Source organism: Saimiri boliviensis, chromosome 1 (genome assembly GCF_048565385.1).
Source record: "Saimiri boliviensis isolate mSaiBol1 chromosome 1, mSaiBol1.pri, whole genome shotgun sequence".
Classification (NCBI taxonomy): domain Eukaryota; kingdom Metazoa; phylum Chordata; class Mammalia; order Primates; family Cebidae; genus Saimiri; species Saimiri boliviensis.
Window position 1 is genome coordinate 235,858,631 of NC_133449.1, and position 72,089 is coordinate 235,930,719.

The following is a 72,089-nucleotide window of genomic DNA, read 5'->3' on the forward strand; positions in this document are numbered from 1 at the left end:
GTAACTATATGAATTGCAGATAAAGTAGACTACAAAGCAAAGAAAATTACCAGAGAATGACATTATATAATGGCAAAAGGGTCAATACATGAAGAAGACATAGAAATCTTAAATATATATGATCTAAGAAACTGAGTTGCAAACTATATGACACAAACATTGATAGAAATGAAAGGAGAAGTAGGAAAATCCACAATATAGTTGGAGACTTCGACACTCCTTAACAATTGGTAGAACACCAAAGAGAAAATCAGCAAAAATACAGAAGAACTAAGCAATGCTGTCAACCAACAGGCTGTAATTGACGTTTATAGAACACTCCATTCAACAACAGCAGAATACACACTCTTCAAGTGCCCACAGCACATATAGCAAGATAGAGCATATTTGAGCCATAAGACAAACCCCAACAAGTTATAAGAATTTAAGTCATATGGAATGTGCTTTCCGACCACAATGGAACCAAACTAGAAATCAATAACAGAAAGATAATAGGAAACCTTCAAATACTTGGGAAATGACAACTAAATAATCTATTTCTCTAAGAAGAAGTCTTGAAAATGAAAAATGTGGAACTGAATGAACATGAAATTACATATCAAAATCTGTGGGACACAGTAAAGCAATACTAAGAAAAAAATTTATGGCATTACATACATCCATAAAAAGGAGGATTATTAAAAAGTAATCTAAGTTCACATCTTAACAACTTAGAAAACAAAAAACAAAATAAACCCAAAGTAAACAGAAGACAAAAATAGTAAAGATAGAATGGAAATCAACGAAAGTAGAAATATAAAAACAATAAAGAAAATCAATGAAACAAAGAGATGTTTTATTGAAAAGATCAATAAAATTGGCAAAACTCTAACAAGACTGACAAAGAGAAAACCAAATTACCAATATTAAGAATGTTTCAGTCCAGATGAGGATATCACTATGGGCCCTGTAGACATCAAAAGGAGAATAAGGGCATACCATGAACAACTGTATAGGACTTACATGCTAAAATGCAGACTGATCTATGAAACATGAAGTTAAGGAGACTTGGACATCATTATGCCCTTATAAGAAGAGCCTACACCTGAGTTTGAAACTTGGTGTGCCATTAGCTGTGAGATTTCAGCAAATTAATCATAACTCTCTACCTCATAGGGTTGTCATGTGAACAAAAAATAATGTGCCGGGCGCAATGACTCACACCTGTAATCCCAGTGCTTTGGAAGGCTGAGGCGGGTGGATCATGAAGTCAGGAGTTCGAGACCAACCTTGCCAATATGGTGAAACCCTGTCTGTACTAAAAATGCAAAAATTAGTAGGGTGTGGTGGTGTGTGCCTGTAGTCCCAGCTACTCGGGAGGCTGAGGCAGAAGAATTGCTTGAACCCAGGAGGCAGAGGTTGCAGTGAGCCACGATTATGCCACTGGGTGACAGAGCAAGACTCTGTCTCAAAAATAAATAAATAAATAAATAAATAAATAAATAAATAAATAAATAAAGAGTAAATGATGTGCTCTTAATTCCTGGAAGAGGAAAGTGCTATCCCTTTGTTGATTGTGTTCAGTTCATATGTTACTTTAGGTAAAGTTCACACAAATGCAGTGTGTTGATTGTTTTGTTTGTTTTCTAACTTAAATAGAAACTTGTTTAGGAAAGTGACTAAATATATTTTTCATCTATCTATCCAAAATGCCTAACACAGTGCCTACTACATAGTAGGTTCTCATTAAATGTCTACTGAATAAATAGGAACACAGCTTTGATAAGAAAAAAAAATAAAATCTTAAAGAGTTTGACAAGGAGTGTATTTAGTGCAGTGATTTTCACTATAATGTAGATTCTTCAGTATCACCGGCAACAGGTGGGCATCTGGCCTCCACTCAAACACTTGCATAAATCCCACTACTACAAGATATTTCAACGTATTGCTGTATTATCCGCAATTGCTAAAAATTTCTTCCATATATTGAGCTTGTCTGTTTTTCTGTAACTTTTTACATATGGTCCTAAATCTGCTCCCTGGGACAGTGTATTACTTATCTATGTTGCTTAACAAATTGCCCCAAGCATAGTGATCTAAAACAACCATAACACACTTATTTTCTCTCACAGTTTCTGTGGTTCAGGAAGTCAGGAGAAGCTTCACTGGGTTATTCTGGTCTGGGATTTCTCATGAGATTGCAGTCAAGATGGCCCAGGCTGCAGTCATCTAAAGGTTTTGGTTGGAACCGGAAGATCCTCTTTCAATGTGGCTCACTCACTTCATTTGAAAGTTGAAGCTGGCTGTTGGTGGGAGGCGTCAGTTACTCTCCACATGGGGCTTTTCTACATGCTTCTTGAGGATCTAGAATGTGGTAGCTGTCTTCCCATGAGTGAGTTATCCAAGAGAGAGAGGAAGGCATAAGAGACAATGTCTTGATCTAGCATTGGAAATGACGAGCCATTACTTCTGCCACATTTTGTTCACTGAAATGGTTCACCAAGTCCAGCCCACATCCAAGGGGAGGGGAATTAAGCTTCATTTTATGAAAGGAAGAGTGCCAAAGAATTTACAAAAATATTTACAGGCATAGCATGCCTTTTTTCCACTATATGATTTTTTTTTTTTAATTAACATCAATTTTCTCTTTTTTCTTCAGTAACTCATGTTAGCTGGATGTTGGACCTCCTCAATTGATACTTCATTTGCATCTCTTATTTTTTCTTATATTTCCTATCTTAAGATAGTTCGCCCCAAATGCTAAGAAAATTTTCAAATTCCTTCCTAAGTCTTCCATTAACTACTTTTTGTTGTTAAACATGTTTTTAATACCCAGGAACTCTTGTTACTGTTCTGTTCGCTTGTTCTTTCATAGCAACCTGTTCTTGTCTTGTGGTTATAATAACTTGTCAAGTTTCTCAAAGCATAGGATTATGCAATTTTTAAGATTTATTTTCTTTATTATATCTGTTTCTTCTGTTATAGATTATTCTTTCTACCCCCTTTTCTTGCTGTTGATTTTTCCCAAATGTCTGTTGATTCTTGAAGGAGCATTTATGTTTCAGAGTGAATAACTTGGTTAATAATATAAAGCTTCATTGGTTTATAGTTTACAGAATTGGAAAGTGAGATTTGCCTATCTCCATAATTTTGGCAATTCATATATTATCTGTGATTTGTCAAAGATTTCCAACAATCTCACTGGCAAATTGTAACCCAAAATAAGGAAAAGGTTAAGAATGATGAAAAGATTATTTTTTAAAGGATAGTGAGCAAAAGATTATGCTTGGGAAGAGGTGGTGGGAGTAGAGCCTTATCTCCTGTGTATAAGTTCTTTATTTCTATTGATTACTACGGGAGTACAGTACCTCACAGGCATGGTGGGCTGTTTGTAAATATTTATTGAATTGAATTACTTTTTCCCAATTCTTTCATCCTATTAAATAAACACTCATTAAAGAACATCCATATCCACATTCAATATTTTTAAGTGTTGGAATATACTAATCTGTTTAGTGTGTGTGTGATTTGAGATAGCAATTCCTCCATGTCAGGTATTGTCCTAAGAACCTTACATAATTGTTTTATTATATCATGATAACAACTCTATAAGGCAGTGTGATAGATATTATTGGTGGCCTATTGATATTCCTTCTCACTCTGTCCTACACTGCAAACTATTAGCGTGGGTGCCTGAAGAACTTTTCTCCTCCTCCTCCTCCTCGTCCTCCTCCTCTTTCTCATCCTCCTTCTCTTCCTCCTCCTCCTCCTCCTCCTCCTCCTTCTTCTCCTTCTCCTTCTCTTTTTTCTCCTTCTTCCTCTTCCTGCAGGAATACACTCAGCCTAGATGCAGGACACTGTGGGTGTTGAGGCAGAAACAGACATGTGGGGATTAGGAGGATAAATACCCCAGCTTCCTTTCCCTTCAGTTGGCATAACTGGGGTATGTTCTACACACTCTCCCAGACAGAGTTCCTCAGTGTAAAGAACCTCCAGTTGCTCTTTATTGGCTTCCTTCCTTTCCCTGTTTCACTTCCCTATTCCCCTTCCAGTGTTTCCTAGGAGCACTTTCCAAACAAACTCTTTGCTCTCAAGTCCTTGTCTCACAACTTCTGTAGGCATCCCCACTAAGAGCAGTAGTAAACATTACTGTCCCATTTTGCATATGAAAAAACGGTGGCATTGACAGAGTGCTTACTTGATGATGGTTAGTGAAAGTTAGCAGGATTTAGTAAGTGGCAGAGCCAGGATCCTAAGCCCATGCTCTTAACCACCACATTATAATGACATAATACTTCTCAGTACTCACTGTGTCCCAGGCACAATGCCAGGTGTTTAATACAATTCATTTTATAGATCAGAAAACGTGCTCAGGTTGGTTACATGACTTGTCCTAGGTCATAAGGTATTAAGTGGCAAAGCAAGAATTTAAACTCAGATTCGAGGTCTTCACCATTCTTCCAGAGCTTGATGGCTTTCTAGTGGACGAAAGCAGGATCCAAGGCTCTTAGCAGAAGGTCCAAGGGGACACGATTTATAGTCCCCTAAATTGGCTGCATTCCATGTCCCAAGTCTTTGTGTTCCTTTTCTGGCGTGTGGTTTGTGAATCTGTGACTCAAGAAATGCTTTCTAGTCCTTCCTTTCCTATGCTCAGGTACATTTCTAGATGCTGGTTTTATCTCTGAGAATAGATAGAGAAAAGGGTAAATGAAGTAGGGTTGCCAGTGATGACAAGGCATTTTCTCTGTGCTAGGGGCTTTGCTTAAGTCACATTATTTAATCCTCTAAGAAATTTCTTAATGGAAATGCTCTTTTTCTCCTTTTAAAGACCAAGAAATAAAGTTAAGAGAGCCTAAAATATTTGCCCAAAGAATTTACCTAAGTGTAGGTCATCAAAACCCAAGTCTCTTGGACTCTAAAGCCATCCTTTTTCCACTGAGCCAGTGGAGGATCTGATGAGGTAAGAAGGTAGAAAGGTGCCAACGACTTCTAGGGCACTGCTTGTCTAGCACCTGCTGAGAAGTGCCAGACAATCTCTGATCACAATGCTTCTAGAATAATATTCCAGCTTTGTGCTCAAATCATAATTAATGCCCACTGTAGAGGGACCTCTGTCATTGGAGGGGCAGACACAGTAAATAAGTCTGTACACAAAGATCATTACAATCTTACACACGTTTCTCTTCACATCGATGAGCATTCTCCAGGTATTGGGCTCTGTGCTGACCATTACAAGATGTGGATTAGAGAACAGCAAACGTGGTTGCTACTTAGGAGGAGCCTAACTCATGGTTTGGAAAAATGAACAACATGCAGATGAGGTTGCTAAATACATGCATGACGCTTGTATATAAGCTATAGCATGTGAGGGGACCAGGAAATGACTGGGTTGGTTGGTGTGAATTCTGAGCCCTTTTCTGTATACTTTTGACTAATCTGTCATGCCCCATTTGGGATCCCACAACTTGAAAAAAAAATGGGAAAAATGGGAAAGGAGACAGAATAAATATGTGATATGAATTGCTCTAAGACACTCAAATTGCAAGAAATCCACTTTTTTTTTTTTTTAAACTTAAAAATAAAGCCAGTATATATACTTACTTTCCTAGGTATTGGGAATCCAGGATCAGTCACTGGGGTCTGTGTCCCCGCTTGTGTAAGGAACCTTGGATGTGCTGGGCACTAGGCCTGTTCTCATCTACCAGTCACCATCATCCAGTCGAAAAAAGGGAGCTCCCTTAGCATCTCCTTCCCTCTGTGCCAGGCTTGGTCTTACGGGCTGTTATTCAGAGTCCTAAAGTCACAGGAGCAGGCATCCTGATTCTGCCACCTTGGGGTCCCTGTGTACATGGGCTCAGGCCTCAGCTACTTCTGGAACGCTGCTTGCCCAGACCTTCCAAGTCTTAGGGGACCATCTCTCCAAGGGTAAGGAAAGCGATCTCATCTTTACCTCAAGCTCATATCCCCTGTCCATCAGCCAGCTTCCCTCCCTGGGCCTTTACCTTTGGAACCAAAGGCCTAACTATGGGTTATCTGCCAAGCATTCTCTGAGCCCCCTACACAAAACAAAACACAAAAGAGTTGTTTACCATCCTCTCCCCAACACACACACACACACACACACACACACACACATACACACACACACACACACACACACACACAGAGTAAGCAACCAAGGCTAACACCTTTGGAAATTGAAAGGCTACCCTTCCTCCACGTATAAAGGGCTTTTGGAAACCAGTGTATTATAGTGGCAAAGAGCATGGACTGCATCAATTCATGTCCCAACTCTGCCATTTATTAGCTGACTAACCTTAAGCAACTTGCTTGGCCTCTCTGTTTTCTGATATGCAAGCTAGGGAATAACGATATCACAGGATATAGAGTTAAGCCTGGGTAAGCATTTAGCGCAGTGTTTAACAAGCACCCATAAAACAGAAGCACTAGGAGGACTCATTATAGCTCATCCCAGTTCTGCTTTGGATGTGGCAAAGCCCTCCCCCAAAGTTCAGGCAAGATGGAGGAAGGGCTTCTGAGCATCATCCAGGCATCGCAAGCAAAACCCACCTTTCATGTGTTCACTTGTGTTTCCTACTTCATTCACATGTTGAAGCCCTAACCCTCAGCTTTGAGAATGTCACTGTATTTGAAGATTGGACCTTTAGAGAGGTGATTGAATGAAAATGAAGCTGTTAGGGTGGGTCTAATTCAATCTAACTGGTGTCCTGCTAAGAAGTAGACGTTAGGACACAAAGAAGCAGCAGGCATACATGTGCACTGAAGGACGGTGACCCTGTGGAGGGGCAGCAAGAGGGTGGCCATCTGCAAACCAAGAAGAGAGGCCTGGAACAGATTTTCCTCGTGGCCCTTGGAAAGAACCAACTCTGCCAATACTTGGATCTTGGACTTCTAGCCTCTTGAAATGTGAGAAAATAAATGTCTGTTGTTTAAGCCATCCAACCTGTGGTATGGTGCCATGGCAGCCCTAGCAAACTAACCGTCCCAGAGATAAGGTACCCTCAATGCTTCCCAAGTACATCATTGCCCATCCTTGACCCTACTTGGGAGGAGGGTTCCCACTGGCTTCAGGAATTGAGAATCTGGGATGCACAGTGTAAGCCACCCTTCTGTTTTTAATCATCAGCATCTCACAGCACCAGCAACCTGGAAGTGTGAGCACCAAAACCTCAGACTTGGGATCAGAAACTTCTAGAAGGTGCTCACACAAAGGATTTAGTGTTATCCTCCAAGGGAGGCAAAAATGATTCTTATGGAAATTGAATCAAAGGTTTGCATCTTGATGAGGTGTGGACAATATGCAGGTAACTCTTCCCCATCCCCACAATCAGTTTTTTGTTTGTATGCTTGTTTTGTCACCACTTAGGCATGGTTAAGTCCAGTGCCTAGGGCTTTTCAAGGGCCTACAAAATGTTTCAGAAGGACAAATTAAATGGATTCCAAAATAAGAAAACAAAACGGTCAAACAAAATAAAAAATAATTTCAAAAACAAAATTCTAAAATGCTTTTCAAAATGTTTTCAACATTTATAGTTAAAATCAGACGCTGGAACATGTTAACACAATTGACATGCTGTGGGTGGTGCTTGTAAAAGTTAGATGCCCTAGGATCCGAGAAGAATCTCAGCTGGTGCTGCCCTCTACCCATCCTCCAGAGACTCACCCCGGGCCCACGAGGGTTTAGCAGGGAACAGTGACCTGGAGCAGAGTCTGTGCTGCAGAATGGGGGAGAGGGGGGGCTCCCAGTGAAAGCAGATATGTCACAGAGGGAGGGGATTGGGTCCAGCTTAAACCCAGGTGCAAATCTAAATTCTGCTCCTCTGTGACCCTGAGCAACTTGCTTAACCTCTCTGAACCTTGATTTTGTCACTGACACAAAAGGGGATGAGAATGCCTACTTCCTAGCATTTTCCTGAGCGTTAAAGAGAGGAAGACTGTAAGGTGAAGGAGAGGGAGCTCTGTGCCTGGGAAATAGTAAGTGTTCAACAAATACAAGCTATTATAATCATGACATTAGGCTGGGTGTGGTGGCTCACGCCTGTAATCCAAGCACTTTGAGAGGCCAAGGTGGCCACATCACCTGAGGTCAGGAGTTCAAGACCAGCCTGACCAGCATGGTGAAACCTTGTCTTAAAATAATAATAATAATAATAATAATAATAATCATGGCATTAGGCAGACTCTCAAAGAGGAGGGAGAGGGAAGGCTTTTGCTCACTGAGGGGTTTTTTTGGGAACTTGAGCCATATAGAAAATGTTGAGTAAGTAGATGTTGACTGGATGAGCTCTCCTTCAAGACAGAAAAAACAGTTGAGAAAAAACAGCAGTGCAGAGGTTACAGGTGTTGCTGAAACAGAATTCCCAAGTTAGGACTGGGAGGTCAGGAGGTGGGGCTGGGGCTGGGTGGGGATGCTGAGGGACAGAGGATGGGTGGACTCCAGAGAAAGCCCTGCACTGAAATCGCTGTGCACAGCCCGGAGGTGGACTGGTGGGCTGCCCATCCCTGTGGGCTCATGCACCTCTCCTGTAGCTCCAGGGCAGAGGGAGCAGAAATTCCCAGTGGGCATCCTAGGAGTGCAGGCTGCTTTAGAGAGATAGCTACAGTTTGCAGGTGACTGAGGGCAGATAGTGTCTGCTGTGCCAGGAACTGGCAGATCCCGGGCAGAATCCCTGAGAGCTGCAGTCTTCCGACACATGCCAGTGTCCAAAACTAAGTCCGAGACAAAATGAACACAGGCTGTTTCTCTTTTTTTTAATTTTTGTGGGTACATAGGTGTACATATTTTTGGGGTACATGAAATAGTTTGATACAGGCATACAATGTGTAATAATGACATCAGGGTAAATGGGGTATCCATCACCTCAAGCAATTCATCATTTCTTTGTGTTACATATGCTCCAGTTACACTCTTTCACTTACTTAAAAATGTATAATGAATTTTTGCTGACTGTAATCATCCTGTCATGCTATCAAATGCTGTCTTATTTATTCTATAAATAAATTTATTCTATAAATAATAAGACTTAGCATTTGAATTTTTGTACCTATTAACCATCCCCCACTTCCACACCTCCTCCCCCTGCCCCACTACCCTTCCGATATTCCACACTCTATCTCCATGAGTTCAATTGTTTTCATGTTTAGCTTCCACAAATGAGTGAGAACATGTGACATTTGTCTTTCCATGCCTGGCTTATTTCACTTAAACTTAATGCCGTCCAATTTCATCCATGTTGCAAATGACAGGATCTTATTCTTCTTACGGCTGAATTGTGTGTATGTACCACATTTTCCTTATCCGTTCTTAATGGCTGAATCGTGTGTGTGTACCACATTTTCTTTATCCATTCATCTGTTGTGGACACTTAGGTTGCTTCCAAATCTTAGCTGCTGTGCAATAAATGTGGGAGCACAGTGTCTCTTGATAAGCTTGTGGCAAGGGAAGCATCTGCAGGTCACTTTGGCTTCAGCAGGGGTTGAAAGATGTAAGAAAGAACAATGTGCTTCGTGAAGTAGAAAGAGAAATATGGGGCCAGTCTCTGATCAGCAAGCATTCTATTAAGGGTGGGAATTTTGGAAGCAGGGCGACTTTCTGATTGGTCTTCAGGGATACTGGGCAGACCTTTGGTAAAGGGGCAAGCGAGCCGTATAGGATATTTCATGTTAGGGATGGACATTTTTCTGTGGCTGGCCATTTCCTGAAATAAGTAGGGGTTGACAGAGTGCTTTCTCTTTTTCTGTCAAACTGTCATTATGGGGTGCAGGGTGGAGGGACTGTCACAGTGTCAGTTCCTCAGCAGAGATCTAGACCAGAAGGTCCCCTGGCCAGGGAGCAGGAAGATAAGTGCTCTAGGACTGCCTAGTCATCAACTCGGTAGGTCCCTGGACCTGTTTATTATCTGTACATTGAAGTCACAGGACCACCCAAGAATGTCAAATTGCTGACCCTTGGGCCAAATCCAACCAGAAATTGTGTTTTCTTTGGCCTACAAATTATTATTAACATTTTTATTTGCATGCCTTCAGGAAAGGTGTGCACTCTCCAACCTACAGTCCCTCTGCTCAATACTGGCCCAGCTCCCACCTTTAGGGAACCTGCTCTGTCCCTGTAGCCATCTGGGTCTGCAGCCTGGGAACTAGATGACATTAGTGCCTTCCTGGCACTGGCCTTCTGTGGTCCTGCTGTTCTCAATGGCACTGTCTCACTTTCTATGCCTTCTTCAGTCTCTGCACTTGCCCTCCACAAATATTTGACAGGCCAACCTCTTGAGTCAATTACTCCTTTCAGAAAACTGGAGAGAGAAATGATATAATTAACCACCTGAGAGAAAATGAACAGAGTGAGAAGCTATAAATACCAAGACCCACAATGAAGGGCTGAACCCCGGGAGCCCACTTGACCTTACCCGGTTGAGATGCTCTGCCGCCTTTCTGGGTGGAGGAGACCCATGGGGCCAAACTTGGCCGGACTTAAGCCATGGCCGCCACACAGCAGTGCAAGAAGCAGCCCTCCAGACCCCGGGCTGAGGAGACCAGGAAGCAACACTTCCCACCCCTCTCCCCCAAGTAGCCAGGATCAGAATCAACACCCTTGAAGGGTAAATCCTTTCCTCACGCACTTGTGCCCAGGAAGCAGATGTTCTGTTCCTACTCTGGGGTCTGGGCACTGTTGTGTATTTGGATCCTTCCATCCTATCCTCAAACCACAGACCAGATAAATTGAGTTGAACCCACTTCAAAGCAAACACTGAGCAGAGCCATCTGGGATTCATTCCTGAGCCGGCCCTTTTCTAGTTATATAACCAGAGAGATGCAGACAGAAGGACACAGATTGGGAGAACTGGTTTTTGTTTTTGTTGTTGTTGTTTTTAAACCTCCAAACTTTTGCAGTATTGGGATAATTACGGCTTTCATAGCATTGATTACTGTAAGCTGTCAGTAATTTGAATCCTTTTCAGAGTCAGTGACCAACTTTTTGCAACTGAATTCTATCTTCCTGCTTCCATCCTGAGTAAAGGAGATAGAATGCTGAGCTCACAGGGCCTTCTTCAGAATGCCATACACTGGGCACTTTGTGCTTACACCCTGAATGCTGCAATGGACACATCTCCTAGACACCCTCTTGGGCTCATTACACACTTCCTTCCCATGCCGTAGTCTCGTTCTAGAATGTTCATTAATCTCCCACCTGAAAGAACAAGAAGAAATGTGAAGTTTTAGATAGGCCAGGGCTTTTGATGTGAATCATTCATGAGTAACCCAAAACATTGTGGTTCAAGAATAAAAGGCAAAGGCAAATACTAGATACTTTAAGAAGCGATACTTACTATATATTTGCAATTTTTAAACATTTTATTTTGTGATTTAAAAGTAATAACTATCCAATGTGAAAATTCTAAAAATTCTGAGGACTATAAAGAAGAAAATAATTATCCCAAATTGTTGTCTGGGAGGATTATTCAAACAACAAACGATGCTAATATTTTAGTACATTTCTCCTCAGTCTTTGATTCAGGTATATTTACATTTCTAGAACTGAGGCTATATTGCATTTATACTTTCTGTATCCTATATCTTTACGGAAACATTTCCTCATATAATAAAAAATGTTATAACCTTAGTTTTCAATAGCTACCTAATTTCAAATAAAATAAATGTGCCTTTTTTTTTTTTTTTTTTTTTTTTTTGAGACAGAGTTACCCAGACTGGAGTGCAACGGCGCAATCTCGGCTCACTGCAACCTCCGCCTCCTGGGTTCAGGCAATTCTCTTGCCTCAGCCTCCTGAGTAGCTGGGATTACAGGCACGCGCCACCATGCCAAGCTAATTTTTTGTATTTTTAGTAGAGACGGGGTTTCACCATGTTGACCAAGATGGTCTCGATTTCTTGACCTTGTAATCCACCCGCCTCAGCCTCCCAAAGTGCTGGGATTACAGGCGTGAGCCACCGTGCCTGGCCCATAATTTTTTTAAAAAACAAATCCCTTATTGTTGGACCAAAGGTTGTGTCTATTGTTTGGCTACTTTAAATGCTGCAATGAACATTTTTAGCTATAAATTTCTATCTGCATTTCTCCTTACTTTCATCAGATCTATTCCTAGAAGTGTAATCAAATCTGCATCAAAGAACATCAAACTTTTTGAATGTTCTTAATACATTTCAGAAAGATTGAACCGTCTTTTCACCATTAAGTATCAATATTTTTTAAAACCTTACTATTTTGATAAATAAAAAAGTAGAATTTTATGTTTGTATTCATTTGCTTTTCTTTAGATACCAGTTAAAATAGTTATTTTTCCACATCTTTATTAGCAATTTTTACTTTAGCCTATGAACTGAGGCTAAGGCTGTTATTCACTTCCATGTGCAAATATGCTCTCACCTTAGTGCAGACCATCTGATGACAAGAGTGGTGAAGGGCCAAGAAGCTTAGCAGAGCTAGGACACTGAGCGGAGGAATCAGTCTGAGGTGGTCCCCATTCCTGGTCATATTGGTTATCTTGCTGCATAACAAATTACCATTAAAACTTAATAGCTTCAAACAACAAATATTATTTCACAGTTTCTGTAGGTCACAAGTTCAGGAGTAGTTTAGCTAGTGCTTCTGTCTTGGGGTCTCTTGAAAGTTTTCAGTGAAGATATTGGCTGGGGCTGCAGTCATCTGAAGGCTCAACTGAGGCTGAAGGAGCCACTTCTCAGATGATGAATCGCAGCTGTTGGCAGGAGGCCTTGGTTCCTTACCAGGGCCTCTCCACAGAGTATCTTCACAATATGGCTGATGGCTTCTCCCAGAATGAATGATCAGAGAGATAGATAGAGTAATAGGTTAATCTATCACACCTTTTATAATCAAATCTTGAAAGTGACATACCATCACTTCTGCCATATTCTATTGGCCATACAGAATCACGGTATTATAACATGGAAGGGAAGTATACAACAGTGTGAAGACCAGGAGGTAAACATCACCAGAGGCCATCTTGAAAGCTGGCTCCCACACTGGCTATGAGTTTTAACTATTTTCTTTTTGAGGAGAAGAGGTAATTAAGAGCAGATAGCAGAAACTCTATCACTGCTTACAATATGTTGAAGTTAACCATACATAGTTCCATTCCCGTCGTGAGGCTAAAGTCAGCCATTTCTTTTTGTCTCCATAAAACCTGCAATTAAAAGGCCAAGCCAGAAGATTACCAGATGGAAATCTGGACTGGGTGTCCAATGCAGTTCAGATCCTGGTGTCTGGTTGGGACTGGTGGTGGCGGCATTACCATGCAGAAATTGCCTGAGCCCATCAGTCCCATGTTCTGGTGCTTCCTTTAAGCTCTGTGGAATGACTGGTGGCAAAGGCAGAGGGTGTACAGGGAGAAGACAGCTGCTGGACCATGGCTTAAGGGCTCACGGGTGGGACAAGAACCTTAGGAGAGATTTTTTAAAATGAAAGTGGGTGAGTAAATACAAGAAACCTCAACCTTGGAAGAGGGGCTTGAGGCTAAAAAAGGACAGGAAATAGGGTGTCATAGGTAAGAACTATGCTTTTACTAGAACCTTTGAATCTTAAAATATATGTGTCAGTGGGCGTGATCATTAATATGTATGAATATTACCAAAATATGTTGATGGCACCCGTGCTAATTTTAGATTCTGCAGAATTAACCAAATGAGCTCTTCTTTTTTCTCTCCACATCCTCTGCCTTGACATTTTAATCAATCTTGTGACTTCATCTATTTCTTTCATGTGGTTGAATCCTAAATTTGTATTTCCAACCTTGCCATTTTTTTCTCTACCACATTTCCAACTTCCTGCATGACATCTCAGCCTGGCTGACTCGTCAGCACTTCAAACTTAGTATGTACAGAACAGAAAGTATGTTCTCTCTGAAACCTGCTCCTTCTCCCATGCTCCTTATTTTGATAAAGGCACCATCAGACATCTAGCCTTGAGACCCAAGATGGAGAAAGCAAACCTATTACATAGATAAAGGGTTCTCTATCGTGAGTAATTTTTGAAATTCACATATGAGTGAATTTTATGAGTTGCTGGTAGGCACCCAGCAACAAGCAAGCTGAATTAATGTGTTCATTCAACAAATATTTATTAAGCACCTACTATGTTTGAGAAGGCACAGTTTCAGGCATTGGAGCATACCGATAAATAAATCAGACAAGATTCTATGGCTTCATGGAGCTTCATTGTAGAGGTGCCAGGCCTCTGAGTTTGGTCTGAGAGTAGCAAATTGTACCCTCTTACCAGACCATCAGGTCAAATCAAGAGATGCAGATTGCTCTGCTCTGCCCTACTATGAGCTAAAGGGTATTCTGCTATTAGCACTAGGTTCTGGAGTATCAAGCAAAAAGTGACATCATAAAGGATGGCAAGAAGTGACAAAAACCCAAAGAATGTGACTAAGCAAATATGGCAGGCTGCATACTGGCCCCTGAAAGATGTCCTTGTCCTAATCCCAGAGTTTGTGATTATGTACTCGAAAGGGACATTGCAGCTGTGATTAAGGATCTTGAGATGGCGAGGTGGACACAATGTAAGCATAATGCAGAGGAAGGCAAGATTAAAGGCAGAAAGATGAGATGGGATGATGAAAGCAGAGGTTGTAGTGATGCACTTTGAAGATGGAAGAAAGGGCCGTGAGCCAAGGAATGTCAATAGCTTCTAGAAGCTAGAAAGTTCCAGACTCTCCTCTGGAGCCTTCAGAATATAGGCCTGCCATATTTAATTTAATTAATTTATTTATTTTTCTTATTTTCCTTTTATTTTCAGTTGACATGTAATCGTTGTGCATATTTACATGGCACAGAGTGATATTTCTGTCTGTGTATACTATTGTAATGATCAGATCAATCAACATGTTTCTCCAAACACGTGCTATTTCTTTGAAACACTTGCATTTTAGATTCATTTCAGACCTCTGTCCTCCAGAACTATAAAATAAATTTGTGTTGTTTAAGCCACTAAGTTTGCCGTAATTTGTTACAGCAGCCATAGGGTATTACCAGTACAGCAAGCCAGCAGATTGGCTTGTTACTCCATAGGGATCCAAAGTAGACAGTGAGACTCAAGTCAGTTTATTACTCAACACAGCAAACTGCAGGAACATTAGCAACAGAGGTGATCCCCTATCCCCAAGTTCCATGGAGAGATGATAGGCACAGATGGCAACCATGCACACAGTGCATTATGCCAAGCTAAGGAATCCAGGACCAAGAACTCAGCACCTTTCATATCAAGCAATGAACAAGACAATTGTCCTCCACCGGAGAGTGAGTGTTTGGCATAGCAGCCACACTATGGCCACCTTGACCTTCTTAATGGTCCACATGACTAACTGCAACGAAGCCTCAGGGTGACAAGACTGCTAGGTCTTACAGTTTGGCACTCTCAGCAGGGACATGCAGGGATGCTCGGGGCCCACATGGGGCTGCTTCTTCCCGCAGGCAGCTCTTCCAACCTCAGCCTAGCCCTGCGAGGCCCCGAGAAATTGCCTTGATTCACCTAGAAGTTCATTTTCAGACCCCAGCAAATGCTTCTTTGTCTTCTGAGCAGTTCATTTTGGCTGCCAGGGCCCCAAAAGTCCTTGCCCAAGGTTGAGAATTGGACAGAGGTTTTCCCACATGGGGCTGTACAAATGCCCACACAGTCCGCTGTGGGCCAAGCAAGGTCAGCACGTAGTTAGAAATGCTACCCTGGCAAGGCCAGCAAATTACAGGAGCTGAGCCTCAATAGAATCTTTGTGCAGTACAAGCTGGTTGCTTAACTGTAAGTGCCCATGGGAGACCTGGAGGACAGATCAACCAGACCAGCAGCCTCAGGGGAGGGACCGAGGCTCAGCCTCTTTGTCATAACCAATCAGGTGTGAGGGAGGGAGATAGCATTAAGAAATGGCCTCCTGGATATTTTGCTTAGTGCAGAATCTGAATTTACTCCTAAGAGGAAGCTACTGGGGCCTAAGCAGTGATTAACATTGATTCCAGGGTTCTGGGAGCTAGGATTCTAGGAAATAAAAGACTTAAATGTGTGCATGTGTGTACGAGCCCTTGGAATAGAAAAAATATATATAAAGGAAATCCAGAGGCATTTCTTCTTTTACTCTAAGACATTGCATTTGTAGATGACCTCTTATTCCAGAATAGTATCCAAGTCAGGACAAGTTTCTCTGCAGTGTTTAAGAACAGACTCACTTCTTGCTAAGAAACAATTTTTCTTGTGGTTGGTGGTATGATTTAGGGATAACTTGGTGGTAGAATGGAGATTACAAATCCCCTCACTAGACATTAAAGAACTACAGTTATATTGTGTTCATATATCAATGATATTCAACCAAAGCAACAGAAACAAGATATATTCTAATCTAAAGTCAAAGATAAGAACATCTTTTGGTTTAAAAAACGTATGTAGTAAAGCCCTATTAGGTAACATATTTATTTAACTAAATTTTAGAATGTAGTATAAACTACTCCCATGGAAGATTTGCAATCAGATGTTTCAGCCAGTAACTAAAATGTGCATTCCTACAAGGTTCAAGAGGTGGGCAACAGACATTCACAATGACACATAGAGTACAGAGGCAGGAAATTCAGCCATGCAGGCAGCGACTCCTTTTCTGCTGCCTCCTGACACCCACAACAGTGACAGGCATACACTAAAGACTCAGTAAATGTTTGTTGAATAGATTAATGAGCAAAAGACATCCGCTTCTTTGAAGGCTGACCTAGACACTGTTCTAGCACATGAATGTAAAAATCTCGCTAAGAAAAAGAGCAAATTGAAAAATAATATGTATTATATGGTACATTTTTTGCTTAACAACAAAAAAAAAATCTCGCCCAGCACCGTGGATCATGCCTGTAATCCCAGGACTTTGGGAGGCTAAGGTGGATGGATCTCTTGAGGCCAGGAGTTTGAGATCAGCCTGGGCAACATGGGGAAATCCCATCTTCACAAAAAGTTTACAAAATAGCCAGGCATGGTGGTGCACACCTGTGGTCCCAGCTACTCGGGAGGCTGAGGTGGGAGGATCACCTGAGCCCACAGAATTTGAGGCTTTATTAAGCTGTGATCTCACCACTGTACTCTAGCCTGGGTGACAGAGTAAAACTCTGTTAAAAAACAAACAAACAAACAAACAAAAAACTCTATGCATTTAGAAGTGCATAGAAAAAACGCTACTGAAAGGTTATGCTTTGCACTGTTAACCACGGCTACCTCCGAAGACTGGTGCTGACTTGGGTAAGAGTCCCACCATATTTTGCATAATTTATGCATTTCTGCATTGTTTAACCTTGTAAAATAAGCTTGGATTACTTTCATTGGTTAGAAAATAAAGACTCTTTTTTTAAACCTCACTTAAATAATACTCTCTAATACGTGATTTGAAGGGAAATAATGTTAACTTTTTATTAAAAGAGTAGCCAAAGTTTAGGACAGTTCATCATTTATGAAGGTCAAGATAATTTCCTAACTTCTGAACAAATAGATCTCCATCCACCAGGCCAGTGTTAAGTTATTTTCTAAAATGCTATTTTAAAAAACTAGTAGAATGTGAAGAACTCCGTTAGGTTCAGTATCTATTTATTCAATCAATATTTATTGAGTACTATGCTTACTTTATGGGCTTTTCCATAAAACAGAGATTGTAGTACAATGGGTAATAGGGCAGAAAGAAGTCAGGGTTCTAGGTGGATTTTTTAAAGTCAGTTCTTGTCAGAACTGGAATCTCAGACTATAGCATTTCCTTGTCAAGGCTGATTGTTACAGCGTAGTTTTCATCTCAATACTTCATTTCCATTCCATCTCATGGGCAGAATGTCCATGTAACAGGATGTGGTCATGTGATGTTTCTTCTGCAAATTTATCATAACTGCAATTGTAGATGTACAACAATCCATATGCTCAACAAAAATAAACCTTCTAATGAGGACTCAAACTAACCACCTTCGAGAATTGCTCTTTCTGATTGTATTTTAAGGCCATTAAAATATTTGTTTAGTGATTTATTCTTCCTGTAGACAGATGTAGGTATTGGTCTATTTTTCACATTACCGTGGAGTTTTCTTTTTAAATATTCTCCTTTGCCTTGCAGTGAAATGTGCAATATGATACTTCCTCATAGCGACACACGTAAAAGCGCTATTCATCAAACGGTATTTCCAAGCATACTTCTCGTTATTCTTTCAAGTACATAAATATAGAAAAACCCTTTACTCTTTTCACAATAGAAAAAGAATTAAAGATGTGGTGCAATTCCTGACATATGTGTTCTTGGATCTTAAGAATAGAGCTACCATATTTCCCATAAAGTTCCCTCCTGGTCTCTCTCCTTCTCTTCCCACACCAAATACATACTGTATTTGGCCCAAAGCTAAATCAAGGTAAATGAGACATGACCTATTAAAGAGGAAATGAATAATTCCAGTGAGAGGAAAATTGCATTCCTGGCTAGAAGCATGAAAGTCATGACTTGGATGTATGGGCTGATTCTACCACTTTGCTAGATGATTTTGCTTTTTGGGTGGCATGTCTTCCATCATCAAAATTACCTCATGTAGTCAGCAAAATAAGTCAAACCATGTTGTGGTCCTATTTACTCTATATTTTTTTCAAGCTTCTTTCTAATGGATTCTTTTAAATTAATGGGTGTGTATATAGCAGGCCTTTTGGAATAGTTCTTATTAAATTCCCTAGAACTCGATTTAAATCAGGACTTAAATGATCTGTATGAACAGGCACACAGGTCAAGGTTTCATGCATAAAATTATCAGTAGAATTCTTCATGTCTTCTAAGCACCAGTGGAGTCAGCCTTGTCCCCACAGCGTGGATGTGGAGGAGGAGGAGGTGGGGTTGAGAAAGAGCATATTAAGATCTGGCATTTATAAAATTAGTAAAATGCCAGAGATCATGTCTGAAAATAGAGTTTGCTAATTGGAAGTGTCACATAAACATTCAATGTTAATAATTATCACCATTATAATCAAGATTAAGATGGCCTATCTGGACATCTTGTTCACAGAAAATGTTTGTCTTAGAAATATGCCTGCTAGCCCGGGTGTGGTGGCTCACACCTGTAATCCCAGCACTTTGGGAGGCCAAGGCGGGTGGATCACTGGAGGTCAGGGGTTTGAGACCAGCCTGGCTGACATGGTGTGAAACCCTGTGTCTACCCAAAATACAAAATTAGCTGGGCATGGTGGCGTGGACCTGTAGTCCCAGCTACTTGGAGGCTGAGGCAGGAGAATTGCTTGAACCCAGGAGGCAATGAGCCAAGTTCATGCCATTGCACTCCATCCTGGGCAACAAGAGTGAAACTCTGTCTTAAAAAAGAAAAGGAAAGAAAAGAGCCCGCTAATTACTAAGTCCTGAATTTTAGGCCTGAGATAAATTTGGATTTACTCTCTCCTTTTTTTCATGATTAAAAACAACATACTTAATATTAAGTAATATTAATTGCAGCTTTTCAGGCAATTAATATTACTCCCAAACTGGAAACAGCTCTAATGTCCAGCCGTAGAAGAGCGGATGAGCAAATTATGGTACATTCATATAATGGGATACTACTCAGCAATAGAGAAGAACTAACTACTGATACAGCAACACAAATGAATCTCAAAAACATGCTGATTAAAAAAAAAAAAAAAAAAACAGAAACAACAGAATACAAATTGCATGATTCCATTTGTATGAGATCCTAGATGAGACAAAACTAACCTATAATGACAGAGGGCAGATTGGGGTTGCCTGGGGCCAGGCTGGTGAATTGTCAGCAAAGGGGTACAAGGGAATTTCTGAGTGAAGAAAACGTTCCATATCATGATTACGGAAGTGGTCATGAGGGGGCACACATTTATCAAAATTCACCCAGCTGCACACTTAAAATGGGCGTATTTTGTGTGTAAATTTCTCTACATAAAGTTGATTTTAAAACAAGAACTAAAAACAACAACCATTAAAACAAGATCATGGAGTATTTATTTGGATCTCTGAAAGTGTCAGATTTTAAAAGATATGCACCAAATGGTTTAGTCATGGTTATTCCTAGGGAGTAGAATTTGTGGGGGAGGGATGAGAGGAATGTGTTTTGTTTTGTTTGCTGTATGCTCTTCTTATAAATAGGTGTTGCCTTTGTAAGAAGAGGGAAGAAGAAGGAGGAAGAAGAAGGGGAAGGAGGAAAGGGGGGAGAGGAAGAAAAAGGAGGAAGAGGAGGAGGAAGAAGAAGGAAGAGGAAGAAGGAGGAGGAGGAGGAAGGAGGAGGAGGAGGAAGGAGGAGGAGGAGGAAGGAGGAGGAGGAGGAAGGAGGAGAAGGAGGAGGAGACAGTTTCTGATAAGATAATGGTACACTGAGAGAAGTTGAGGGAAGCCTCCCAGGTTCTTCGTGTGCTCACATTTATGGTATGGGTTTAGCTGTGTGTGGTTATTATGTGGTTAAATCAACATCATGCTTCTTGCTTGCAAGGGGTAAACTTCTAGAAGACGCCCCTGTGTGGAGGCTGTGGGCTCCTAATGTGAGTTAGGCTGTGTTTGCGGAGGCACAGCTTCCCCAAGTGGAAAATCACAGGCAGCCAACAATTTAGCCCTGAGAATGGCTGGGGGAAGGCTGTCGCAGCCCCATAAACCCTCCAGGAAGTGACAATCTTAGAGTAAGAGCTGCTGGGTCCCTAAAGAGCTTCACTGACCCTGCAGAGATTCTGGTTCCTACCCCTTCCCTCCTTGGGTTCGTAGCGTTTCCTTTTAAAAAGCCGTCCCATCTCAGCTGAGTTAAGGGGAACACAGAACTTTTTTGGTTGTCTCATTTGTTTTGGCATCGAGTTTCAGAGAAAAGGAGATTGTCTTTGGTGGCCAGACTTCGTGGTGACTGAAGGCATAAAAATGATGAGCCAGGAGCCAAGTCTGCTTACACAGACCTCCACCCCCATGCCACTCCCAAGCAGTTCTTATTTCTAGGATTTTCTGTGAAAAACGGGGCGCGGGGGTGGGAGTTAGGGTAGAGGCGCTTGGTTATAACCACATGTGCCCAACAGAAAACAGTAATTTAAAGATTAGCTTGCAGGGCGGCATGCCTTCCCACATGGCAAGAGGCAAGTCTGGCGGGCCTCTGGCTGCCCGGTGATTTGGAGAAGCCCGGCCGCGCGCGCCTGTGCCTGGTAAGGGTTTGGGACTGACTGACCCGTCTGTGTTCAGCCGCTTCGGAAACAGAAACTTCCCCGGTGGCATGGGAAAGAAAACACCAATCTAATCCTGAAAGGGTAACTTTAAACCAAAGCCCAACCAAGAAAGAGAGTGGGAGAGAGACTGCCAACCAAGACGGGCCAGAAATAAAAGTCCCATTGTCCTTGCGGGACGGCTCACAGCCGCACCTCCCGTCCGCTTGGCCTGCGCTGCACCCTGACACCCGAGAGACAGCGCTCCAGTGGCAGGCGGCCTTCGTGCCCCGCGCTGCAGCCAGGGCTCACGCTGCATGGGGATGGCAGCGACCGGGAGGTCATGACACGGCACATCATGAAACAGGAATGCAGCTAACAGCAACCCCGTCAGAAAACAGGAATGAAGTATCTGGGAGTGCTGGGTCCACGGGCGCAGGGCGGGGTGAGAGAAGGAGGGGAGCGGGGGACGGGGAATCGTCCTAGCTCAGCTGCAGCTGAGGGCAGAGACCCTGCCTGCCTTCAGGAGTGAGACAGGTCCTAGGAGATTGCAGTGGCTGCAGGCCAAACGGAGCCACTCAGAAGGCTCTCCTCCAGCCAAAAGGCAGGCAGCCGCCCACCCTGGGGACTGAGGCTGTCTGGGGCAGCCATTTGCTTAATAAAGATCCCTTGAGGTTGGCGGGGTGACTCATGCCTGTAATCCCAGCACTTTGGGAGGCCAGAGCTGCAGGAAGATGGCTTGAGGCCAGGAGTTTGAGACCAGCCTGGGTCATTCAGCGGATTGTCTAATTTTTTGTAGAGACAGATCAGGCTACAAAAAATAAGAAAATGAGCTGAGTGTGGTGGCGGTACCTGTCTGTAGTCCTAGCTACTGGGGAGGCTGAGGCAGGAGGATCACTTGAGTCAGGAGGTAGAAGTTACAGTGAGCTATGATTGTGCCACTGTACCCCATCTTGGGCAATACAGCAAGACTCTGTCTCAGTTAAAAAAAAAAATTCCCTTGGAAGAATAAAAATCTTCAAAATACAGGTTTTTAGAAGAGTGGCTAGACCATTAACAGACTGGCAAAGTAGAAAGCGCCTGGGATTGAAGGCAGAGGCCATGGATTTTAGTCTCTGACTCTGGATCAGTCACCTGTAAGCTCTGGTTCTCACAGCAGTTACAGTGAAGAGGCTGGTCCTGCATTTGCCAACTCTTCTGGATCTGGCCTTCTGGGCTTCTCTGAGCACAAGCCTCCTGGATCCAGAGAAGGTTCCTCACCCGCCCCTCCTTCCCTCTGGTTATCTCATTCTTACCACTGCTTTCGAGAGATCTCTGAGGTTTCCACCAGCTGGGAAATCACCCTGTTTTTTGACTGTTTTTTTTTTACTGAAACCCATTAAAACCCAAACTGGATGGGTATAGAGGTGTGGAGCTTGGAGAGCTTGAGGGGTCTCAGTGCCAGGGAGGGAAGGTGCTGCCACCATGGTGACAAGGGGTCTGGGCATGCCGAAGACAGCTTAGAAGGCTTTGCAGCATCACACCTGGGTCCTCCCTCCTTACCTTCCACCAAAAGAGGAAAAGCAGAAGCTTTTCTCGAACCTTAAGAACATTCTGAAAACTGGTCCTTCTTTACAGATGGGCCGCATTCCCAGAGGACTGCTTAATCCGGGTGTGATTATGTATGTGTTAGCAGTTAGTATTGGCTAGCATTCAGGCAGGGGCTTTGGCCTCAGATTTGGCTGTAATTAGCTCTGTAGCCTCAGTAGAACCATGGCTCCTCTCTAGGTCTCAGTTTCCACATGTGTAAAGCAAAAGGCTGAATGGGATGATCTGTGACAGCCTTTGAAGACATTCTGATGAGTGTGAATTATCCTTGGTGCACTCTGCTCTGCCAATCTCTCCTTTTTTTCCATCTTTTGTCAAGGTGTAGAGGCGGGGTTGGTGAGAAGTGATGCTGAGCTGATGCCCTCGGTAGAACAGCCTAGAAGCACAACAGTGCTGGGGGATCTTGGACACCGGCAGTCCTTTGCTCTGCTGCATGCCCTTTCCCAGCGGCACAGACAGGCAAATCAGAGGGCAGGGCTGGCTTCATGGAAGTGTGATCTTGGAAGGGCCCAACACTTAGTTTAACATTCCACTGCTGCTGTCTTGAAATTTTAAAAAACCTTTTAACAAGGGGCCCTGTATTTGCATTTTGCACTGGGCTCTGCAAATCATGTGGTCAGTCCCAACAGGCAGCCCTGCCAGGGGACAGCTACTTGGATCAGGAACCAGTGGGGACAGATCTGGTACAGTGCCACAGATTCCAGCTCCACAGACGACAGGGCAAGAGATCTATAGGGTGTGTGGATGTGGTTAAATATATGGATGTGCAAGCATTTAACAGTGAAAATACACTGGTAATTCTTAGGTAGGGAACTTTTTCTTAACAAAAAGCACAAAAAAATACATATATCAAATGTGGGCAGGCACACGTGTGTATATGAACTCAAACACACGCGCGCGCATGCACGAGAGAGAGAGAGAGAGAAAGAGAGAGAGAGAGAGAGAGAGAGAGAGAGAGAGAGAATACCTTAAAACGGCCAGAGACTTTGAGCAATTTAAGATCAATAGTGAACCAAGGCTGGACGTGGTAGCACACACCTGTAATCTAGGTGCTTTTGGAGGTCAAGGTGGAAGGATCACTTGAGGCCAGGAATTTGAGACCAGCTTGGGTAACACAGCAAGACTACAATTTTTTTTTTTTTTTTTTAGTTAGCTGGGCATGGTGGTGCACACCTGTAGTACTATCTACTTGGGAGGCTGAGGCAGAAGGATCCCTTGAGCCCAGGAGTTCAAGGTTGTAGTGAGCTGTAATCATGCCACTACAGTCTAGCCTGGGCAACGGAGCATAACTCTGTCTCTAAAACTAAAGAACTAAATGTCAACTTACATATGTTTCAAACTGAGCAGAGTTCCTAAATCAATTTATTGGAAGACCCTTATAAGATATTCCAACTTTGAAAAGTTTACAGAGGTGACTTTTAAACAGAATATGATGGAGAATCAGGGCATACCTCTGAGTCAGGATGGTCACTTGGGTAGGAGTTTATGCCTTGTCCATGATCTGATGGAGAGTTTACATGTTCATTACTATCATTGTCTTTCAAAGGAGATACATGCTACCTCTAATATCTGGATATACACAGATACTTAATACAAATCTAGTTGTATCCATCTTTGTGTTTTTCACAGAAATATTTGTGTATTTCACAGAGATGCTAGTGTGACTGGCATAGACTGTTAAATATTTATTTAATGAATACTCATTAACAAGAAGACAGGACTTTTTCTTACTAACTATAATATATCTAATTAAGGAAGATGAAAGCATATTTAGCTTTGCAAGAATATCATGGATTCATAGAACCTTAGACAGTGAAGACCCTTGGCTATTACCTAGTCCAACTCTCTCATTTGATAGATTAGAAAACTGAGTCTCAAAGAGTCTAAATAAGGTATTTGAGGTCGCATAGCTAATCTGTACCAGAACCCAGCTCTTCTGACATCTAACCCAAATGAAATTTTCCACTAAACCACTCTGCCTTAAGAATCAGGAAGCTTAAATAAAGAATTGGAGGTGTTTACTCAGCACATATATAGTCTTCCTAACCCTTCATTATGGAAGGAGAAGAACTCAACTGTTTTAATTGCCACCTGCAAAAGTACTTCGTGATCCACTACAGTTAACATTTTTGGCAAGACCCTATGAAAGACAATTTGAGATCTAAGGCAACATGAGAAGGAAAGAAGGTCTAATAAAAGCTTTTTATTTGCAGATGGGAATTAAGTGCTCTGTGCCCAGGCCTTTGGCTTTATAATGACTTCAGGGTTGCCACTTTAATGCTTCAGCGAGCAGAAAATTGGAGCGCAAAAACGGCAATCACTCAGCCCTGCCAGGCAACACCCCCTCAAACCGATCAAAATGTAATACTTTGCTTGCTCAGAACAACTCTAAAACCACCTCAGCTCCATTCATACCACAGGTTTTGAGGAAGCTGCAATACAGTGATTTTGGGTCACCAGAGCATCTGCCCTTTTGAGTGATTTTTCAAAGCTGAATTTCTGAAAAGTATCTTCCAAGTCCCAGGTAACCAATCAGATGCAGCCTCTACAGCCCACACAACAAACTGCTGGGCAGGACCTGCAACAGGTCGATGCTTTCCTGGAGGGTGGAGCACTGACCAGACAGCATTAAGACTCAGCCAGGAAATTAGTGAGGTGCAAATTACATGGTGGTGGCTGCAGGGCAAAAGGAAAATTGCAGGCCATTGCCTGAAGAGAGAGAGAAATAGCAGAGTGGTATTTTGGGGCCTGGAGACAGTGAGCCAGTGGGCATGTTCATCATTGCCTTAAAAAAACAGCAGCAACAACTTTTTTTTCAGTACTCCACACAAATAGAAAAGTGAAGAAATCATAAAGGCTCAAGGAACTTTTATTGGAACATATCCAATAGCCTGCACCCCGATCAAGAAAGAGAGTACCCCTTTGTGTCCCTTTCCAGTCACCCCCAGCCCAGGGATAATAGCTATTCTGATGCATCCTTGTCTTTTTAATGTAAGCTAAGTAGCAGCCAAGAAGGAGACAAAGTTTTGAAGTTTATCCAGGTTCTTCTCATAGCTCGATTGCTGAAGGCTGGGCTCGGTGGCCTGCTGGGTCCTACCTAGTTCAGTAGCTCCTCTGGTGCAGGTGGATCTTGACAAGGTCAGCCTGGGAGAGGAGGAGTGGGCAGCCCCTTGAAGAGAAGAGGAGGAGAGGAAGACACAGCACCATGCACCGGCCCTCTCCCGCTCCTGTCCCACTTCAGAGCTGGTCTCTGCCCTGAAGAAGGCTGGCAGAGAGAAAACAGCAGTCTCCTTGCAGCGTCAAGTTTCTTGGTCATAGTTAACAGCGTTGGGCTGTTCACATAGGGTTCTTCTGTTTCTTTTTTGGTGTTTTTGTGGGTTTTCTCTCATTGTAGGCTCTCTGAGTTTCCTTATAGTGGTCAACCATTCTGGGGGAGGCGTATAGGTTGTTTTGCTCCATGGGTTTCCTGTTAGGCAACACAGGCCTCGAAGGCTTGGCAGCTTTGACACTGATTTTTGTGGCCAGGAGTCGTGGCTGGTTTTGCTCAGTTTGCCACCTGGCTGCAGTGGCCTATTTTATCCCTGAGTTAACCACTGTTTCTGAGAATAATCAAACAGGTTTTAAATAGGCTTCATATACTGGCTCAGAGTTTGGACATGGCTTCTCTCTGGCATACCATGCTGGTAGATGTCTGTACCTACAGGAGAGTATCCCACTTTGACTGGGCATCGAAAATAACAGCCAAATTCTTTTTATGTTTTCTGTGGGGTGGTGAAGAGATGCTTACTCTCTCGGGGGAGATGATCTGGCCCAATTATAACTGCATCCTTGGCTTGCTGAGAAGACTCTCATTGTCTGTTTTGGCTCACCTCCATTTACTTCTCAACCCACTGCATTTCAGCTTCCCCAGCCCCACCATGCTCCTCTTGCTAAGGCCACCCAAGACTTCCTGGACGTCAGGTCCAGTGAAGACTTTTCAGTCCTAATCTTAAATCAGCCTCTCGGTGGCATTAGCACTGTTGACCTCTCTGACCACCACGGCTTCTCTCTTGGCTGCCAGGAGAGCAGCCCTGGCTTTTCTCCCACATCTCAAGTTCGTCCAGTTCAGTCTCTTTCAGAGTCTCTCCCACTTCATCTTACCTCGCTGGTGTTGGGCTTTCCGAAGGTTCTGTCCTCTGCTCTCTCTGACCTTCTACCCTTTCCCTAGGCAGTCATATGCACACAGATGGCTTCAGCCTCACAGCTGGATCCACAGCCAGACTTGTCTTCTCAGAGCTCTGGCCTGACCACTGGCCTCTCCATGGCCTTTCTATGAGCATTTAAAGCAATTTCTCTCAACTCTAGCTGCATATTAGAATCATGGCAGCTTAAAAAAAAAAATCCATGTGTGGGCTTTACCACCAGAGCTGTTGATTTAATTGATCTGGATAGGACCTGGACATGGTTATTTTGAAATCTCCCTGGCTAATTCTAATGAACAGCCAGAAATTAGGACACCGAGGAACAAGACACATGTACATAGAGAGCTGAAGTGCTTTGGAAGAATGTCTTTACAGGCCTACACTGGGCCCTTCTTCAGGATAATGAATCATGACTCTAGCCCTTATACTTTCAAAGCCCTGTAAAGGCATTCCCTAGGAATCAGGACTGATGAAAACCAAAAACAATAAAACCAAGACTTTGAGAAAAGTCTCTGATTCAGAAGACTATTTCTCCATCCACCAACTCCCTTCCCAAAGACAAAATTTGCCCTGACCTTGCTTAAATTCTGCAGCTTATTTAGAGTGGGTTGTGTGTGTGTGTGTGTGTGTGTGTGTGTGTGTGTGTGTGTGTGTGTGTGTTTAGACAGAGTCTTGCTCTGTTGCCCAGGCTGCAGTGCAGTGGAACGATCTCAGCTCACTGCAACCTCCACTTTCCAGGTTCCGGCAATTCTTCTGCCTCTGGCTCCCAAGTCTCTGGGATTACAGGCATGCACCACCACGCCAGGCTAATTTTTGTGTTCTTAGCGGAGATGGGATTTCACCATGTTGGCCAAGCTGGTCTTGAATTCCTGACCTCGTGATCCACCTGCCTCAGCCACCCAAAGTGCTGGGATTACAGGCATGAGCCACCATGCCTGGCCTATTTAGGGTGTTTTTAAGGCCTTGAGCTGTCTACCCTGTTCTAGTGTGTCCTACTTCTCTAAATGCCCTGAGCGTCTCCAACCACAGAATGACCCATAAGACATGAACAGAGGGGTTGAGCGGAGACACGTTACCAGGAGTAGAAGTAGAATTTACTAGGGGAATCAGAATAACTTGGAGCCTCAGTTTCCCTAAATATCAAAATGGAACCAGCAAGTTCTTCTTTTAGAGAAAGTCTGAAAAGCGATTGAGATCATGAAGATGCTAAACTGTTGTCATTTGTATTTCAAACTTGAGTCCAGACTTAAGTTTATTCACACCAGGGCCTAAAATAACCATAAAATGTAAGAGCAGGAAGCAACCTTAGAGATGATGCTATCCAACCACTTTATTTTACAGGAAAGAAAACAGGCCCAGAGGTTGTGACTTGCTGAAGGCGACGCTGCCAGCCAATGGCTCAGCTAGGACAGGCTTTTGATTTCCTGACTCCTAGTCCAGTGCTCGTTTCACTACTCCAGGCTTCCTAAGGGGTGATTCTTCATCTATGTGACTGGGGTTGAGTCATCACATGTCATCTTTTCAAGTAACAGACCCAGTCAGGGCACTCTGGAGTGCAGGGTCATCTGGGAACCTAACCTACTTCTTCCCAAAGAAAACCAAAACTATTACTTTGCCTGTCTTCCCACCCTGCCTCCTCTTACTCAAGACCCTGAATGTAGCTCTCTGCCTGAAGCTGTGAAACTTCAGAGGCCTTCCTACCCTATTCTTCCTGCTATGACCTCAGGTGTCTCTCGGGCACAGTAAACTTCAGGGGGTGAAAGTTAGAAAAGGATTCAGCCCAGACAGGCTGAATGCCTGCTCTCTGATGCCAGGTTAACCTGTGCTTTTCTCTGAGCTAACAGGGACCAAATACAGATCCTCTCTAAGCCTTGGCTTTTCTTCCTGATGAAATGGGCATCATAATGGTATCTACCACGTGGAGGAGTGGTGAGGATTAAGATAATTTCCCTAAGGCAGAAGTTCTCAAGCATGGCTGCACACTGGAATTACTTGGGAAGCTTTTAAAAAATTACCCTTTGGTCCTACTCCCAGAAATGATGATTTAATTGCTCTGGGCATCAGATTTTTAAGGTTTCCCAAACAATCCCCATGTGCAGCCAAGATGGAAAACATGCTCATCTGTAAAGGGCCCAGCACAACACTGGACAAGTGGTCAACACTCAAGTGCTTCTCATTTGAGTATAGTAATGATTCAAAGCTCCCTGCCCAACTAGAACTTCATACCCTCTAATGGACCTTCCATCTTTCAGATTTTCTGCAAAGGACCTTCCTCCCCCTCCATCCTCCCAGTTCTACTCAGAGCTCCCACCCCGAGTTTTTCGGAAACACTGCCTCCCAAAGGTCGGTAGGGGAAATAAAAGGGGTCCGGACATCAGGCGACTGTCTGCAGGTCCATTCCAGTGGACACTCAGACACCTCCTGGTTGTGTCTACTGAGACTATTTACCCTCTCGGTGCCTTCCTCCTATAAAATAGGAGGAACTGGCATGTGTTATCCCCTAGCAGTACCGGGCATTGCGCTAAGCGATTAGAACAGGATGTCTTTTCTAAGTAGGATGATCGTCTCTGCCTTGTCAGTTATTAACGATGAGAAGAAAATGAGACGAAGCCCGCGCACAGAGCCTGGGCCGGCCCGCAGGCGGCGCCATTCGGTGACAGCAGTGGTCTCAGACCGCGGTCTATGCCAGGCAGATCTGCAAGTCCCTACGAGGCTACCCCGTGGAGTGGGAGGAGGCCCGGGAGGTGGAGGCGTCCCTCCACGCTAGTCTTGACAACACTTCGAAGGCACTACCTCGAAACCGCCCCCTCCTGGCCAATGTCTGGGACCTTTCGCCACTCCGCCCACCACTCAGCTCCATTCCGACCTGAGTTCGAACTCGCCGCACAAGGGAGGTGTACACCGGGGAGTGGTACTGGGGCGCTGACCCGAGAGGACGCCGCGCATCTCCCTAGGGTGCGCGCAGCACGTCCACGAAAGGCGCACTCTGCACGTCCACGAAAGGCGCACTCTGCAGCCAGCCAGGGCGCGCTTGGCGGTCAGAGTCCAGGAAGGAAATGCAGGCTGAGCCCCTCACCCGTGAGAAGGCGGCTGGGCGCCCACTGGCGGGCTGCGGCCGCTGCGAGCCTGTCCAGGCCCCCTCCTCTCCCCTCGCAATCTGGCAGGCCGGATCTCCTGGGCCCCGCGCCTCCACGCGCTCCGGAGCGTCGGGCCGGGCTCCCAGGAGACGGTCCCAGCTGAACGTTCTCTCTGACATTTCTGCAAAAGCAAACACTGGGCCTAGACCGGGGGGCACCAGGCGGTGGGGGAAACAGCTCAAGGCCTGGTGGGCCATGCCACCAACATCCCTGACTCCCGCGCGCTGCACTTGCTCCACGCCTCTGGTTCTTTGCCCGACGGCGCTGTGGGCCCCCAGGACGACTCGCCGCCCTCCTGTGTTGCTCGCAGGTGGCTCCCTGCGTAAAGGCGGCTCATCAGAATCCCTACTCACAAGAAAACGGCTCCAGTCCCGGCTCCTCGACGTCCTCCCTGGAACCTCGGATATGCCTCAGCGTCTCCCAGCCCGGCACTTCCTTTCGTGGTATAGTGCCTGGGCCAAGATATCACAAGTCTGGATTCCGATCCATCCCTGGCCATTTATGGCCATGTGATCTGAGACAGATTAGATCATCTCTGCGTGCTTCAGTTCCTCTTCTGTAAAAAGGGGATAATATTCCTCCCTATGTGGGGATGTCATAAGGAATAAATGAATGTAAAACACCATAGTGCTAGGCATATTATAAATATTGTATAAGTATTTTGTATTATCAATAACGTAGGTATTACAATGTTTACCCCACAACTCTCTTTCCTTCCCGCTTTCCTTCTTCCTTTCTCCTTTCCTCCCTTTCCCTTTCCTTTCCTTTCCTTCTCTTTCCTTGAATAGAGATGAGTTTCACCATTTTGGCCAAGCTGGTCTGGAGCTCCTGACCTGAAATGATCCCCCCAGGCCTCGCAAAGTGCTGGGATTACAGGCGTGAGCCACACGCCCAGCCAACCCTACAGCTTTGCTTTAGGTATGAAATGAGATAAGGCAGGTAAATTGCTTTTATTAAGTAGGAGGCAGATAAATAATACTTATTACTATTACTCTTCAAGAGTCTCCTTCCTTCCTTTTTTAAATCTTGGCCTCTTCAGAGTTCATCCTGGGAAGGAACTGTGCAAATTGGCACTTCAGGCTTGATATAGAAACGGCTTCTGACTTCGTGCCCAGTTGTGATTTCCTTGGGGATTTTGAGAAGAGCTCTTCAACGTTGCCAGGCTAGCACAGCCCTTTTGTTTGCAAGAGGTCAGTGAGTAAATTATATCCTGGGCTTAGCAAAGCAAAAACTAAACACGCTGACAGTAGGACTTTTCAGATGAACTATTTTACTTCTCTTTTGTATTTTTTCTTGATCGTTGATGGTCCACTGCAGACTAATGCGATGCTGATGTCTTAATATTAATGTTCGGAGCTGAAGACAGCCATTTGCCTCGTGCTAGCAAGAGGACTAGGCAGGTTTGGGAGAGACCATAAGGCCCACGTGAAGGCAAGGAAAGATTCTTAGTGTCACCTTCTCTCCTCTCTTCCAATACCTCACGTCTGAGTTCCTGGGCAAAACATCTTCCAGATTGCCGGTGAATTTAAACATCACTGCTTCTTCAGTCATAATTTTCCGCTTGAGCAAAAAGCTGGGGTGTCCTCTTGCACCGAGATTCCCCTCTCTGCCGCGGTTGGAATGGGAGCGGATAACTCTTTGTATGTGAGACGTTTACCGGCCAGACACTTGCATCCAACCTCCTCACCCAGTGCACCTGCTATGAAATACTGAAGGCGAGCAGAGGCCATCTTAGGAGGGAATGTTGGTGATGGCAGGATCATAAAAACCAGCCTTTTACAGATGAGTCCCTAATCAGGAATTGCATGCCCTCTCCCTCTCCAGTGCGCTCTGGCCTAGCAAAGCCCACTTGGGAAGGTAGGTGCTACTGAAAAGAGTCATTATCCTCTGCCTGGGGTTTATTTGGGGATTTCTGTCCCCAGGGTGCTTCCAAAATCTTCTGGGACTCCGTGTTCAGGCCTAGAACTCTTCATCCACCGGGCTCCAGTGCCATAGCCACTCCCAACCCCCATCAAGATCTGAAGGCAAGGAGGACCCAGCGCCAAGGGCCGGGTTTCTGCGCCCCCAGGCTCTGTAGAAGTTCTGGAAGAACATGTCATGGAAGCTGAGGGGAGAGAGAACGCATGTCGGTGAGCTCTGGGCCTAGCCAGGTTTCTATATTTTAAAGGGAGAACCGTGTACCTGCCCTTGGCCTCACCTGAAGACAAACACAGAAGCAAAATTAAGCAGCGGAGCAACTTTCTGGAAAGGGGCTTAGGGAGAGAAGGCTGGTGCAAAACCGAATGCGCGCTACGCATGTGCGCCTGGGGAACAAGGCTTGCGTGGGAGAGGGGGAAGGGTGTTCGCAGCGGCGTTGGGATGCCCGCGCCACCTATGCGCAGTTATTTGTAAACTCATTGCGGGCATCAGGGTACCCACGACGCTGCTCGTGTCGGAAGCCTTTCCTCTTGGAAGGGAAGATCAAACAAAGCAGTTCTTGGCAACGCTCAACCTTTCAATGGCATTCCGATACATGTGGTTTTCGATGTAAATGAATTTAGTAAACGCCAGGCAACAACTCTGTTTATTTGTTTCCGTGTAGAAAGGTTAGCTAACGAACTCGAAGCCATCCTTCGCGCTTCCCTTTGATTCCGTCTCAGATTTACGGGCTTCTCCTCGGCTACACGACTCGAGCCACCGCCCGCCCTCCCTTGGCCCAGGCAAAGAGAGCCCCAGGCTCCGATTCCCGCCGAAGCTCAGAGCAAAGCGATTGCAGGATTTATCAACCCCCTCCCAGGACCTCGGATTTCATCTCTTTCTTTTCCCCCTGCATGTTCAGTTTGTTTTCTCAAGACCTAAGCAATTTTTAATGTACTCTATACTTCCCGCTTAATCCTCATCGTTTATTGTATAATTATAGTTTCAAAGTGATTATGTAATTAAAATCATGTTTCGTTGCAGCAGGACTTCAAAAGGGCGGCAGACCCCCGCTCTGGCATTATTTTCTGGTGATGTAATAATTTCCCTGTGATATTTAAAATAAACACATTAGTCCAAGAATTCTAAACATGTCTCAAAGTATATAGTAGGCTTGATTGGCACGAGGCTGGGTTGTAAAGAAATGGTAAAACCTATCACTAGTTTAATAAATTTCTATGCTCCCATGCAGGGTAAATTATAGGATAATGGGGCGCAGGCGATGGTAAGCTCTGTTTATATAATCCATTTCTTCACACGAGTTCCCATTGCTTTCCCTTCCCTTTGCTGTATGTGGTGGTTCTCTGATCCCCTGACCTCAGCCATGTGTTTTCACTTTTTCTTCTGATCTCAATTCCATGACCAGCGGGGAATAAAATACAAATTGAATAGTAACCATTCACAGGCCGCTCTTTTCAAACTGTTGTTAAAACCTCTTTGTCTTGTCTAGCGGTTGATAGATAAATGTGTTGTGTTTCGCCTGACTTTTTTTTCCGCTTCTTCCTCTTTTTTTCCCGTGGCCGAGGAAAAAATTACCCTCCTCAGTCCAATTATGCTCTTTAAAAATTAAAACCCACACCTTCCTTTCAAACCCTCTCCTGCGCGTCCCGTTCTCCCCAGTCTGCCCATTGGTTCGGTGGCGTTAGGAGAGGCAGAGGATTCCACACGTGGAATAAAGAAGCGGCGGGAGCCGAGCGCGGCTGGAGGAAGGCTCGGTGCCCCCGTGTGAGGTCCGCGCCATTGTCCCGCGGCCTGAAGGTTCATTTAACAGCGAACCTGTATCGCCTCTGATCTAGCGCAGCGCCCAGAATCGGCTCCGAGAGTTGGGGCCACCCCTCCTAGGAATCGAAGGGGGCAGGGGGTGAGGAAGCCTGGGAGAGGAAAGTTAAAATGAAAAATAAACCTCCTCCTTCGCCTGCCTTTTTCTTTTCATAGCCAGACTTGCTTTCGCGGCGAGGTGGACCAGAGGCCGAGCTGTTTTACAGCATTTCTCCAATATGAGAAACACAATGGCTCCTGATTTCTGGATCTTGCCTTTCCCATATCTCTCTCCTTTCTACCCCCTCGGCTTCTTCTTTGGGAACGTAAAGGCAAAAGAAACTAATTGTAGAAACTTCCATCCCGCGGCCCGCCCTCCTTTTCATCAGAGCTTCTTCGGGGTCAACGGCGCGGCAGCGTCTTTGTTACTCCACTTGCCAACGCCCGAGGGCGAGAGGGGCGGGAGTGGGAACTTTTCCTGCGGGCGCGGGACCCACTGTTTCTGCCTCTCCAACGGCTCGGCTGTGCGAAAGCGAGCGACGCTGCCCTTCCCGGGAGGAAGAAGCGCCGCCGCAGGGTGGCTGGGACGCCCTTTCCTTGGGCATGCTGCGCCCAGGGCGCACGGCTCTGCCGCCCGGGTTTGCCCGCGGAACGCCAGCGGGCCAGGCGGGGGCGCCTAGCGGCGGAGCCGGGAGCTCGCGGCCGTCCGCGCCACCCGGCTGCTCGCCGCGCCGGGGTAGGGTTTCCTCGGCGGCGGCGCAAACCCCCCGAAATCCTCGAGGCCGCTTGACAGCGCTCTTAGCCGTCGGCCCGCGTACCTGTAAACTGAGCCCCGCTCACATGCTTCACATTAAACCTCCGTGCCCGGTGCCTTTTCTCTTTTTTTCCTCCGAAAGGCTTCTTATAAACTTCCCTTCGTTTATGTAGCCTGGTTTTCATTGCTCCGGTTTTGCATGGGTTGCCTTTGTTTAGTTTATTAACCCACGGGGTTACTTTAACTAAACATTTGGGCTGAATACTTTGGGGTTGGATTTCAACGTTTTCTAACGAAATTACCGAGTTTTTTGAAGCCGCACAGAGAACGCTGTGTTGAGTTTATTAGTCAATTTAACAGACTATAAGGCAGGGGGGAAAAATGCACTCAGGACAGTCCGGTTCGTACCCACTGGGCGGAAGCAGCTCGCTAACCCTCGGGTCCGGGCTTCAGCCCAGCGAACCTCGCGGTGCGACCGTTGGGGCGCGCTTCCAGCGGCAGCAAAGGGCGCACCCCGGACCTTGGGGCTTTCTCCGTCCTCCAGCACCCCGCCGGCTACCCAAGGCGCGCGGCCCAGCTGCCTTCGCTGCACGGAGTTCCGACTAGGCTCCAGACCAGGCCCGCACCGCCCGCCCGCGCACAACAGGGGCACACGGGTGAGGGCGGGGCCCAAAGACTCGGCTGTGCGTCCCTCGCCGGGCAGCTCCGGCGTTTGGTCTCGGCTCTCGCCATGCAGTTCGGTTCCAGCGGCGGAAGGGCTCAGGAACCCCGTCTCCTCCCCACCCCCAACTTCCCCGTGGCACAATCCATGGTAAAGGGATCGTGGTGGAAACTGCCAGAAAGATTGAAGGCGAATGGGTAGCCGTTTAGAGGGGCGGGGAGCAAGCTGGCCACCTCATTCCGGGCTAGGTTGTGCCCCTGGCCCACCTGGAAGCTGCAGGGGCTTTGTCAAGGAACACCTGGGCAGCCGGGAGAGTAGGACCCTCTGCGGGTGTGGCCTACCCTCAGCAAAGTGGCAGTTCCAGGAGGAACCGAGCCACCCACGGTCTGCTCGGCCTAAGTGAGCAGTAGTGGCCGAGATAATCCAATGATGCTGCTGCTTCCGGGGTCCGCACACCCTGGGGCAATGACAAGGACTTTTCTCCATGGTTTCCTCATCAGCCACCACCAATCTCTTTCCCTGCTTGCACGGACTCTTCTCTTTCGCAGGATTTTGTCACTGATGCCGGCTAAGAGATAGCCTAGCCGAAACGTCTTTGACCTGTAGGTGTCTCCGAAGAAACTGAAAACTTCATTGTGTTTTTTTCGGTGGAGGTAATGAAGTGGAATCCCAAAGAGAAGAAATAAATAAAAACCTTCAAGTCGCTGAGGGATAGAGGGTAGACAGGAGTGAAACACTGAGGTTTCTGAACACCTACCTGCCCTGGCCACCAGAGCTTCACAGGGCTGAAAAGCGGGGTGTCTACTACAACAGGCAGCCACCAGGGCTCTAGATCCCAACCCTTTAGAATTCGATTACAGCAGGTAGGACTGTATATGCAAGAAGTTCAAAATTTGAAAGATACAAAATTGTATAACAGAGAGTCTCTCATCTCTGTTCCTCGGGCTCCCAATTCCCCTGTCTAGTGGGTTCCTGTAAATTGTTCTGGAGAAAATGGAAAGCTTTTGCAAAAGGCCTAGCCTACTTCTTTCCTTGCTCTGCTACCACCCTCCTTTTCATTTGATTCTTCAAAGCCTCCGAGAGGGCCTCCTTCTCCTCCTTAGAGGCTGACATGTGTCCCCTTTTTCCTAGTGGTGCTCTTGAGGCCTGCTAGCCTGTCAAACTTATCGTAGCTCAAAAGGACTCCTTCAGGTAAAGGTCTAGCCCAGGCCCCTTTCCCCCCGTTCTCCAAGTCCATGCTTTGCCTCTCCTGTCTTTTTTCCTCCATGTCCTCTGGCCCTTCTGTAGGCCAGTCCTTCATTTTTCCTCGTTTGGATCTCTGGGACAGCCTGCCAGCCAGCCTCCCGTTCTTCCGTTCCCTTCCCTCCAGCCCACCCAACACTCGCCACCACAGCGATTGTCTAAGGCCAACTTTGTATCCCTTATCTCACTAAAAGCTTCTGTGGCTTTCCCTGCCTCTGAGTCACCAGGCTGCAGACTGCTGATTGAACAAGATCCCACCAGATCCACTGAGGAAGACTCGTCATGGCCCCGAGCCTGTCTGATTTGAACCTCCCTGGAATGACCTTGGCACCCATGCCAGTTCCCTTGCCCACCTCTCCTGTGAGCACTTGTCTGTCTCACCTTCTCCAGCAGTCTGATTCCTCGGGCTCTCCTCCCCCTAGAGCTTCTCTTGAAACTTCTCACACCTGGCATCCCCCTTTCCCATCTCTGCTGGTCAAAATCCTCCAAGGCTTTGCTCAAAAACCCCCCTGTATCCTGACTCTCATAGCAGTTTGGTACCATTGATGTAGATATGTTTCAGAATCATTCAGGTGTTTGCTCTGTTCATCTCCTAGATTATAAACTTAATTCCTAGCGAATACAAAACACATGATAATGTTTCTTCACTTAATAACATCCCCCTCACTATTCCTCTTTTCTCCACCCCTCCAAAAAAAGAAAGCAAGAAAACTCCAATACATACTGAAGTACCTTTCTCATTCCTAAATACTAGTTAATATTAGTTGTTAGATTCTTACAAAAGTCAGTCTCACAGAGGCATGCCTTATTTACAGGATTAGCCCCTCTAGAATACATATGAATTTAAAGAGAACTAGTTATTGTGAGCCACCTCCACAGTAGTGGGGAGGAGGGTGGGGTGGACCACATGGGCTGTTGTTCACATCCATGGGAGAGAGAATGGTAATTTAGGGCTCCACTTCTGAGCAGTTTTAGATGCCTGATGAAAATGCTCTCCCTTCAGAATGTGATATGTATTATCTATCGCTGAAGGTCTGGGCGACTACTGAGATTTCATTTCACAGGCATTCCTCCTCATACTTTCACACTCCCTGTTCTTCCTGGGTATGAAGGCAGACTCCAGGCAGCAGAGGGAAACGTCTTCTACGTCTTCTAAGGCCCTGCATCTTTTAGTCTCTCTCTCTCTCTCTTTTTTTTTTTTTTTTTTTTTTTTTTTTTTGTTGTTGTTGTTGTCCTCTAGCTTTCATAAGCACAGCTTCATACCTCTAGCCTATTGGTCTGAGCCACTATGGTGCCAAGGAATGGAGAAGAAGATTGCGCCCCTCCCTGTAGACTCCATCAGGAACCCTGAAATGAAATGGAATGGAAGTAAAACTGAGTTGGCTGTGCCATTGCATCCACAAGCCCCAACACGATTCCCTCAGCCACATTGCTGTCCTTAAGACCCCTTGAGAGCTGCCACTGGTCTGACCAGGTTTTAAATGCTTGACAGTCCTGTTTGATAGAGAGATTTTATGAATCTCCACTTCTGCTACTGTAGGGTGCAGAGTGACAAAGTGTAATTCATTTTCAACTAGTATTTGCTGTTCACCAACTACATCAAACACCAAGCAGGTGCTGGGGCTGTGGCATCTTGTCCGCTGCTGTGTGGGGGCTGCTGTGGACGAGATGTACAAAGGCCCTGCTTTCTTAGGACTTCCCTTCCTGTTAGAGGGACTACAGTCATGAATTTTGGGCTTAACCTCATGGTGCCCAGGCTCAGCTAACGGAGAGAACACTGAGCTCAGAGTCAGCCTTGAGGTCCTCTAGTCCATCTACGCTCTTTATGTTTCTAGAATGATTTACTCGATCTCACCCATCAGTTTCTCACCTCCTCTTGTGGAAGGTTTCTGAGATTGACCAAGTCAGTGTGCACCCGGATCTTCTCAACCTGAAATATTCATATGATCGGGTCTGGAAGTTTAATTGTGATTATAAAAGGAAATCTGATCAGTTCTGTGTAATAGCAAAAACAGACATACACTCCTCTCTCCTGCTCCCCACCCCCAAGGGAAAAAAAACACAAACACCCTGGAAAGAATCTGAAGTTAAAATAAAAAGCAGCTGGCAGTGGGCCCATTGTGTGTGATGATAATTAGACAAATGTTTTCCAAGTATGGGATGATCTTATGAAGACAATGGTTCAGAGGAAAAAAAGCTTAGGAAAGAATTTAGTGAATCAGTGATTCCTGCTTGCCTGCAAAGGGTTTAAGTGACACATATGTCTCACAATCTCTAATTTGGTACACCTTTTATTTATTTTTTTTCAAGCATCCTGGGAAACATGTCTTTGCCTAAGAGAGTGAAGAAAAACTTGAGGCTTGATTTACAAAAATTAAAGCCACAACTAGGCCTTGGATCAAGGTTGTGTCCTGGGCCTGGAAAGCCTCATCCTTCATTGGCTCAAACCTTTCCTGCCCCGAGGAAAAAGAGTTAAAAGACTTAAGCTAAAGCAGCTCTTCTGCCATGTGGGGCTCTTGGTTAACCCTTTCCCAAATTGTTGTAATCCTGAGTCTGGAATGGACATGGAGCTAGTTGGGGTGATGGCGGCTGCCTCCTGCTTCTGGGTGGCTTGAGGTCTTCCGAGCAGGCCTGGGTGAGGGCGGGAGCTGTGGTGGAGGAAAAGCAGGTACCACCAGCAAGTTGGCCAGTTCTGTGCAAGAGCCCTGCCTCCCTTTCCCCTTCCCATCCCCCAACCAAATTGTGCTCTTTAGAAAACATACCTATTAGACCTTTACACCTTAGTGTGAACTTTAAGACCCTATGTTAACTAACCAAAGGTTATTTACCTTTTAAGCTTGGGCTTTGATGATAGAAAAAAGGAATTTATCCCTATTTAAATAATTTCCAGTATGTGAACATGTCGAGGAGGCTTTTGGTGGAAAAGGATTTGAGAGAAATAGGAAACTCTCTACTAAGTTAGATAGTGCAAGGCTGGGAAAAAACTCGTGAAATCCCCTCTGCCAGAGCCAAAGGTCGTACAGTGGACTAGAGATGGAAGAAAGAGAAATGGTAGTGAGAGTGCCTTGGTTTATTCTTTTATTTATTTATTGGGATGGAGTTTCTTTCCTTTTTCCCAGGCTGGAGTGCCATGGTGCGACCTCGGCTCATTGCAGCCTCTGTCTCTCAGGTTCAAGTGATTCTCCTGCCTCAGCCTCTGAAGTAGCTGGGATTACAGGTGTGAGCCACCACACCTGGCCTACCTTGATTTAATGAATGGACTGATTTTCTCTCTGCTTCAAAGACAAGAAGAACAGCCAGCCTATAGTGTCTATAGCATTTACCCTGAACTTCCAGCGACTCGGACCTCTTCCCTTGGTCCATCCTCAAATTTTACAACAGATGTATGTCATCTGTTGATGGGAAGGCTAGTGACCACTCTGTTCAGAACCAGCCTTGGAAATGCTGAGAAACAGGGACAACTGCAAAATGTATTCGATGCACACAACATACATTATGTCTCTGGCTGATAGGCTTTGGGTAGTTACTGGTTTGCTTCTGGAGAAAATAAAAAGCAGGTTTTAATTTTCTCTTTAATTTAGGAGAGGTTAAAAAAAAATAGACCACTTTCTGAATATAAAAGACACATGCACTGTGCAAAAAATAAATAAATAAATAAATAAATAAATAAATAATTAAAAAATGCAAATACAAAAAAGTACCAAGAAGAAAGTATTTAAAAAAAAAAAACAAATAAACAAACAACTCAAAGTCCTACCCAGAAGTAGGGATTACTAACATTTATGAGAACCATTTTTCAGAGTAACTCTCTAGGCATGAAGGTACTTATAGCTTAATATCTATAGCATCACATGAATGGGATGTATCACATGGGCTCCTCTCCGTGACAGGGCCTGCACATCTTTCCATAACAATTCGTATAGAGTTGCGTTACATTTTTCCTTGGTTTGTGTGTGTGTGTGTGTGTGTGTGTGTGTGTGTGTGTGTGTCAAGCATACAGATAGGAAAGTGTACAAATCACACTTGTGCAGTACGATGAATTTTCACAAAGTGAACACCTAGGTTACCAGCAGCCAAATCAAGGAACAGGGCATTTCCAGCATTCCAGAAGCTTGTCTTGACCCCTTCTCGAACTCCTAGCCTCAAGCAACCTGCCCGCCTCCGCCTCCCAATTGAAATTACAGTCATGAGCCACTGTACCCAGCCTGGTGCGGTGCTTTTCATACAATTTTAGTATGAAATTGTATGAAACATATAATTTTAGTATGATTACTAAAGAAACAAATGAAATCAGGAGTCTACCTCCAGAATTGGAAACCCTTCAGTCTCCTATTCTGTTTGTGAAGACATGTGTGTAGTAATAACGTACCCTCTTTCATTCATATTCCTTACACTAAGATGCTGACAGTAGATCTCTCAGCCTGAATTGGCAATATTACCTGCACCAAACTTTGGCGAGATAATCATTGAGGTACAAGGTTCTGATTGCTATCAATTATATGTTAGGATCATTACATTTTTAAATTTAAAAATTAGTTAATACATTCACGTGGCTGAAGAATCAAGACAACATGGAAAGCATGAATCAAGACATCTCAGTCCTAGACTGGTGCCTGCTCTCCACTTCACTAGCCTTGAAGTATAGCCACTTATATTTGCTTCTTCTGTATCCCTCCAGTGTTCATGTAAATGTAAGCGTATTTTTTATTCCATCCCACCTTTTTAATGCAAAAGTTAAGCTTGTCTAACTCATGGCCCACGGATCGCATGCACACCAGGAAGGCTTTGAATGAGGCCCAACCCAAATTCATGAACTTTCTTAAAATATTAAGAGATTTGTTTGGTGATGTTCTTTAGCTTCTCAGCTAGTATTAGTATACTTTATGTGTGGCCCAAGACAATTTTTCTTCTTCCAGTGTAGCCCAGGGAAGCCAAAACATTGGACATCCCTGGCTTCCACGGTTCTGTGTCCTCCATTTTGATTTAAGTCTATATCCTGAGTTCCCTTCATATCAGCAGAAAGGGAGCAACAAGGATCTTGATGGTTCTGTTAATGAAGGCAGGGGCAGCTAACACATGGAGGAGAACTTAAAGATATTTGAGCACAGCCTCCTACCTTTTCGTTTTTCCCTTCATTAAAGTTTTTTCCAGTTTTACGTATGTATGCAATCTTCCCGGAAGCAACAGAAGTGGTGCTGATCTTCCTCAAAGAAAGGAAGATGGATCACTTTAGCTATTTTTTCTCGCTTTCATTTAGAAAAGCACTTTTTTGGGGAACACTTTTACACATGGCTTGAGCTCATTATCCAAAACTGGTCATAAAATGAGAGTTTGTGCCTGCTTTTGGCTTCATCAGTCACACTCTAGACTCACCTCTTCAAACGGCTCCCTGCCCTGGTCTAAAGGCCTGAGTTTCCTGCTGTGAGCTAAACACTGCCAGCAAGGTTTCCACCAGAGCACCTTCTCCATCCCCAACACTGATCCAGGCTCTGAGGCTTCCGCACGGTCAGATAGACAGAGGAAGTGTCTGCTCTCCTGGGGCTTACACCATGGTATGGAGGGCAGAGGACATACACTGATAAACCAGAAACGTTCAGGTAGTGCCAAGAGCCATGATGGAAAAAAAAGGCGGGTGCAAGAGACTAACTACGTGGTGACTTCAGGCTGGTGGCCAGGGAGGCCTTTCTAAAGAGGTGACGTGGAAGCTGAGTCAGCCACGGGAAGATCTGGGAGAAGAATATTCCAGAGAGAAGTTAGAGTAAGAGTGATATGTTTCAGAAACAAACTAAGCATGAGGCTAGTGCCTCCTGAACAAGTATAAAAACCTGGGGTTCATCACCTTTCCTGCACACGTAACTGGACCCTCGCACTTCTCCCATCCCCTCGGGATCTTATCAGTCTCCTGGGAGCCCCCCCAGAAGCCCTGGCAGCCCCTTTGCCCTCAGCCTGCCTTCCACCTCCACATGCCATTATTCCCAGAGTCTCTGCATCTGCCCCGTCCACTTTCCACTGTCACCGCCTTTCTATTGCCTCCTGTAAGGTTACACTAAATTTTAAAAAGAAACAAACCTTCAAGGCAATTGGAGAGAATGACAAGTTGACAGTAATTAGGGCCCCACAGCCTTGGTTTGTTTTCATTACTTTCACATGGTTGTGACCTGGCAACATCGCTTACCAAAAAACATCAAGACTATTTCAAATCATGACACTGGAACTGTGGGCTTTGTTTGGTGGCTGATTATTCCTTTTGCTTGTTTAAATTGTGCAACTTCTTTATCTCCTTTATTGATCTCACCTAGCTTGAACAACTGCTTGTAGGGAAATTGATTATCTTTGTTGTGAACACAGGTTACAAATGTGTAGAAAGTAAGAGACAGAAAGAAAATACTTTTCCTAGTCTCTGAATCTAAGATGGTGTGTCCACATACATAGCCAGGAGATAACTGAAGAAATGATCTACATTGTTTAAAAAAAAAACAACAAAAAAAGTGTTTTTGTTTTTATCGAAGTGACTTAGCACAAAGAAAGATTTCTAAAGATAATTTTTTTTTTTTTGAGACGAAGTTTAGCTCTTGTTACCCAGGCTGGAGTGCAGTGGCACGATCTCGGCTCACTGCAACCTCCGCCTCCTGGGTTCAAGCAAATCTCCTGCCTCAGCCTCCTGAGTAGCTGGGACTACAGGCGTGCACCACCATGCCTGGCTAATTTTTGTATTTTTAGTAGAGATGGGGTTTCACCATGTTGACCAGGATGGTCTCAATCTCTTGACCTCGTGATCCACCTGCCTCGGCCTCCCAAAGTGCTGGGATTATAGGCGTGAGCCACTGCTCCTGGCCTCTAAAGATAAATTTTTAAAAGAACCTACAGGAGTAGCAGGGCCCACACCCCCTGCCTGTGGATATGCATGTGTTATTTTAATATCCAAGCCCCAGCCCTCCAGTTCAAGAACCCCTGTGTCTGGACTTACGGAGCTTCGGGGACTCCTTTCTGGATCCCAGGAGTCTGATGTGATGCTGCAGGCCAGCCTGCTCCTGGGTATGGGACTGCTTCCCTTTCTTCCTGGGCTATGGTGGCTATTTCAATGGAGGGAGGACTGAGGAGAGGAACCAGCAGGGAATAGGAAGCTCCCTACCCTCTCAAATCTAAAAGGACAAATTTGGTACCAAGCTGGGGAGGCAGGCTTTCTCACATTTCTGTGTCTGGACTGCCCTTTGTGAGTATTCTGTGGTGAGTGAGGTTCAGTCAAGCAAACTAGAATGTCTTTTACATTACGTTTCTCATCACAGGAGCGGTCCCTTACACTTGGTGAGGATTCAGAGTAGGTTTGTTGATTGATTAGATTTCATGTGTTCATTCAGCAGATATTTTATTGAGCAACTATTTTGAGTCCAGCATAGTTCTAAGGACTGGGGGAACAAACAGACAAAAGCTCCTGTTCTTGAGGAGCTTACGTTTTTGGAAACATAGAGAGTAATTTCAGTTCTCCCACTTCACTTGGGGATGATCCCAGGAAAGTATTTTCCTTACTTTAATTTTCTGATATCTGTCAAAAAGTTTGACTAAAGCCTTTGAAGACCACTGGCCTGGCTCCAGTCACCAGCTGCCTGTCCACATAACTCTCTCTGAGCTTTGGTTTTCGCATCTGAAAAACAGACATGATAATGCCTCATTAGAGGTATTGTGGTATTAAATAGATAGCATACATAAAGTACTGTGTGTCATATACACTAAGTGCTAAATGACCACCATTATTATTACTAGGTGCTCTTAAGATATAATAAAAACTTATAAAGTATAGATTCTGCCTCACTGGGATTCAATATCTACTCAGGAGGCCAGACTAAAAGCAAGAAATAATCACTGAGCAATGCCGGAGAGCATATAATTAAGTGGTTCAGTAAATTGTAGGGTGCTAACTATAAATGCCATAGGAATTCAGAGGAGGAAAAGATGGATTTAGGCTGGTGGAGGGTTGGACTTGTGCCTGGATATGCAGGAGAGGCATAAAGGAAGATTCAAAGGGCCTTTCCAGGCCCAAGGACTGAGGCAGAGGTGAGTGTGTGGGTGGTAAGAAGTTGGCTGTATGGAAAGATAGAGTCAAATCACAGCAGGCAGGGAAAGCCCAGCAATGGCATTTAGACTTGGTATGAGAAGAGAGATCAGTCTTAAAACTCCCACTCAGATCAATCTAGGTCAACAGAAGAGAAGAGAATACTATTGTCATTCACTCTGGGTCCTCATCCTAAGTGAAAAAGGCAGGCTGGTAAGTGGGTAACGGTGGCGGGGAGGTCTTAAATAGAGCTGTTTTGGGGAGATGTGAGACCCTGTTAACAACCCCCATGGCACTAGTCAGGGATTAAGTTAGTAGGCTTGTGAAAAGCACTTTAAAACTGACCAGTTTGATTTTTAATGTCAATTTCAGGGTATCATGTAACCGGTATGGATGGAGCTACTATTTGGCTTGCCAGTCTGGGGCAGGCGGGTATAGTATTTGGCAGAAGCATGGAGAGGACGAACACCAGCCTTTGTGTGTACCTCCTTCCCACCTCTCTGCCACCTTTCTCATAGAGCTGAGGCTGGCAGAGCATTGACACTGCTGATTCATTTCAGGGCCAGCTTCCCCATGCGGCCAGAGGCTTTTGTGATCTGTGCTTTCTGTCTCCATCCTTTGAGTATGAATGACCATCACAAGCAGTGTCCAGATGACATGCAGCTACACATTCCCAGTAGTGAAAAGGATCCTTTATATTTAACCTTATTTAAATCTAGGGAGCTCAAAACATTTCATAAATACTGACACAATGGCCTTCTACAAAGCCTGGATTGGGGAAAGTCACAGAATACGGTTAGATAGTTCCTGCGGGTTGATGCTATCATAATGGTTAGGAACCTGAGTAGAAAAACATCGATATGCAATAATCCAGTTAAAGTATCAGGGTAGGAAAATTGCGTTCCTACTCTTCAGATTAAAAAACAAAAGCAGAGGGCAATCAGATAAGCTGGACTTGCTAAAGCTGAGGGAAAGGCTAGGCAGAGAAGTAGGCCTCTGAAGTCCTGTAACACATCACACTAGGTGGCTGCAGTCAGAACACTGGTTGGTGGGATGACTAAATTAATGTCACCAAGTGTTCTTTGTTAAAAAAATTACTTTATAGATAATTTTCTTATTTTTAACTATAGTAAAATATATATATAAATTACCATCTTAACTATTTTATTATTGTTATTTTGAGAGAGAGAGAATCTTGCTTCTTGCCCAGGCTGGAGTGGACTGGTACAATTAAAGCCCACTGCAGCCTCAACCTCCAGGGCTCAAGCCATCCTCCCACCTCAGCTCCCCAAGTAGCTGGAACTACAAGTGCACATCAACATGCCTGGCCATTTTGCGGGAGGGGCGGGTATAGAGACAGGGTCTTGCTTTGTTGCCCAGGCTGGTCTCAAATTCCTAGGCTTAAGCAATCTTCCTGTCTCAGCCTCCCAAGGCATTGGGATTACAGGTATGAGCCACTGCACCTGACCTCCATCTTAACCATGTACAGTTAAGATGTACAGTTCAGTAGTGTTTTAGTTCGTTCTCACACTGCTATGAAGAAATACCCAAGACTGGGTAATTTATAAAGGAAAGAGGTTTAATTGACTCACAGTTCCACAGGGCTGGGGAAACCTCAGAAAACTTGCAGTCATGGTGGAAGCAGAAGCAAACACATCCTTCTTCAAATGGAGGCAGGAGAGAGAAGAATGAGAGTGAAGGATGGGGGAAGCCCCTTATAAAACCACTGGGTCTTATGAGAACTCACTCACTATCATGAACAGCATGAGAGTAACAGTCCCCCGATTCAATTGCCTTCCACCAGGTCCCTCCAACGACATGTAGGTTTCATGGGAACTGCAATTCAAGATGAGATTTGTGTGGGGACACAGCCAAACTATATCAAGTAGTTTTAATACATTCATCTGTCATGCATGCAATCTCCACATTTCTTTTGATCTTGCAAAGCTGAAACTGTACCCATTAAACAATAACTCTCCATTCCTATCCCCTCACCAAAACCTTGGCAACCACCATTCTACTTTCTGTCTTTATGAATTTGACTATTCTAGGTACCACATATAACCAGAATCATATAATATTTGTCCCTTCATGACTGGCTTATTTCACACAGTTCATCCATGTTGTAGCTTGAGTCAGAATTTCCTTCCTTTTAAAGGCTGAACAATATTCCATTGTATTCATATACTACAATGGCTAATCCATTCATCTGTCAGTGGACAGTATTCATTCATTTTTAAGGTGACTTTTAAAATTTAATGTTTTGTATGGGTTACACATTCACAGGGTTCAAAATTCAAGTAGTATAGAAAAGTGAATGTTGAGTCTCTCTTCCACCCCGACAGCCAACTACCTTCTTTCTCCATAAGCCACCAATGTAATTTGTTTCTTAAAGATCCTTCCAGAATTGTTTACACACATGTACAAATGGTAGCATACTATACATGCTGTTTTGCAACTTGCTTTTTTGACTTAACATTTCTTGGAGATACATACATGCATAGAACGTATACACACATGTACACTGTATTAGCCAGGATTTTCCAGAGAAACAGAACCGATGAGATACAGAATCTATCTGTACACACACACACACACACACACACACACACACACTCCTCCCCGGGAGGGTCTAACACAGTTGCAACCTGACTGGGTTCTTCCTGGGGTAAGGACCAACATTCTTACCGTCTAATTTTTTATCAAACATTGGCTGTTTAAAAGCTGTTTCAAAGAGAAGTGTCCTGAGTTCCCTGATTTGTTTTGACAGCTAATGATCTAAGTGCCATTTAGTATTGTGAACACAGACAGCAGGATGACAGAGGGAATGGGGCCTGGTCCACCCAGCCTAGCACATAATAGTAGGATCTTATTGGGTGTTCCTCATGTATCTCACTCAAGCCTCATAACCACTCCTCCAAGTATTATTTCACCTATTTTATAATCACGATTCCAGAGAAGCAAAGTAACTTGCTCCAGATGACGGAGCTACTGATTGTGAGATCGGGTTTTAACATTGGTACTGTGCCCATAACTCCACTGGATCATCCTGTTGCAGCCTTTCCTTATGGTGTGTCTCCTTCCTGGAGAGTCCTCACCACTCCCTCCAGTCTCCCACCCTGCCCAGTCTCAAGCTGGCCTATTAGGAGGCCTGAGGCCAGCCCAGCACAGCTGCTTGTCAACCCTGGCCAACTGGAGCTTTCAAAGGGGCTGAAGGCAGTGGGAGATAGAAGGAAAGCACCATCCAGTGTTCCGAGAGAGTGCTGGAGTCCAGACTAAACTTCAAGCACTTCCTCCTGTTTGGACAGCTATTCCCCCTGTATGCTGGTCATGGCCCCTGGCCCTGGCTTGTGTCGGTCACCCTTGAAGACTCACTGACCTCTCTCTCTGCCCTTGGGCCAAGCCCTCCTCCCCTCTGCTCCCATAGCAACCACTCCCAACACAGTGAATTATAAAACTGTTCCCTCCTCTGTCAACACCAGCTAGGAGCTTCTTGAGAGTGATATTTGGTATTATTAGGTCCTCACCTTTTGGGCCCCAGTGCCTCACTCAGAATAGACCTGTCCTAAAGTTTGTTGACGTGAACTGAAATCTCTCACCTGATCCAATAGCACAGGAGCCAGCAATCAAAGATGAAGCCAAAAGACCAGCTGGAGAGGTGAGCCGCAGAAGGGGCAGATCCAGAACGTTTGCTTGGGAAAAGATACCTGAGGTCCTCCTTAGGGGTGGCAGCCCCATATTCATGAGTGGTCAATCTAGGTTAGAGAAAAAGGGTCAGAGTAGACCATGCCCATCTCTGAAAGTTCTGGATTCAGGCCCCACCTCTCCTGAGAAGCCCGTTCTGCCTATTTCCAGCCCACGGATTTCTCTTTTTGCTCCAATTCCTAAGTATGCATTCTTGTACATGGCTGTGTTCTAACTGGACATAACTTTTGACATACAATGTTGTTCTTCAAATCCTTACAGCTAACCCTGATACAGCACAGTCTATGTGTCCAACACTGTTCCAGGCCTAGATTCAATCTAAGAATCTTCACAGTGACCCTACATGGAAGGTACTATTATTATATACCCTTTCTACAGAAATAGAAATTGAGGCACAGAAGTGTTGAGTAGGTTGCCCAAAGTCACACAGTAATTGGTAGGCCCAGATTCAAATTCAGGTAGTCTGGCTTCAGAATCGATGTCCTTAATCATCCCAAGTGGAATGAAAGCCCCTGAAAAGTCGCACTCTTGCCCATTCCCCACCAATCTATGGATCCCCGCACGCTGATTAAGAATCTCAGTGACATCCTTTGACGAACAGTGGGCAATAGGATAGCTGACTCAGACCTGCCTATGCCTCGGGATGTTATGGGTTAGGTCAGGGACCACCTGGGTTTCAAAAAGTGTTAGCTCTTTTCGATATGCCTTTATGGGATTCATGGCCAAGGATGCGTTTGGGTATAGATTATGTCTTAGAGATCTTCTCCTCCTGCCTTCCCCTTCCTGTGCATCTCTGCTGATTTATTCCCAGTAATAAGGGAAGAAAGCCAGCAGGCACTTTTCCCAAGGAGTGTGAGTGTGCGTTTGTTCTCCGTTAATGAGATGGTGGAAGCCATGCCAACTGGAGTTTTACTAACCTGAAAGCCCTTGAATCCGACCTTTCCAATATTGCCTTCAGTCTAGAAAGTAGACACCAGAAGCTGAGGGTGACAGAGCAGGGGGATTTTACAGGTTGGAAGTGTCCCAGAGTTGGGAGAGAACTGGGAGTTACTATTCCCACTGTGTTAGGTGGGGGTGGAGGAGGTAGAGCTTTAGCTTCACAAACAAATGGGGTGATTTACACAGTCAGTTACTGCTCTTGCATTTACTTAGAGTTCTGAGGAGGGAGAGGAAAAGAGAAAGAAAGTGGATAGACCTACTGGGATGACATGAATGAGATCTTGGGTAGCAGGGATTTTTGACCAGCTCCTTTCCCCAAGGTGCAGCATTGCAGAGCTTTTTTTCTACCATCCAGGCCTCTCTGGGGTTCAATTTGCATTAAGCATAAAGTGCTGCGAGTGTGTTTACTCTCATCTGGAAGTGGGTCATGGCATTCTACCATGAGGAAGGCAAACCAGCCCTGAATACCACATTGAGAACACCAACGGTCTCGATTAGCTACTTAGCGCTGGGGCTTGACGCAGGCACTCCTGCACCACCCACCCCCTTGAAATCGAACCAGAGTGATTTATGCCAGGTTAGAAGTAAAGGAGGCTGCTTTTAGTTATTTCACTGCATGTGCCTCCTGCCGGGTGGCCAGCTGGTGAAACACCCGTGTGGGCTGCTCGAGTTTTCATATTGATTTGCAAAGGCTCCCACTGATCCACATGTCATAGCTGGTCTAGTATTCAAAGTTTAAATTCCTTGATTCGGGTCAACTGTTTTGTGCAAACCGAACCTGATGACAGTCTGCCCAGAATGAGTAAGTATGAACGCTGATTCTAAGATGACATGACAGATCTTCAAACAAAGAAATCCGAACTCGCGTATTTGCAGTGTTCACCTGCGAGGTCGACACTGACATTTTTCTTGTTCGTGAAACAGTTTTGGAATCTCTCTTTGGAACGCCAGAATTTACTGTACCTTCTTTTTGCATGCTTGAGGAATAGCAAAGATTTGGTTTTATTGAGGGTGCATTTGATTTTTGGAAACTATCAAAAATAACTCAGAGTCAAATCTGATAGGTCAGGCCAGTAATCACACTGGGTGACACCATTTGGGACTTAAACCAAAAAGCATAATTATCAAGTAATATATTTAATTTTGCTCCCCAACCAGCCCTGAAGGCTGCCAAAAAGAATAGTAGAGTTGTTTCAGACAACTGCAGCTTCCCAAGGTATTGATATCTTACAGGGCTAGCATTTACTTAGCTAAAAAGGTTGTGAATTACTTGGGTTTTTAAAAATCATCCTTATTATTTAAAATCACAGACATTTATGTGAAAACCTCCTCCTCCCCTTAAATAACATACGATTTCGTTGGCGTGTGAGCTTATTAACTAGCACTGTTTTTCCTGTATTTATCATAAGCCATTAATTTATTTCAATCGTCCTACCATCGCTCCTGTGTTTTCGTTGGCAGCAGTCCAGTTTCTGAATGTACTGCCGAGCAAGGAGCAAGCAGTTTATCATAACAAGGGGCCTGGATTATTGTCGAGAAAAGCAGAAGGAGGTCGCATCTGCCCTGCCGGCCAGGGGCTGGAATTTGATGTGGGCTTCTTTTCTATTCAGGGCAGTCATTTCAGTCGTCCTCTGCTGTTCAGTTCATTTCACTGTGATTTGCTGAGCGCTAAACCGCGCCGTGCCTGGCATTGGGCTTGAAAAGGTTTAAAGAGAAGGAGAACATGGTTGCCCCCACCTCAGGGAACTCATCGATAACTGCAAGTGAAGAAAAGGCAAATGACAGGAAAGAGATGCAAATGAAATGCCCTGGGGCCACACAGGGGGCAAGACTGAAAAAGGTGTCCCAAAGCAGGGAGGTCTGAGGCACAGCCCACAGAGGGTGGCTCTGGCAGTGACTGGAGCCCAGGTTGGAGCAGAATCTGCGGCCACCTACCCTTCCTCCAACAAGCGGGTTCCCAGCCAAGCAGCGACAAGCTGGGCCAGGTCCATGTATGGGATTACAGCATTAGGTGAGAAGTTAATCACAAACATGAATCAGCCTTGTTTTTCCCTTCTAGGCTCGGCTCCCGAGCTCTGCAGGGGAGTGGGCAGGGCCCCTCGCTGTATGTACAGGAAATCATACTGGCGGAAACATGAAGCCAGTCATTTCTCACCAGGACCAAGCTGTTACCTGCATCTTGAGATTGCATGGGAATTTATTACGTTACAGAGAAAGAGAATACCCTTGGTGTGACAGGCAGGAAGAAAAACCGTTCATGGGCCAACTGGCTTCTTCGGTTCTACCCAGGCTGTGACCACTGGGCAGTGTCTCATTTCAGGGGGACCCCACCACCACCCCAGCTCTGTGGCTCCTCTGGGATAAATGCATCTAGGCCAGAAACCCTTTTCTGCTAAGGTTTCTATTCTCTCTTCTCCCAGCCCAGATGGCCAGCCTTATACAAAAACTCCACTTGTCCAAACCAGCAGGACTGGGTTAGGTAGGACCTGTGGCTCTGCCAAAATCCCTTCCCTTCCTAACCCTCTCCTGGAATGTCCCACACTCTCGGCCATTCTTATGTTCCCTCACATTCTTACTACTGCAGCTCGAGAGCATCCCACGTGCACCGAATATTTGCAGGATGGCTGTCACTTGCAAAGACTGGCGATGGTGTCTGTCTCCATCGCGTTGGAAACCCCTGGCCCGTTTTCAGCTTTCCTAAATGCCACCCCTCTGTCTTGATGCTGACCTGACTGGGCAGCCTTTCAGTGAATGCTATCCTTGGCTCCGAGTCATGCCATCATGAAGTATTTCCCTCCCTTCTATATTCTGTTTGCAAAATCCTCAGTTTCCAGCAGCTCCTTACAAAGAAAAGGCCTCAATATCATCAGAGCAAACCTCTCTAGGAGCCTACTCAATCTTACTAGGTAGCCAGTATTGCTAAGTGTTTTCTTTCTTTCTTTCTTTCTTTTTTTTTTTTAGAGCACTAAAGTTGCTACATGTAACTAATTAATCAGAAAACTTTAGTGACTTTGACTTCATAGGTCATTGCACAAGCCTACTAATGTTCGAGAAATTCCATTTAACTCTGGGTTTGAATGTCACATCTATTTATGTAGCAAAAGGAGCCTAATTCTTTTTTATTTCCTTCTGCCCCAAGACATTTTCATCTGGGAAACAATGGCTAGGGAGTACTAGCACCAACAGGGTTTCTTACTATTAAAACTTAAGTCAGTCTCAAAGTTGGAGTCAAAATTAAAGTGAACTTTGGCAGTTTGATCTAGAAAACTTCCGAAGGGAGTGGGTGGTCCAGAGATGGCAAACAGGAGAGGACCGAGGAGGAATGAGAAGAGCACACGGGAAAAGTCACACACAACAGATCATTCAGGAAGGCTTCTCCCTTCCTAACCAACAGAGCTGCACAGGGAAGGGCCCAGATAACGTGTGTCACCAGACACGGACCTGAGTCCCTCTAACACAGACACCAGAGGTTACGCATGCACGCACCCCTAAAAGTCAAAATCACTTGTTAACAACAAAGCTCATGCTCACATGTGGACAAAGGCAGAAAGGAAGGGGATGAGAACACACACACACACACACACACACACATGCGCACACTCACCCCAGACACAGATAAACAAGCATGCTGCCTGAAGCTGTCACCTCGCTCTGTAACAGACTGCAGGGGTCTTCTCTTGGGCCGCTCCTGGTGTCTTTTAGGGCTAATTGTTTTCTCAGACCTTGCTTTTACTTTCAACACAATTAAACACATTAACAGCTCAGCTCAGCCAGGAGATGCCAAGACCATGGGGTTGAGGGAGGAAGGGAAGTGGTGCCCAGAAGTGGTGCATAGGCTGTGTGAGAAGACCGGGGTGGGCCTGTGGGGACGAGGGAGTCCGCGCATGAGCACGAACATTTTGGAAAACATCTGTGCCTCGACGACAGCTTACGGCCAACCTCAGGAACCAAATTCACAGAAAGTCTCAGTGGAACGTGGTGGCCTCATGCTGCTGTTAGTTACCTCAGCCTCTGGCAAGCTATTTGTGGGACAGCCCGTGAGGATGGCAGATGGGAGGCTCAGCAGTTAGAAGAGCTTCTGGCTTTCAGAAGCTTGACAACAGCCCCTGGCGAATTGACGTCATGCTAGATTCTGAAAAACCCTGTGGTTTGTCCACTTTCCAACCTATCTGCTCACTTGGACGCTCCAAAAAGTCACCTGAGTGAAGCGCTCCTCAGATAACGGGCTTTTACACTGTTGAAAAAAACTGATAAATTTCAACCCTGCTGCAACTACCTCTCTAGGTAAGTGAGGGAAGTTTTAGGGAAATGAATCAAATTTCCCTCACACTGACTCAAGTGGAAGAATAAGTCTTTTAATTCTAAAGGATGGTCGAAAAATGCTAATGGATGTTTATATTTAGAAAATGGAAATAACTTTCATAAAATTCTAATTATCCAAATACTTCCCACGGAGTGCACTGAGGATGTGTTCTAGTTCTTTGGACATAAGGCACACATTTAGGCAGCCCCCTTTAAAGGAACGAGATGCACAGAACCTCCCCATTGAAGGATTGCTGGTGCATGGAGACAGCACGTCTTCAAGATTCATGTTCCAGGAGATGCCCAGGTGGCTAAACGGTGTGCTGGGCGCGGCACCTTGCCGTGACCTTCCCCACCACCATTCTACCTGGTCAGCATCTGCTCAGTGGAAGAACAACGACATTCCACACGTGGGAGGAATCAGAGGCCTTTCTGGAGAAACAATGCCTATCCACTGAGGGAGGGATCTGGGGCCCAGTAACTCGAGAGAGAGCTCTGAATTGAAAGAAATGTGGCAGAATGTCTAACGGCTTTCAGTGACGATGCAATCTCCTAATGGACCTACAACCCCCAGAAGGCCCAGCACTTTGTTAGACGCACAGGAAGCAGCACAGAGCTCCATCCTCATGCAAAATTCATAACACAATCCATGGAGTCCGTTTCCCCAATTGGAAGAGGAATTAAGTGTGTTTAAATGCCAAAGAGAAAGAACTAGTATGTACAGAGAGAAGTAGGAGATACAGAAAGGAAGAGTTACTTGGGAAGAGGCAAGAAGCAAGAATCTAGAGAACAAGTGGAGGGGTTGGTCATGAACAGAGGCAGCCTCTTTCCCTGTCATAGGAGGGTAGGTCCCAGCTGCAACTGGGCTTATAGGTGGAGTCTGAGCTGCTCACCCACACGGTTCCAATTTTGTGTGTAGGCAAGAGCTGGCATATATCACCTAAGTATTTTTGCAAGCACTCAGTCTTACGGCATTGGAGCTGAACAAGGGAGAAAGAAAACAATGGTGAGCGGTCAGGATCCTGAATGGAGCAAGGCTGTGTGACACGAGTTCTTTGTATTTGTATGATGTTCTTGACATTTTTCTAAACTGTTCACTTTGGAGTGCTTAGAGTTAATCAGAGAAGCTGGAAGACACCCTGGAGGTGTTACTCATGCAGTGCCCAGAGATGACAGATCTAGCAGATCCCAGACGCAGAGCCCCCGGTTCAGCAGAGTCTTTAGGGGCTGCGGAGGAGCAATTTCAGCCTGGGCCTGGGTGTACTATCTGGTGCTCGGCCAGGAAACATGACAGCGGAGCCGCTGCGTGACGCCTATTGTTGTTCTACCTGGAAAAGCCCTTAAATGTGAGCATTTAAATTATAGCCTCTCTCTATCAATTTAAAAATGAACTCACCTACACCTAGTTATTTCAAATCAAGCATCTTGTACTTAGGGTTAGTGACTTGGCTTTTGCAATGCCCTGTCTCCAGACTCTCACATGGCTCCTGGCACATAGCAGTCACAAAAGAACTCCCTGAATGAATGAATGAATGTCTGTAGGACAAGAAAGTACCAATAATAAAAATGAAAAAATAACTTGGAAATGGCTGAAAATCCATTGAAGCAATTTCTACTTCCTCTCCTTCCTTATGGGTCAAAGGATTAATCTGACATTTGATTCAAAGATTTAAAATCCTTAATCATCCACTGTTAACATCTTGTTTATAGATCTTTTAGATCTCTTTATATACACATTCTTTTCTTTCTCCCATTTTGCATTAATGGGATCAAACAGCACATCTTATCTGATGAGCTGTTTTTCTCTTAGCAGTATACTCTAGACATCTTTTCCCAGTGTCAACAGATGCCATTTTGGCATCTAATTCTAAGTGATAGTAAATGTTGTGGGTAGACATAGGGTCACCACCCAAAGGAATATAGGGAACCTGAGGGACATCTGCATTTAAGGGGCAGGCAGAAGAAGAAGGACCCACGAGAGACTTGAAAATAGGCCAAAAAGATGAGGGAAGACCATGGAAAAATAGTAACACAGAAATAAGGAAGGGAGAAGTTTCAAGGAGGAGGAGGAGGAAGTAGCCGCTGGCCCAAATGCCGCTGAGAAGTTTAATAAGGCAAGGGCTGAGAGAAAGAATTAATTCAGCAAGAGGTGAGTATGTTATGCTGTCCACTGTCTCAACTTCCTCATGCCGTGAAATGAGAAAGGAAATTCTTGTCTGTTTACCACCTGGACAGGAGCATTCTTCGGCTTTAAGTGATGTGAACTTCGTGTTTTGAAAAGGTACTGGTTAGGATCAAATTTAGCTGCATTTAAGAGAAACCCCAATACAAAAGACTTAACCAAATGGATTTTATTTTGCTCAGCTGAGAATAAATCTTGAGCTGGGAAGTCAAAGGGCTCTTACAACTGGTCGAGGTAGTCAGCAAGGACTCGCATCCCAACCATCATGTTTACATTCCAATCAGGAAGACAGATCAAAGGACAATGTGCAAAATGTTTATATTATGCAAGTGTTTCCATTTCCATAAGAAACTCTACCCCATAGGCGTTGCTTACACATCATTGGCCACAACTGGGCGGCAAGGCTACTCTCCTGTGTCGGAATGTCTGGAGATAGGACTATTTTCTCCTGTGCAGGTCGCCAACCATTTCTTCTGACAAGGGAGAAGAGAACAGATCCCGGGGAAGCAACTAGTGGTATCGTCTACAGGGTGATTATAGGAGAAACTTAGACCTGAGCGTAACGGCAGGCAGGCTTCAGATGTAATACGTCTCTTTGTAAGAGGCCAAAATATTAAAGCAATCCATTTAATTCTAACAGGAAGTAAAGAATAAATCACAATCAGGCACGGGCTGGTTTTCCTCATAAAGTAGGTCAGTTAGAGGGATCAGTGTCAGCTAAACTGCTGTATTCCAGTCCTTTCCGTTTTAATGACGGGCCCTTTATATTTTAAAATTAAATTTCACCTTGCAAAAATAGTTGGAAAAATCTAGGCTCAGAAAGTTGCTAGGAGACCTGAGGGGCCTTACTGAGTAAGCCATCTGGGGCCTGCATTTCTCTTTCCTGATGACAGACGTGCCCGAAACCTGTTCACTCTCCAAAGTTGGTCGGAGGTGGGTGGAATTTCAGCTCTGAGCAAACACGGGGAGATACCCCATCGCCAGGCTACAGTAACTTCTGCAGGAAAGAGCTGCCGCCAGTTCTCTGAGGTAGAAAGGGAAGCCAAACTGCTGAGGTAGAGAAAAGGTTTCCCAACCTTCCTTCATTAAGCAGTAATCCAGCTACAGCTGTTCCATTTTCTCCAAGCCTCCTCTGCCCTCATCCTGTTAAGGTTTTCTCCCCAGGGGGGGCTGGTCTTGAAACAGCATGCTACTAGGGGAAAGGGTCCCTGAGCTGCAGCCCACGATAGCTGAGGCCATCTGCAGATGCCGTGATAGGTTTGCTTTTCTGCCAAGCCCCTGCCATCTCTCTGCCCCCGTCTCCCTGCCCCCCACATTGCTCGAATGATAGCTTTGTTAGCTAAATGGGAGCACATTCCAAGCCGTTCATCTAAATGAGCAAGTGCTTTCTGGGAATAGGTCTGATGAAAGAGAAGCCGAGGAGAGCTCCGTTAAGTCTGCCAAGCCCTGGCTGCTGAAAGGAAGGCCGTATTATTTTCAGAGGTTGGAGTGTGCCAGGTGGTGGTGGTGAGACACCACGAAGAGGCAGAGTCACTTAGCAGGATCTTCATTCCTGCCTTGCTCTCCTGGCCTGGCACCCTCCTGCTGTGGATTCGAGATGGCTCTGGGGAAATTCCATTCCGTAATTCATTTAAACAGGATAAACAGAGCCCCTGCTCTGGAAGATCCAGCCCTGAGCAAAAGGCACTTGGAATCGACATGGGGGCTCGAATGTCCCTGTGAACCATAAACATAAGGAGGCAGGAGGCATGAGATGCAGCCGGCTCTAACCCTGAAAGCCATGGGACCCGAAGAAGTGACTTCACCTCTCTGTTTTGGTCTCTTGGTAAAGTGATGCTGGGCTTTGCGGATCCCGGAGGGGCTGCAAAGGTTTTTTAGAGTTTCCACAGGCATTATTTGATTTAAATCTGATTTTAAGATTTTCAACAATATTAAAAAAAAATAGGAGGTAATTGAATATGACATGGGCCAAATTTTAACCCACCGAAGACTGCCAATGTGTTCATTATAATGCCATGCAAACACCTACTCGTGGGTAAACCTTGGAATGAAGCTGTCCTGTCATCTGTTTAATAGAAGAGTATCTGAGGTTGCAAGGAAAACTATCTTCAAAAAATAATAATGATAAAAGACCAGTCATCAAGTTGCAACTAGGTATCTGAATAAGGATTTTGTCCATATTGCACGACCAAGCATTCCAGAAATAAACAGGGCACAGGACAGGCCTGACTCCTCTTATCCGTGTAACTTCACTTTTTGGGAGTCAATAAAATAGCTTTATTACCTCGTTGATTAGCCTACAATTTACTTTCATTTTAACTTCAAAATGTATTAGCACTAATAAAATAGTGCTTTGTGGCTGGGCGTGGTGGCTCACGCCTGTAATCCCAGCACTTTAGGAGGCCGAGGTGGGTGGATCATGAGGTCAGACGATCGAAAGTATCCTGGCTAACACAGTGAAACCCCACCTTAACTAAAAATACAAAAAATTAGCTGGGCGTGGTGGCATACACCTGTAGTTCCAGCTACTGGGGAGGCTGAGGCAAGAGAATCACTTGAACCTGGGAGGCGGAGGTTGCAGTGAGCTGAGATGGCACCACTGCACTCCAACCTGGGCAACAGAGTGAGACTCTGTCTAAAAAAAAAAAAAAAAAAAAAAAAAAAAAAAAAAAAAAAAAAAGCTGCCTTGTTTAATTATCTGTGTAAGTGTTCTAACATGGTTATTTATACTACTAAAATGCTTGAAAATCACTAGACCAGAGACTGCAAAGCGGCCTCAGCTATCACTAAGGTTCTGAGATCAGGCACCTGCTGTGGGTCAGGCAATCACCGAGACAGGAATGCCACATGGACATGGGCAGCTGTGGGCAAGCAGGTTTCATGGCGGGGGGACAGTTCAAGATACCTTGTACATGGCAAGCGCTCAATAGCTGTTTGTTCATTGTCAACAAACAGAGCCAACCCTTGGCAGGGATGTGGGTCTGTTGCAGATTTCTGCAGATCCAGGAATCTGTAAAGGAGCAGGGCAAGGCGAGGGTGTAGCACTGGCAGGCAACAAGGAGCTCAGACTGGTTGCCGCAAAGTGTTTATGGGGGAGTGGGTGCAGTGGGAGAAGAAAACGTAAACTTTGGACTTCCGAGAGCAACCTCTCAGCTGGTAAGCAGCCCTTAATCCTTGTTGCTGATTTCAGAAAACGTTCTGTTTAGGACCACAGGCAGAGCTGCTGCCTATTAGCCAGGAGAATCTTGTAACCTGCTTCCGGGGTGTTTGATTTCGTAGAACTGGAAGGAGCATGATACTCCCATCACTGCCGCTTCATTCCTACAGTGGAGAGTTGAGACAGCTAGTCTCATTCTAGATAGGAATCACCTGGCGAACTTGTTAAAACACAGAATTTTGGACCTCAACTCTCAGAAATCCTGATTCAGTGGGTTTAACATGAGGCCTGAGAATTTTCATTTCTAACAAGCTTTCAGGTGAGACTAACACTGCTAGTACTTGAACAACATTGAGTGGCACTATCTTAAATATTGATAGGACATTTAATACATCTTTGTCCTGGTGCAGGGGGCTTCGGAAGATGGGGAAAGCTCCTCAATAGAATAGGCGGGCAGAGCGTCCTCTTTCACAATTGATGGGTGGTGTGGATTAAAGAGAAATCTCAGATCTGAATCCACAAAGGATAGAGGAAGGAAGTCCCAGGAACATGGAGCTATAGGGCAGGGTACCCACCTTTGACCTAGCTTCCACACCGTTGTCTACCCCAGAGAACAGCGTGAAAATGAAAAGCAAGTTCAGGTCAAAAGCAAGCCCCAGCAAAATGAGCACGAAAGGTAAGGGAGAGTCTAAGAGTGCTCATGCATCATCCTCAAAGTTAGGGCTAGGAGTCCATGATTATCCGAGCAGTGGAATGAAGTATGTTCTTGAAAGTTCTGTTGTGGGGAAGAATGTCCAACTGATGTCAGGAGCAAATCTTGCCCATGGTTACAGATAGAATAATTTGTCTGGTCACGGACCACTCACCCTGTTTTCTTTATACTGCTCTTATTCTCGTAATGAATACCTTTCTTTGGCAAAAGAGATGCCAGAATGTCCCCCTTTCCCCATCATTGGTTTAAGAAGTATGCTGCAATTTGACAGGGTCTCAGAAACAGCTATCACCTTTTGGTGTTGTGTCTCTTTGCCAACATAGTGGTAAATGTAGCCATGTTGTCTTCAATTTTGCTGTTAAAATTCCGTTCTAAACCTTTTGAAAGAGACAAACAGATGTCATACAGGGCAGGGTGTTATGTGTTGTGACTTCAGTCAGGGAAATCATATGACTCACTCCTATAAATGTGTTAAAATACTTTCTTTCTTCCATAATTTACCCACAAGTGTTAATTGAAGCATCAAAGAATATGTACTTGGACCTATAAAATCTTCATAACCAGCCAAAGAAAAAGAAAAAGCTCTTGAACACTTGGAACTTTAAAAATGCACTTTCGAAATGACCATATTGGAGTCGAACATTTTTTCTTTAGCAAAGCTAAACTCCAAGAAGGACAGCAAAAACTGAAACATAAACCAAATTGCTTTTAAGAATGATCTTGCGGCAAAATTGTTTTACTTTGAAGGCCAATCTAGAATGTATTTGTGGTGAGTGCTCCATGTTCACATATGGTAGAGATGGTCCTTAACTTAAGAAAAAAAAAATTACAAAAGCCCTTAAGTTGGCGTTAAGAACTAAGAATACATTTTCTCATTTGAAAAATCATTAGATATTGTAGAAAAGTGCCAGGATGGACACACACAGGCTTCACAGCCTGTGATTAAGTTGAATAGTGGAGCGAAGGGCGTTCACCTGAGTGAACGAAGCCAGTGTCTCATGGACAGGGATCTACAGTGGTCAAGAAGCCTAGGAAGGGCAAGTAAACCTCTTCCCCATCCTTCCCCAACCCTTTCTAGATGCCTGAGTGTTGGAAATAGGTTGTTCCATTTTTTTTTTCAAATAAACACATTTAAAAACATTTTAAAATTTTTATTTATTTATTTTAGAGACGGGGTCTCACTCTGTTTCCCAGGCCGGAGAACAGTGGTGAGGTCATAGCTCACTGCAGCCTCAAACTCCTGAGCTCAAGTGATCGTCCTGCCCCAGCCTCCCAAGTAGCTGGGACTACAAGTACATGCTGACCATCTTTGGCTAACTTTTTAATTTTTTTGTAGAGAGAGGGTCTCACTATGTTGTCCAGGCTCAAATAAGCACATTTGTATTGAGTAGCCTATGTGTCAGATATTATGTTGGGCCACAGATGTAATGAAAAAGACTGAAAGATCCTTGGCCTTAAGGAGCAAATAATTTAAGTGGGAAAGTGACAATTTAATAAAGAATTACAAGTAACAAAACATTTTAAAAAAGAACTACAGCCCAGTGTGGTGGCTCATTCCTGTAATCCTAACACTTTGGGAGGCCAAGGCACGCAGATCACCAGAGATCAGAGTTCAAGAGCAGCCTGTCCAACATGGTGAAACTCCATCTCTACTAAAAATACAAAAAAAAAAAAAAATTAACTGGGCATGCTGGTGCGTACCTGTAATCCCAGCTACTTGGGAGGCTGAGGCAGGAGAATTGCTTAAACCTGGGAGGCAGAAGTTGCAGTGAGCCAAGATCGTGCCACTGCACTCTAGCTTGGGTGGCAGAGTGAGACTCCATCAAAAAAAAAAAAAATTATAAGCAAAAGCTTACGAGATTACAGAAGCAGCTGACTCCGATTTGGTGAATCAAGAAAGGCTCCCTAGAAGAAGCAACATCTAACTTAAGGCCTAAAAGATGATAGCCCAGTGAAGGGATCAGAGGGACAAGGGGAAGAAGAGTGCCTTTCAGGCTGGTAAGCAGCCTGTGCAAAGTCCCCAGGGCATGAGGCATTGGACTGGTGAATATGGAGAGACTGTGATGAGTTCCATTTTGAAGGTGTTGATTGATTGTCTGTGAGGTGTAGATTGTCCTGTAGACAGTTGGGTACAGGGATGTGCAGCTCAGGAAGGAAGTCTGGGCTGAGAGTACAGACATGGGAGTCATTGGTGTGAAGACAGTGGGAGTGGATGGGGATGAGACCTAAGAAGCCAAGAAAATAGAGAGTCAAGAAGTAGTCAGAGGTCACCAGGATCAAGGCTTTGAGGAGGTCATGTAAGCCAAGAATGGAAGGTGCCATTGCATTTCGTGATAATGTTACTGGTGATTTGGGCAAGAGCAGTTTCATGGTGGGAAAATGAGCAGAAGGCAGATGAAGTGGGTTGGAGATAGAATGGAAGGTGAGGACCTGGATGGCACAGGAGGCAACTCTTCTAGGAAGCTTCCGGAGAGAGGGGCAATGCCAGAGTGGAGCGGGAGTTTAGGGAGAGGACAGTTTTGCTTGTTTGCTTAGATGGCAGAATACACAGAGGGAGTCAGTAAAGATAAAGCAACTGAAGACATTGGAGGCAAACGGGAAAGAACTGAAGTAAGGTCACTGAGAAGGCAGTAGCAGGTGGAATCCTGTACGGGAGGAGGACTCAGCCCAGATGGAAGGACGGTGGAAAGACAGGTGCATGCAGGTCGTTTTGGAGAGTTGGTGGAGTTGGGACAGGAAACTGAGGAAGTTGCATGAGTTATCTCCAGGTGAAGGGAGGCAAAGTGTCCTTTAAGAGTGAGGGGGAGTGGGACGATCCAAGACCTGAGAGGCAAAGAGGACTGCTTTCCCTCCTCAAACATCTCTGTGTGCAACTTTCTTCAGCCCCCTAGGGTCAAAGTGCTCCCCTACTGCCTTAATCTTCAAGCTGTGCCCTTTTATCCCCACCTACCACCTAGCTCCCTTTCTGGATCATCAACATTTCCATTTTTCAACCTGACTGCCTGGGTGTCAGAAGGGAAGTAATCTGATTAAACAGGTTAGACCAATATCTCATTACACTATTGAGACACTTGCATTTCTGTGGACAGAATCATGTTAACCTAAATAAATCTCTATTTCAAGGGTTTCAAACGAGGAACAGATGGAATGAATAGTTCTGGGCAATAGCCAGGATATCTATCTGGAGGCTGCCTCTTGGGGGTACCTTTTATCCACACAGTGATCTCAAAGACAAATGCCAATAAAACAGGAAGGTATGCAGACCTTCAGGTGCAGGGAAGACACAGTGCAGCCTGCTTCATTCCACAGATGGAACCAGAACCCAGAGCAAAGTTCTACATGCTCTCCCAGCTCCAGCTGCTCCCGGCCCTGGAATGGCCCATCATCTAGAGATCGTGGCTCCTGGAACAACCAATATAGTTAAAGCTCACAGCCAGGGCCAGCCTGACCTCCTCCACAGCACACCACTTCTACTGTGTTAACTCACGTGGTGTAACACACAAGGTGTAAAGCGATGCATCATCTACAACTGGAATGGATCTTGCAGATGGTGTCTACCATTGGTAACAATTTACAATAGGTCAGAACACTTTAAGAACACTTTATTTTATCATCTGTTACTACAACCTGGGGCATTGGAACTATTAAAATATGTTTAGACTAAAGTCTTTATACCTCTCTGTGAGCTTATGCAAAAGGTGTGAGATGGCATGTGTGTGCTTCCTGTTCCCTTGGGCCTGGATGTTCAGTAATACATGTAGAAACTCTGCCTTTAACCACCCTGAACTCTACCAACTTATGTGCTCAGACTCAGAGGCAAAGATAGTTGCATTTTGAATGAGAAATCATTTTTAAGATATTTTATTGATTTTTATTATTAAAGAAAAACATCCTCATTGTAGGGAATTTGGAGATTACGGAAAGTCCCCAAAACAAAATGCCTGTGATCTGTAACCCAATTCCTGGAAATGATCTATTTGGATCCATTTCATTTTAGTCTCTTACCTGTCTGGCTTTCTACCCCTGTCTCTCTCTCTCTCTGTCTCTCATTAGGGAGCATATCTCTGTGCAAATGTGTGTCCTGCCTTTTTTACTTAACTAAACCAGGAAATGTCAAAGCAGTAACAGAACCTCTTTATTTCCACATTTTCCTCCTTTTATTTCTGTCTGCATCTTTCCTTCCTCCTTTGCCAGTATGCCTTTATTTTGGAGTATTTCCATTTTTATCAAAGTTCAATTCAAAATGTAAAATGGTTTATGCTTTTTGAGTTTTATGTCCACCCTACACTTGTTAAAATAGACTAGTAAAAAGAAAAGTTTTCCAGATTATGATAGAGCCGCCTCCAACTGTATAACTGATTCAATTTAGAGTCTTAGGATAATGATCTGCCACCATATGTGGGTTATAACTTGAGGTTTTCATAAAAATGTGTCTTGGATTAACTGCCTATGCCACAGTGCTGGATAGCTGGCTTGTTTCTAAGAAATAAAATGCCTGACATTTGCTTGATGCCGTCAGTAGAGCCTTCTGATGAAGACAAATGAAACAACCAATTAGGGACGTGACTTCAGGTGTGGTCTCCTTCCGATAGACGTGTTGCGCTCTCTGTCCAAGAAGTTTTCCTACAAGGAGGCATATGCCTTAGAAAGCAATGATCTTATTTAAGCCTACGCTTGTCTGGGGAGCTGAAGTCAGCCACAAAGCCATTGGAAAGAAGGAGCTGTCTGCCATGGAAAGCAGTTTCTTTGGTTGGGGAGAAGGGGTCAGTTTGAACAACTTTGCTTTTGAATCGAGTGACCTTCTGAGCCCACAAGCCTTGTCAGATTAAACGCAGAGCCAACTTCAGGACGTGGTCGCCTCCTCTCTCTTCCAATCACTCCCATTTCAAAACAAAAACAGAAATACTTTAAACTTCGCTTTCCAAAGCCGATGCCTTCCCTGAAAACTCTGTTACCGCTTCTGCTCGGATTATTTTCATTTCAGTTGTGTTTTTCTGACCGAAGGCCAGGCCCTTGTCTTTGTGTATTTGTAAAGTGCCGTGTCTACTTACTAGTCTTTAGAAATTACAGACAATAACAGGAATGCAAGAGAAACTGGCAGCTAAAACCTTGCAGCTTTTCTGAACTAACGCTCTGCCCAAGAACCAGAATGGAATATTTTTATAAGGCAATATTGAAACATTCTAATCCCAAGAAACTAAATTGAGTCTGCATTAGCGGTATATAAACCAGTCTGCCGTGTTGGCACGAGGTCTCTGCCACTCTTATGGTTAGCTGTGATGCCACGTTAACGAGCTGTTGCTTGCAGTCAGTATGAAAGGGAGCATATCCTTTCAGTGAGGAAGCCTCATGACAATTTCATGACAATTTCATGACAATAATGGCTGAGTTTAGACTCTATGCCACCCTCTGTCCTTTCTATGCCAGCCTCCTAGAGATCCAGAAGTTCCCTGGGCATGATGGGTTGCATCTTGTGATATGTATCTGGCTGCACTAAACTTGCAGAATTTAGGAGCCACAGGAAAGAAAGCCCAGCATTGGAGGGACAGCAATGTGAAGGTTTAGATTCAGCTGAGAGCCACGATGAGGCCAGGTCAGCACAGCAAAAGCAAAACAAAACAAAGCAGAGGCAAAGCAAAAGACTTTTATTTTCCTCCCTCCTTCCCTCCCTGCCTCCTTCCCTCCCTGCCTGCGTTCCTCCTTTCTTCCTTCCTTCCTTCCTTCCTTCCTTCCTTCCTTTGTCGCTCTCTTTTCTTCCTTTCCCTCTCTCTTCCTCTTTCCCTGCCTTGCTTGCAACTGAACTTTGTAGTAAATTGCCCCCTTCTCACTTTCACCGTAGTCATGACTTCAAAAAGGCAAAAATAACTTGAAAATAACATTTAAGAGCTTAATATCATGAATACAACCCAATTTAGAAGGTAATTCATCTATGACGTGTGAATTGGACAAGAAAATAGACCTTGAAAGAGTCTGTACCAATTGTTCCAGCCCCTAGAATACAGTGATGGCATTAGTATCCATGCGGACGCAGAACACAGCAGCCCAACAAAAATGTGCAAGCTGAGGGTGTTTAAATGGCTACGAAGGCAAGGTCGGTATCACCCCATGGAAAGTACGCCTTCCTCTCATTACATGGCCCTCCTCAGGGCATGCACTGAAAGAGTCTGGAACTATCCTGACATGAGCTGGCAGCTTCTGGACAGCTTATATCACCAGGGTGCTAGACAAGGCCCTGGTAAGGCATAACCAGGCCAGGAAACTTTTAGCTGGAAGCATAAGTGTATTGAATTTAATGAAACAGGCAGCAGCAGAGGTCACTGCAACAGAACTCTAAAATGAAATCCTCCCACATGGAACACGGCTCTCTTTCTCTTTAAAGCAGCCCTGGAAAATCAGAGGCAGAGCCCAGTCAGAATACAAACTTTTAAATTTCATTTTTCATTTTAGGAATCAATAATTGAACTATTTAATGCAATGCAAACCTCACAGAAATCAAGTTTGGAAACTTACAGTTTTCATCACAGATTTGCTTCCAAATGTACATTGTTGAGGAAAAGCAGTTAAAATATAAGTTTTAAAACAATTGTTACTATTATAAGAAGACTTTTTTAATGAGTACATTGTTCAATGTAGTCACATTTCATTTCTAAAAATAGACAAATAACAAAATGATTCACAGATGTTGATTTACAAGAAAAATAGTGAACTATGTAAACTGAAATGTATTTGAAGGAGGGATAGAGGCCCTCATTAGAAACCATTCCGTAGAAAGCAAGCAATGCCTTCTCCCTGACTTCCTAGGAAATTCCAGGCCCAGGCTGGACCTACAGCACATGGATATGAGTGCATACCTGTCCCTGCTTAAGGCCAGTCCTGGGAACCAGAGCTGCAGACAGTGGCAGGCAGCATGAGCATCTAGCATCACCCTCTGTGACAGGAGTGCACCCTGGTAAGGGCGGATTTTCTGAGGTGGCACTTCTCAATAGTTAATCTACATCAGAATTGCCTGGAAGGCTAGAAAAATGCAGATTCCCAACCCCCACCTCCAGAAACTCAGATTCCATATAACTAGGGTGGAGCCCAGAAATCTGCACTTTAAACCTGACTTTCAGGTCATTCTGCTACAGACGGAATGTGGACTACAACTTGGGAACACCTCCCCACCCCGCCCCTTGCCCAGGGATACCATTGAAATCATTTCCCCACTTTCAGAATCCTGCCTGCGGCTGGCAGCTGGGGTTCATCTGGTCCATCCTGTGGTTTTTATTAATACCTGAGGGCATCTCCAATACCCAAGTTTTTGAGAGCCACAGAAAGAATAATTAGAAATGACTGAACTCACGTTTTGACCATATACAATTAACGTAAGCATAATTATATAGATCAGACTGCTGCTAGTAGGTGATGTGGTTCTGGAACTACAGCCTAATCCCTGCCGTATTACATTATGTTCAGATATTCCTGCCCCTCCTGGCTTGGTCTCAACCCTAGTAGTCTGTCCTGGGAAACTGAACTTCCTGCCCATTGAAGGTGGGTTCAGCCATGTGACTTGTTTTGCCCGATGAAATGCGACTGGGAAGTGGGGCTGCTGCTGTGAGCCGAAGCTTTAAGGGCCTTGCTGTGGTTCTGCCCTCTCTCCTCCCTCTGCCATGAGAAGAGTATGTTCCAGATAGGAACTGCTCCTTTAGTCTTGATCCAAGCAGGGAGACTTGGGGCAGCTAAGGGTTGAGCTACGGCAGAATCTACAGCAGCCTGGAGTGAGAAATAAACCTTTGCTGCTCTAAGTCTCTGAGACTGTAGGGTTGTGTGATACTGAAGCCTAGCTTAGCAAAACCAGCTGGCTGTTACAGATTTGCATTAGTACTGGTGAAATACCAGGCTGGGCGTGGCAATGGGAAATGTCTTGGTCCTGGTTCAATCTGGAATTTTCTTTTTTTTTTTTTTTTGAGACGGAATTTCGCTCTTGTTACCCAGGCTGGAGTGCAATGGCGCGATCTCGGCTCACTGCAACCTCCGCTTCCTGGGTTCAGGCAATTCTCCTGCCTCAGCCTTCTGAGTAGCTGGGATTATAGGCACGCACCACCATGCCCAGCTAATTTTTTGTATTTTTAGTAGAGACGGGGTTTCACCATGTTGACCAGGTTGGTCTCGATCTTTCGACCTCGTGATCCACCCGCCTCGGCCTCCCAAAGTGCTGGGATTACAGGCTTGAGCCACCGCGCCCGGCCTCAATCTGGAATTTTCTATTGTCATCTGAATTCTTTCTGTTCCACACATCAGAATGTGCTTCCTTTTAACGGTATATTTAATATTACTGCAGATAATTATGAGTAGTCTTGAAAATACTCGAACTTCACAGTTGAAATGCCAAAAATTAATCAGCTGTATTGCTACAAGTTCATTCTTTTTTGTTTGTTTGTTTTTTGAGACAGTCTTGCTCTGTCGCCCAGATTGGAGTGCAGTGGCACGATCTTGGCTCACTACAACCTCCACCTCCTGGGTTAAAGCAATTCTTCTCAGCCTCCCAAGTAGCTGAGATTACAGGTACCCATCACCATGCTGGGCTAAGTTTTGCATTTTTAGTAGAGACAGGGTTTTACTATGTTGGCCAGGCTGGTCTTAAACTCCTCACCTCAGGTGATCCACCCACCTTGGCCTCCCAAAGTGCTGGGATTACAGGCATGAGCCACTGTGCCTGGCCAGAAGTTAATTCTTAATAACACTGAACATTGGATGTCCCCCTACCCTACTTCCAATGTACCCTGCAGAGGGACCTGCCACCAATGACTAGCAGGACCACAATCCATGGGTATGGAATTGCAGCTGCCTGTCTGATTTTCTGCTCCAAACGTGGTAATCCGTCTTGCATGTCTCCATGAGGCTATGGCAGTGAGAAATGGTGTTTATTTGCCTCTATTTTGTGGTGGGGAAAAAAAAAATTCCCATTTCAGACCATGCTTTTAATGCTGTACCATGGGTTCCATGATATTTCCTGTGTAACATTATCAAACATCTCTGTGGAACTGTGGTTTTATTGTTTAACCATCTCATGCCTCCCTCTATGTTAAGCCAGTGACCATATGTTACTGTCAGAGCACACCTGTGAGTTCAGATGAGAAGGGGGTCAGTTGTGGCCAGCTCACTGAGGATTTTCCTTAGGTCACAACTGCCTTAGCTCCATTAGCAGTGAGTGGCCCTTCCTGTCAGTCACACCTAGACTTCTACCATGTCAACTTTCAAACTTTCTGTGTTGCCTTGGACTAACCCTCTGAAGCTAGTTTAAGAACAGAGAAAGGAACTTATTCAAAGATAAAGAAGTTTGCAGCTTGGCCTGGGAAAAACCCTGTAGCAGGACGTAGAGAATCAGTGAGAGCCAGCCCAAGGTCTTCCTCTGCAGACCCCTCCCTCCAAGGCTCCTTGGTGTCCAAAGACTGTCTTTCCCTGCTCCCCAGTCTCCATCATGGAATGAGGCTGTCCACATACCATGTGGTGTGAGGTCGGAACTCTCACACCTCCAGAGTCCACGTGTGAGAGATCCTGCCTCAAGCACAGGAGGAAACTGTTAGTCTCAATTCCTGACATCATCAATTTCACAAATATTTCCTGCACACCTATTATATTCCAGGCACTGTTACAGGTGCTTGGGATGGACAAAGAAATGAAGAAGATCCCTATAGGGTGGGAGGTGGGAGCTAGAATTCTGTTCCGTAAACCCATAGTTATCAGGAGCCCAGCCCTGTAGGTCTCATCAGAGGCCTCAGTAAGAAGGGTCATTGTCAGCTGGGCTAATATCCCAAAAGATGACACACAACCAAAAAGAAAATGCCAGGGGGGGGGAAATTCCGGCATGGTCTCCAACAGCAAATTCCATTCAGTTCCATCAGTGTATTGCAAGCCTAATGTTACAGCTCTTTGTTAGTTCTCGTTCCTCAGAGCCAGGTCAATGGCTCGTGCTATTACCTTCATTTCATAGAGAAACGAAAACATAAAGGACAAGAGAAGGAGTTGAATGAAGTCAACGGTGCTTGGGCGCCATTTCTTTAGAATCCTTTCAAAACTGATGACTTTCAAAATATGGCCAAATGGCCACCAGAGTTTATTCGTGGAATGAATCAATAGTTTTCTCACAGCCTTTCTGAAAGCTATTGTATCCAAAGCAATACTATTCTTGTGACCCATTTTATTCAGGTCCATTCGGGAAGAGAAGTGGAAATTGGTGTATTGCTTAAGTAGGCCACTCTTCTAAACTTTTAGGCATGCAATAGGCCTCCACTTGGAGATTTAGAAAGCTATGGTATGCATGGCTATTTTGTAAGTGAAAATACACCTTTGACTTTGGTGCAGTGAAAACAACCAGGCCCAGAGCAAGGCCTTCCTAGAATGGGGCTGCTCTAGCCCTGCTGGGGAGACAGTGCAACACGAGGCAAACTAAATCCAAGAGTGAGGATAGGAAGTAGGTATTTACCCAACCCTGCCATAGAAGTTGCTAAGAAAATCATGGAGACTCATTTCACCAGAACATGCTGTGTCTTCACCACAGAGGGTGGTTCCATTTAGGGAAAGAAGAAAACGGTTGCAGGTTGTGTTAGTCCAATAAAGAGTGATAATTGCCAGTCCCACCTCCTCATAGACATACACTAACTCAGCATATATAGGAGCCTCAAAGGTAACTTCCCAGACATTAAATGAATGACTTCTAGGGAAGGAAGAAGGACATTTATGCAAAGAAGATGACTCAAGCAAAGACCTGTGGGCAAGAATGAACACAGACTAAGGGGCTGCAGCTTATTTCAAATTCACATTGTGAAGCAGGGAGAGGAGCAATGAGGCTGCTACAGGAGGTGGTATCAGTGTGAGGGTCTTTATTCTTTAAGTATGAGGGGCCACTGAATGCCCTGATTTGGATTTTGGCTGCTGTTGGGAAACAGTTCTCTCTGGGTTTTTCACATTTCTGCATGCCTTGTGAGTGAGGTGCTAACTGTTCCTTCATTCTAGATTGTTTTCAAAGATGTTTGTATAGCAAACATCCTTGGAAGTTAGAGAGTGACTCCCTTTGGAGCAAAGAAGAGAGAGCTTTGCTTGCAGCTCATGATGCAGAACTCACATTCTCTGAACTGGGCATTTCTTAACTGAGATGAAACTTTGCTGTGCTTATAGCATCCACCTGGGTCACTCCATGTTGCCCCTGTGGGATTTGAGGATCAAGGGAAACTGAGGTAAACATTAAATTCATGCCTCATGCTATGCTGGGAGTTACAAACTCCTTTATCCCTGACCCAGGAGTTTTCTGTCTTCTGTCAGCATCTGCAAAGCTGATAGCATCCAGGCTTGCAAGCCAGGTAAAATCTCAGACCCTTCATAGTTCTCGACAGCTGTATATTGGTCCAATAGTCTAGAGGCTATTGCAGTGATTCAAATGACAGATGGTACATTTCTTGACTAGGACTGTGAAAGTAAGTATAGACAAGAGGCAACAGATTCCAGAAATATTTAAAAAGCAAAACTGACAGAATTTGTGGCTATTTGGATGGGAGAGTTGGTGAAGGAGAGTGGTCATAGATAATCCCAAGATCTAGCTAAAGTGTTTGAGCCATTGATGGGCTTCTAACTAAGACAGCATTAGAGAAAGAATCTGTCTTGGGAATAGAATGAAGAATTCAGTTTCAAACATGTTGCCTCTGAGGTGCTCTTGGGATATCCAAGAGGAAATGACGGGAAGACATCTTAACTCTAAGTGTCTAATGCTCGGAGAGAGATGTCAGGACTACAAGCAAGGTTTGGGAGGCCTTAGCATGTATCTATAGCCTTGGAAGCACGTCCATAACCTGTGATGGGCAGCCGCCAAGATGGCCCCTAAGGATCCCTGCCTCCTGGTCTTCATGCCTTCATGTAGTTCCCCCTACATTGAATCAAAGTTGGCCTATATGATCAACAGAATACAGCTGAAGTGACATATATGACCGCCAAGTTTAGGTGATGAAAGATGTTCTGGTGCGTGCCTTGGTCTCTCTCTTGGATTGCCTGCTATGGAGAAAACTGGCTGCCATGCAGTGTGGACACCCAAGAAACCTCATGGATAGTTCCATGTGGATGAGCCATAGTGGAAGCCAATCCTCTAGTCCCAGTCAAAGCTTCAGAGACTTCAATGTATCTTTTGGGGCCTGTAATCCCAGCACTTTGGGAGGTCATGGCAGAAGGATTGCTTGAGCCTAGGAGTTCGAGACCAGCCTAGGCAATATAATGAGACCTCATCTCTACAAAAAATTTTTTTTTAATGAAGCAGGAGAATTGCTTGACCCTGAGATGTCAAGGCTGCAGTGAGCACTGGTATAATCCCACATGGGTGACAGAGCCAGACCCTGCCTTAAAAAAAGAAAAAGACAATATATATTTTGGCAGGGGGGCACAATTAAACCTATAATATTCCACAGTGTAGAGTTGGCAGACCCTTCCCAGTTCTCAGCTTACTGGCTTCCCTAAGTGGGATGTGACACTAGTAGACATCCTTATAGAGTTCTCCTCTCCCTTGGCTTTGAGAACACCACCCTTTCAGTTATCCCACTGACGTAACTATTCCTCAGTCTCCTCAACTGACTCCTCTTTTTTCTTCTATCTCTACTC